The sequence below is a fragment of the Salvia splendens genome, chromosome 4, assembly GCF_004379255.2.
Source record: "Salvia splendens isolate huo1 chromosome 4, SspV2, whole genome shotgun sequence".
NCBI lineage: Eukaryota > Viridiplantae > Streptophyta > Magnoliopsida > Lamiales > Lamiaceae > Salvia > Salvia splendens.
The window spans coordinates 25,261,395-25,322,342 of NC_056035.1; the positions used below are offsets into that span (position 1 = coordinate 25,261,395).

The window sequence follows — 60,948 nt, forward strand, 5'->3', positions numbered from 1 at the left end:
GTGGAAGGCTGACTTGTGTTGTCGTTGACAAGGGTGATTGTGTATTCGTGAACTCGAGGAACGAGAGTTGCCATAAGTTGGATTGTGAATTGTTAAGCGAACGAGGTGGGCTTTCTTTTCAAACCTCTTATTTTTCCGAAAATACTATGTGGCGTTATAAGGGTGGTTTAACTTGTTATGTCATGCCATGTTGTTGTTAGTTTATGAGATTGTTGCCTGATGCCTAGTTCGTCTGAGTTTACTCCGTTAGGCTATATGGTTGTGTTGTGAAACGAATTCGGGTCTGAGTAGGGCCGCAAACCATATCAGGCTGTGTACACTGGTGGGATCGAGAGCCGTCCTTGCTAGTCGGCCGGTCTCGTGGGCGAATAGTGTGGCCACACTTTCGTCGCACATGGAATGATGATTGTGATTGATGGATTGTTGAGAAAATGGGGAGATTATTTGACTGGCCAGTCTATGAAACGTTTTTGTGTTCTCGTGATATTTCTTTACTACGTATAAAACTCGAGATCACTGGTATGGATGACATAACTAATATAAACTGTTTTCGGCATGAGCCCATTGAGTACAACAAGTACTCAGCCCTGCATATTCTTTTTCTTTATGTGCAGGTTGAGCGGGATGTTGTGGAGGATGTTGAGTTGGCCTAAGAACCTAGGATGCGTTATGTCTTCATACATAGGCGTTATCCTTGACTCTCTTTAAACCTTATTTCCGCTGCTATATTTTGAACTATGTCTCAAGACTCTAATATTTTTCGTATTGTGTTTGAGCATGCTTGGTTGTGTTAGGTTTTAAACGAGTATTTACATTGTTATCCGAAAATGGTGTTTCCGTAAATTAAACTAAATGTTTTTCTTTAGAAGTTAATTGGGTTTGTTTTAAAGTTTATTTTCTCCGCTGCTTCTTTTAAACGTATGTATCTTAAGTCATTTCTAATTAATAGTGAAATTATAACATTAAGTTTCTTTAAACTAAACATTTGTTGTCTAAACTTTTAATGAACTAAAATGTTCTTCTTTCTTTAAAGCTAATTAAGTTTCCATTAAAGTGCTATCCTTAAATGTTGTCTTTTTTTTTGTCCCTTGGTCACGATCGCCGCGATTGTGGTACCCCTAGTATGGGCGGTCGTGACAGAGTGGTATCAGAGCTTCGTTCTTTCACTCTGGTCCGAGAGTCTTCTTTTACCTTTAGTCTAGATTAGTGAACCCTATTGACTAGAAGTGTCACGAGGCTCAACATCCAAAGCATCACGCTCAACCAAGGAAAGTGAGGTATGTTTTAAGTTGTTGAAAGCATGTGAGATCAATGCATGAAATTGATGATGACATGATGATGATGTTTTGGGCAAGTGTACGCATGTGAATGAATGTTATGCGTAAAGATGAATTGTGACGATATGACTATGAAGAATATGAGTATAATCGACATGATAATCTAAGCGCGTGTTATATATGTGAATACAATATTGTGATAGTGTGAACATGTGGAATATGAGCATGAATTGACAAGATGATTTAAGCACGTATTGTATGTGTGAATAAGATATTGTCATGGTACGATTATGTGAGACATGAGCGAGATTGATATGATGACCTAAGTATGTGTTATATGTGTGGAAATGATATGACGTAAGCATGTGAACATAGGAAGATGGAGTGTTTTACATGAAAGATGGAAATTGATGAGTTGTTGTGAGAATGTTGAAATTTTCGAGAAAAAAAAGAGAGTAATCTAAAAATGTTGTTTCAAACACATATGTGAAGTGCATGAGTGTTTTGTTTGGAATGCATTTAAATATGTTGTGAGCTTTGAAAGATTCGCATGGTGTTTTGACATGTAAAAAAATGGAAAAAGGGTTTTGCGGTTGATGTTTTACAATATTTAATGACTAGTTGTTCTAGTGGAGTTTGATTGAGGAAAAATGTTTATGTTGTGGAAAGTTATTGGAATTTTTGAATATATATATATATATATATATATATATATATATATATATATATGATTGTATATATATATATATATATATATATATATATATGTATATATCTTTGAACTTTAAATGAAAACATGTAAGTTCTTTCTTTTGGGAAAATTATTGATCAATGGAAAATGTTGTGTTCACGAATGGTTAAAAAAAAAAATTTGAGTTTCGACACAAAAAAAAATAATAACGTTTTCGTTTGGAAAATTGAGCTATGAAAGTGTGACGTTATGTATGTTATGAGGTGCGAAAGTGTAACGAAATTTTGTTTTAAAAGTTTTGAATATAATTGTGAAGTTCGAAAGTGTTTTGTTATGGGATGTGAAAATGTGGTGTGTTTATCTTGTGGTATGAATTACGTTAGATGATGATCTAGGAGATGATGAATCGTATGGTGAACTTAGAGTACCTAAAATATAAGCCTAGTTGACCGTGTGAATCGTAGTTCTAAGTTGAAAACTTAACTATTGCTTTTCCGAGCAATGGAACGTATGAGAATATGAGAGTTGAGGCAAACGCTTAAGTCAAGGTGCGAGATACGAAGAACCGATGCTAAGAGATATTTTCATGCAACGACAAGCGATCATACTCGCGATTTAAATTAGTATAGTTTAATCTTGTGTAAGTGGAAGCACGATTGAGATGATCTTCATACCCTGCTAAGGAGCACGAGGATGATAACCATGTCCTACGAGGATAGTCATTATGACAGGCAAAGAATTTTATGAAGATATGGATTTCAACTATCGTTATTAGTGGCAATGACACGAAGAATCTCAGCGTGGGATCCACAGTTCTTAGAGCGATGTTACCAGTTTCGGCGTGCGAAAGATGAACAAGGAGGTGCGACTTTAATAGTTGGAACAAACTATTCTAATCAACAGTTCTTACTTGGATTATAAGAAGTTACCTTTCAGGACCTTTAAAATAGCCGTGAGCCATTGTCTATTTAACAGCTTGTTTCATTCACCCCTTGCAAGTGATGCATATTGTTTCTTTTCCTCCATTGAGTCATAACTCACTCTCAGTTCTTGGAAAGTTGTGTTGCCTTCATAACTTTGGACACTTGGATTGATTGTAGTCTTCTTTGACCTATTATTTATAAGGACCATACTTTGACTCTGTGAGCCTTTGCTATTGAGCTTCATTCCTAAGGCCGCTTGCAGTTTCGTCCTTCAATATAATCATGTTTCACACACATGTTTTCCTATGGGATATTCTTCTTCAAACTTTTGTTCAGCCTTTTATTTTGTCACCATGTCTGTGTCAAGTTCTTTCTTACAGAGTGAAATTCTTTTTGGTTCAGTTCATATATCCTTTCCATAATAGAACCTTTCTTTCTACAAAATGAAGTTAAGGCCTACATTTTGTTCCTTGCCTCAACAAACTTAATCCACTTGATTTTTGTTTTCAATAGCCCCTTTGACTTAGATTGCCTTTCACAAACTTATGAACCCATTGATGTGATTATGTTAGTCCATATTATGATTTTCCTTGAACCATGATCAGTACCGCTTTGTGACAACTGTCTGCATTTCTCAATCCTCATGCAACTGATCATTTCTTTTCCTCAACCCTTTAAGTCATTATCCGTGTGGACTTTTCAAATTTGGTCGGACAACTGAATTATCTTTTTGGTAGCTAACTATGAGAATTGACATTTATTTGATTTCATCCCATATTCATGACCTATCTTATGTCCTTCCAAGCTCCGTGGGGATGATCATAACCAATTGTTATATTTCAAAATCGGTTCATATCCAAGTTAAGACTGTTTGACTAAAGTTTGTGTTAGGAGAGTTAGGAGTAGTAGCTCGACTTTTACACGTCATGCCTTTGGAGAATGTTGACATAATTTTGGGAATGGATTTACTTACCGAGAACAACACAACGATTCACTGTAAAGAGACACAGATTTCTTTTCAAACCCCTGGTGACGAGCCGACCATCTTGTATGGAATCTCCATGAACCGACGAACCTCCATAATCTCTGCTATGCAAGCAACCAGATGATAAGAAAAAGGCGTCCGGCATATCTTGTGTATTTGAACGGAGAGGAGAAGAAAGAGTTGAAAGTGGAAGACGTGGCAGTAGTATGAGACTTTCCCGATGTGTTCCCTGAAACCTTACATGGACCATCGCCCGACAGACAAGTGGAGTTTACCATCGACTTAGAACCCGGATCTGCGCCAGTATCGAAGGCACCATATCGAATGGCCCCTAAGGAGTTGGCCGAGTTGAAGATTCAGTTGCAAGAACTATTAGACTTGGGTTTTATTCGACCCAGTGTGTCACAGTGGGGAGCGCCAGTTTTGTTCGTTAAGAAGAAGGATGGGACGATGAGGATGTGCATCGACTATCGTGAGCTCAACAAGATGACCTTGAAGAATAAGTACCCACTGCCAAGGATTGATGATTTGTTTGACCAACTTCGAGGAGCGGGCGTATTCTCGAAAATGGATTTGAGATCAGGGTATCATCAACTAAAGGTCCGACGAGAGGATGTGCCTAAGACTGCTTTTCGCACTCGTTATGGCCATTATGAATTCGTCGTGATGCCATTTGGGCTGACCAACGCCCCAGCCGTTTTCATGGACTTGAGGAACCGAGTTTTCCACGAGTATCTTGACAAGTTTGTGTTAGTCTTCATCGACGACGTGTTGGTATACTCGAAGAACGAGGAAGAACATAGATGGCATCTACAAACAGTGTTGGAAACGTTGTGAAAGGAGAAGCTTTATGCTTAGTTCAGTAAGTGCGAGGTTTGGTTGACTCGAGTGAACTTTCTTGGTCATATTGTGACGGCAAATGGAATTCAAGTAGACCCAGCCAAGGTTGAGGCCGTGCAAAATTGGAAATCGCTGAAAACGCCAAGTGAAATCCGCAGTTTCTTGGGATTGGCAGGATATTATCGACGCTTCATCGAGGGATTCTCTAAGATTGCGAGACCGATGACGCAACTGCAAAAGAAAGGAATCAAGGTGGTTTGGACGCCAGAGTGCGAGGCAAGTTTCCAACTGTTGAAAGAGAAATTGACTACAGCACCAGTCCTAGCGGTACCAGAACCCGACAAGGACTTCGCCGTCTATACGGATGCGTCGAAAGTGGGACTAGGATGCGTGTTAATGCAAGATGGGAAAGTAATAGCATATGCTTCCCGACAGTTGAGACAGAATGAATTGAATTTTCCGACTCATGATTTGGAGTTAGCAGCAGTGGTGCATGCACTGAAAATTTGGAGACACCCTACGGACCACAAGAGTCTCAAGTATTTCTTCGAACAGAAGGAGCTAAACATGCGACAACGATGTTGGTTAGAGATCGTGAATGATTATGATTGTGGTATTCACTACCACCCGGGCAAGGCAAACGTAGTAGCTGATGTTTTGAGTAGGAAGAACCAACCGCATTTGGCTTATTTCCTAACACAAGAGGAAGCGTTGATTCGCGAATTCGACAGAATGAGATTGGAGATAGTGAAAGAGCCCGAGACAGTAGGAGGAAGAATCGCGACGCTAGTGATTGAGCCAGATTTGAGAACCAAGCTCATAGAAGCCCAACGACGTGATGAGAAGTTGGAAGAATTACGTGTGAAGGTGAGAGCCGAGAATTACATTGAGGAGGCGGATAGTGCTTTGACGTATGATGGACGATTGTGTGTGCCGAGCGACGAGGCGCTAAAAGATGAGATTTTGAGTAAAGCGCACGCCACGCCTTATACTGCTCACCCCGGAAGTACGAAGATGTATCGAGATTTGAAGCAACATTTTTGGTGGAATGGAATGAAAGGAGACGTAGCGTCGTATATGGAGCGATGTCTAGCATGTCAACAAGTGAAGGCCTTACGCCTACGGCCATATGGGAAGTTGCAACCACTCGAAATTCTTGAATGGAAATGGGAGCATCTAGCTACAGATTTCGTGACGGGTTTGCCAAAGTCACAAAAGGGCAACACTGCGATATGGGTAATTATCGATCGACTTACTAAAAGCATGCACTTCTTACCGATTAAGATTACTTATGGAGCGGACAAGTTAGCTAAACTATACGTGAGTGAGATTGTACGTTTGCATGGAGTGCCAAAGACCATTGTGTCCGACCGCGATACGAAGTTCACATCAAAGTTTGGGATGAGTTTGCAATGAGAATTGGGCACACAACTAAACTCCAGCACTGCTTATCACCGGCAATCGGACGGGCAGTCGGAGAGGACGATTCAGACGCTTGAGGATATGTTGCGAGCCGTTGTCCTAGATCGAGGGGAAAGTTGGGAAACTGTTCTACCGTTAGTTGAATTCGCCTACAACAATAGCTATCAAGCGACGATCGATATGGCTCCGTACGAAGCCTTGTATGGCAGGAGGTGACAATCCCCACTTTATTGGGATGCAGTTGGCGAGAGGAAGATGTTAGGACCCGACGCCATAAAGGAGATGACCGAAATTGTGCACCAAATCCGCGCAAGGATCAAGGAAGCTCAAGATAGGCAGAAGTCGTACGCTGACGTGCGTCGAACAGAAATCAAATTCGACATTGGTGACAAGGTGTTCTTGAAAGTATCCCCGACGAGAGGAGTTGTGAGGTTTGGAGTGAAAGGCATGCTGAAACCGCGTTTTGTAGGACCGTACGAGATTATCGATGAAGTAAGTCCTGTAGCGTATCGATTGGCGTTACCTCCCAGCTTTGGAAACGTGCACAACGTGTTCCATGTGTCGCAGCTGCGCAAGTACGTGTACGACCCCAAACATGTGATTCATTAAGAGGAAGTGATCCTGGCCCCCGACATGAGCTACGAGGAAGGGCCCGAAGCAATCCTAGATCGGAAGGTGCAAGAGTTACGAAACAAAACGATAGCGTCTGTGAAGGTGTTGTGGAAGCACCATGGTCCCGAGGAAGCCACGTGGGAGTTAGAAGATAAAATGAAAGAAAAGTTTCCCGAGTTGTTTTTGTGAGACGATCAAATTTCGAGACGAAATTTCTGTTTAGAGGGGAAGGATGTAACATCCCAAAAATTTGTGACTCTTTTTATATGGTTTTTTGAAATTTGGATTATGAAACTTTTGTTTCTATGCGATTAAGTGAATTTTGTAAATAAAATTGTCGTGGGTGATGTGGAGTAAAGTGTTTGATATTTTGCAATGTTAGGAATGAATTAAATAGGATCATGCATGTATTTTTTCTAGCCAATTCTTTGAAATTTTCGGCCCTCATTATTTTTGTAGAGGAGAATTATTTTGTTTCCTTTTTGGTGAGACCCTTTTTATTCAAATTAATGTCTATGTCTAATTAATTGGGAATGTGAATATTTCCTTTTAATTCTCACCTATATCACACGCCCATGCTCTTATATTTTTTTTCCTTGAGGAAATTTATTTATTTGTTACCTATTATATGAGAGTCTTTTCCCATAAAAAAAATTACCAAATTTAAATCCTATTCTATTTAATTGAGGATTTAAATAATTTCCTTGTGCAATTCCTTATGGAAATTTTCGGCCCCCACCATTATTTTCATACTTGGAGATTTAATTTATTTTGTTCCCTTGTTTATGAAATATTCACTTTTATTTCCTAAGTTGTGAATATATTCTCTCCAAGTAAATACCAAATAAATTCCTTGCTATTCCTACATGGAATTTTCGAAAATTTCCTCCCCTTCCCACATGCTTATTTTATTCTTTTAATTGTTGGATTTATTTAATTGTATTTTTCCCCACAATTAATTAATTAATTTTAAACCTAACCCTAATCCTAGCCCCCATTCTCCCTCAATTTTCGTGCCTCCCTCCTCCCTCTCCACATTCTCTCCAAAAACTTCTTCCACCATTGTTTCTTGCATCAATTGGAGTGGATTTTTCAAGAGTTTCCGACGAATCGTGCCAACGCTTGTTTCTACCATTCGTTTTCTTGATTCAAGAAGGTATAACTAAGATTTTCTTCTCATCTCCTTCATTGAAACTTTATTCTTGAATCCTACATGCATATAGAGGGTGTAGGATTGATATATCGCAAAAATTATCGATGGGAAGGTATGATTTCATAAGAACTTTGATAATTATGTGTTGTTGATTGAGTTCATGTGAAAATTGATTTAAATCTTTGGTGAATGACGTGAATTTATGTGCAAACATGTTTATGAGAAACTTTTAGGCATGATTGTGTGTTATAAGCATGAAAAATCTGTATTTGTTTGATTGAAGAAGAAACCCTAAATTCGAAATCATGAGCCTGAAATCTGTGACGTTCAATCAGTGGATTCTGATGTGTAATTGACCCATCAAACCATCGAATTGTGATATGAAATTTTTACTGAGTAAACTTCAAGGTATTTTCTGTGTCTTGTGTAAATTTCAGCCCAGTTTGTCGAAGAATGAAATTTTAATAAATTTTTGAATTTGACAGCGCAATTCTGCCTGAAACTTGTGTTCTCGCCAAGAATGTTTCGTATTCTGTTTAACCAATAAAATGACCTCCGTTTTATGTGAATCTTGAACTATATAATAATCTGAAGTGTCTTCTGAGTCGTGTAAAATTTTCAGCCTTTTTGGGCATTGGATGAATTTATGGTGAAATTTTCAAATGAACTGCGCAGTGCTGTCAGAAATTTTATGTTCCGACCAGAGGGTTTAATATTTGTTTTGACTGACTAAACGACGTGATTTCAGTGTGACGATTTGTATGGATGAACTTGAATGTGTCTTCTGTGTTGTAACCAAAATTTAGCTTAATATGAGGTCGGGTGAATTTTTAGTGATTTTTACAACACGGTCGCATAGTTCTGCCAGTTTTCTACCTTGATAAAATGACACTTATTTTCAAGTTTAAAAGTATTATATGATGCATGTATGTCCAAGGAACGTGTTTAATGATGTGATCACGTGCGATAAGTTGAAATATACTACGGTGTGTTTTTCCATCTTTGTGATGAATGTTGGGTTGGGTATTTGAGACAAACGATGAGAGAGAAACGATAGGACATGCATAGTAATATGATTTTGTGGAAGGCTGACTTGTGTTGTCGTTGACAAGGGTGATTGTGTATTCGTGAACTCGAGGAACGAGAGTTGCCATAAGTTGGATTGTGAATTGTTAAGCGAACGAGGTGGGCTTTCTTTTCAAACCTCTTATTTTTCCGAAAATACTATGTGGCGTTATAAGGGTGGTTTAACTTGTTATGTCATGCCATGTTGTTGTTAGTTTATGAGATTGTTGCCTGATGCCTAGTTCGTCTGAGTTTACTCCGTTAGGCTATATGGTTGTGTTGTGAAACGAATTCGGGTCTGAGTAGGGCCGCAAACCATATCAGGCTGTGTACACTGGTGGGATCGAGAGCCGTCCTTGCTAGTCGGCCGGTCTCGTGGGCAAATAGTGTGGCCACACTTTCGTCGCACATGGAATGATGATTGTGATTGATGGATTGTTGAGAAAATGGGGAGATTATTTGACTGGCCAGTCTATGAAACGTTTTTGTGTTCTCGTGATATTTCTTTACTACGTATAAAACTCGAGATCACTGGTATGGATGACATAACTAATATAAACTATTTTCGGCATGAGCCCATTGAGTACAACAAGTACTCAGCCCTGCATATTCTTTTTCTTTATGTGCAGGTTGAGCGGGATGTTGTGGAGGATGTTGAGTTGGCCTAAGAACCTAGGATGCGTTATGTCTTCATACATAGGCGTTATCCTTGACTCTCTTTAAACCTTATTTCCGCTGCTATATTTTGAACTATGTCTCAAGACTCTAATATTTTTCGTATTGTGTTTGAGCATGCTTGGTTGTGTTAGGTTTTAAACGAGTATTTACATTGTTATCCGAAAATGGTGTTTTCGTAAATTAAACTAAATGTTTTTCTTTAGAAGTTAATTGGGTTTGTTTTAAAGTTTATTTTCTCCGCTGCTTCTTTTAAACGTATGTATCTTAAGTCATTTCTAATTAATAGTGAAATTATAACATTAAGTTTCTTTAAACTAAACATTTGTTGTCTAAACTTTTAATGAACTAAAATGTTCTTCTTTCTTTAAAGCTAATTAAGTTTCCATTAAAGTGCTATCCTTAAATGTTGTCTTTTTTTTTGTCCCTTGGTCACGATCGCCGCGATTGTGGTACCCCTAGTATGGGCGGTCGTGACAGAGTGGTATCAGAGCTTCGTTCTTTCACTCTGGTCCGAGAGTCTTCTTTTACCTTTAGTCTAGATTAGTGAACCCTATTGACTAGAAGTGTCACGAGGCTCAACATCCAAAGCATCACGCTCAACCAAGGAAAGTGAGGTATGTTTTAAGTTGTTGAAAGCATGTGAGATCAATGCATGAAATTGATGATGACATGATGATGATGTTTTGGGCAAGTGTACGCATGTGAATGAATGTTATGCGTATAGATGAATTGTGACGATATGACTATGAAGAATATGAGTATAATCGACATGATAATCTAAGCGCGTGTTATATATGTGAATACAATATTGTGATAGTGTGAACATGTGGAATATGAGCATGAATTGACAAGATGATTTAAGCACGTATTGTATGTGTGAATAAGATATTGTCATGGTACGATTATGTGAGACATGAGCGAGATTGATATGATGACCTAAGTATGTGTTATATGTGTGGAAATGATATGACGTAAGCATGTGAACATAGGAAGATGGAGTGTTTTACATGAAAGATGGAAATTGATGAGTTGTTGTGAGAATGTTGAAATTTTCGAGAAAAAAAAAAGAGTAATCTAAAAATGTTGTTTCAAACACATATGTGAAGTGCATGAGTGTTTTGTTTGGAATGCATTTAAATATGTTGTGAGCTTTGAAAGATTCGCATGGTGTTTTGACATGTAAAAAAATGGAAAAAGGGTTTTGCGGTTGATGTTTTACAATATTTAATGACTAGTTGTTCTAGTGGAGTTTGATTGAGGAAAAATGTTTATGTTGTGGAAAGTTATTGGAATTTTTGAATATATATATATATATATATATATATATATATATGATTGTGTATATATATATATATATATATATATATATATATATATATATCTTTGAACTTTAAATGAAAACATGTAAGTTCTTTCTTTTGGGAAAATTATTGATCAATGGAAAATGTTGTGTTCACGAATGGTTAAAAAAAAATTTGAGTTTCGACACAAAAAAAAAATAATAACGTTTTCGTTTGGAAAATTGAGCTATGAAAGTGTGACGTTATGTATGTTATGAGGTGCGAAAGTGTAACGAAATTTTGTTTTAAAAGTTTTGAATATAATTGTGAAGTTCGAAAGTGTTTTGTTATGGGATGTGAAAATGTGGTGTGTTTATCTTGAGGTATGAATTACGTTAGATGATGATCTAGGAGATGATGAATCGTATGGTGAACTTAGAGTACCTAAAATATAAGCCTAGTTGACCGTGTGAATCGTAGTTCTAAGTTGAAAACTTAACTATTGCTTTTCCGAGCAATGGAACGTATGAGAATATGAGAGTTGAGGCAAACGCTTAAGTCAAGGTGCGAGATACGAAGAACCGATGCTAAGAGATATTTTCATGCAACGACAAGCGATCATACTCGCGATTTAAATTAGTATAGTTTACTCTTGTGTAAGTGGAAGCACGATTGAGATGATCTTCATACCCTGCTAAGGAGCACGAGGATGATAACCATGTCCTACGAGGATAGTCATTATGACAGGCAAAGAATTTTATGAAGATATGGATTTCAACTATCGTTATTAGTGGCAATGACACGAAGAATCTCAGCGTGGGATCCACAGTTCTTAGAGCGATGTTACCAGTTTCGGCGTGCGAAAGATGAACAAGGAGGTGCGACTTTAATAGTTGGAACAAACTATTCTAATCAACAGTTCTTACTTGGATTATAAGAAGTTACCTTTCAGGACCTTTAAAATAGCCGTGAGCCATTGTCTATTTAACAGCTTGTTTCATTCACCCCTTGCAAGCGATGCATATTGTTTCTTTTCCTCCATTGAGTCATAACTCACTCTCAGTTCTTGGAAAGTTGTGTTGCCTTCATAACTTTGGACACTTGGATTGATTGTAGTCTTCTTTGACCTATTATTTATACGGACCATACTTTGACTCTGTGAGCCTTTGCTATTGAGCTTCATTCCTAAGGCCGCTTGCAGTTTCGTCCTTCAATATAATCATGTTTCACAGACATGTTTTCCTATGGGATATTCTTCTTCAAACTTTTGTTCAGCCTTTTATTTTGTCACCATGTCTGTGTCAAGTTCTTTCTTACAGAGTGAAATTCTTTTTGGTTCAGTTCATATATCCTTTCCATAATAGAACCTTTCTTTCTACAAAATGAAGTTAAGGCCTACATTTTGTTCCTTGCCTCAACAAACTTAATCCACTTGATTTTTGTTTTCAATAGCCCCTTTGACTTAGATTGCCTTTCACAAACTTATGAACCCATTGATGTGATTCTGTTAGTCCATATTATGATTTTCCTTGAACCATGATCAGTACCGCTTTGTGACAACTGTCTGCATTTCTCAATCCTCATGCAACTGATCATTTCTTTTCCTCAACCCTTTAAGTCATTATCCGTGTGGACTTTTCAAATTTGGTCGGACAACTGAATTATCTTTTTGGTAGCTAACTATGAGAATTGACATTTATTTGATTTCATCCCATATTCATGACCTATCTTATGTTCTTCCAAGCTCCGTGGGGATGATCATAACCAATTGTTATATTTCAAAATCGGTTCATATCCAAGTTAAGACTGTTTGACTAAAGTTTGTGTTAGGAGAGTTAGGAGTAGTAGCTCGACTTTTACACGTCATGCCTTTGGAGAATGTTGACATAATTTTGGGAATGGATTTACTTACCGAGAACCACGCAACGATTCACTGTAAAGAGACACAGATTTCTTTTCAAACCCCTGGTGACGAGCCGACCATCTTGTATGGAATCTCCATGAACCGACGAACCTCCATAATCTCTGCTATGCAAGCAACCACGATGATAAGAAAAAGGCGTCCGGCATATCTTGTGTATTTGAACGGAGAGGAGAAGAAAGAGTTGAAAGTGGAAGACGTGGCAGTAGTATGAGACTTTCCCGATGTGTTCCCTGAAACCTTACATGGACCATCGCCCGACAGACAAGTGGAGTTTACCATCGACTTAGAACCCGGATCTGCGCCAGTATCGAAGGCACCATATCGAATGGCCCCTAAGGAGTTGGCCGAGTTGAAGATTCAGTTGCAAGAACTATTAGACTTGGGTTTTATTCGACCCAGTGTGTCACAGTGGGGAGCGCCAGTTTTGTTCGTTAAGAAGAAGGATGGGACGATGAGGATGTACATCGACTATCGTGAGCTCAACAAGATGACCTTGAAGAATAAGTACCCACTGCCAAGGATTGATGATTTGTTTGACCAACTTCGAGGAGCGGGCGTATTCTCGAAAATGGATTTGAGATCAGGGTATCATCAACTAAAGGTCCGACGAGAGGATGTGCCTAAGACTGCTTTTCGCACTCGTTATGGCCATTATGAATTCGTCGTGATGCCATTTGGGCTGACCAACGCCCCAGCCGTTTTCATGGACTTGAGGAACCGAGTTTTCCACGAGTATCTTGACAAGTTTGTGTTAGTCTTCATCGACGACGTGTTGGTATACTCGAAGAACGAGGAAGAACATAGATGGCATCTACAAACAGTGTTGGAAACGTTGTGAAAGGAGAAGCTTTATGCTTAGTTCAGTAAGTGCGAGGTTTGGTTGACTCGAGTGAACTTTCTTGGTCATATTGTGACGGAAATGGAATTCAAGTAGACCCAGCCAAGGTTGAGGCCGTGCAAAATTGGAAATCGCTGAAAACACCAAGTGAAATCCGCAGTTTCTTGGGATTGGCAGGATATTATCGACGCTTCATCGAGGGATTCTCTAAGATTGCGAGACCGATGACGCAACTGCTAAAGAAAGGAATCAAGGTGGTTTGGACGCCAGAGTGCGAGGCGAGTTTCCAACTGTTGAAAGAGAAATTGACTACAGCACCAGTCCTAGCGGTACCAGAACCCGACAAGGACTTCGCCGTCTATACGGATGCGTCGAAAGTGGGACTAGGATGCGTGTTAATGCAAGATGGGAAAGTAATAGCATATGCTTCCCGACAGTTGAGACAGAATGAATTGAATTTTCCGACTCATGATTTGGAGTTAGCAGCAGTGGTCCATGCACTGAAAATTTGGAGACACCCTACGGACCACAAGAGTCTCAAGTATTTCTTCGAACAGAAGGAGCTAAACATGCGACAACGATGTTGGTTAGAGATCGTGAATGATTATGATTGTGGTATTCACTACCACCCGGGCAAGGCAAACGTAGTAGCTGATGTTTTGAGTAGGAAGAACCAACCGCATTTGGCTTATTTCCTAACACAAGAGGAAGCGTTGATTCGCGAATTCGACAGAATGAGATTGGAGATAGTGAAAGAGCCCGAGACAGTAGGAGGAAGAATCGCGACGCTAGTGATTGAGCCAGATTTGAGAACCAAGCTCATAGAAGCCCAACGACGTGATGAGAAGTTGGAAGAATTACGTGTGAAGGTGAGAGCCGAGAATTACATTGAGGAGGCGGATAATGCTTTGACGTATGATGGACGATTGTGTGTGCCGAGCGGCGAGGCGCTAAAAGATGAGATTTTGAGTAAAGCGCACGCCACGCCTTATACTGCTCACCCCGGAAGTACGAAGATGTATCGAGATTTGAAGCAACGTTTTTGGTGGAATGGAATGAAAGGAGACGCAGCCTCGTATATGGAGCGATGTCTAGCATGTCAACAAGTGAAGGCCTTACGCCTACGGCCATATGGGAAGTTGCAACCACTCGAAATTCTTGAATGGAAATGGGAGCATCTAGCTACAGATTTCGTGACGGGTTTGCCAAAGTCACAAAAGGGCAACACTGCGATATGGGTAATTATCGATCGACTTACTAAAAGCATGCACTTCTTACCGATTAAGATTACTTATGGAGCGGACAAGTTAGCTAAACTCTACGTGAGTGAGATTGTACGTTTGCATGGAGTGCCAAAGACCATTGTGTCCGACCGCGATACGAAGTTCACATCAAAGTTTGGGATGAGTTTGCAATGAGAATTGGGCACACAACTAAACTCCAGCACTGCTTATCACCGGCAATCGGACGGGCAGTCGGAGAGGACGATTCAGACGCTTGAGGATATGTTGCGAGCCGTTGTCCTAGATCGAGGGGAAAGTTGGGAAACTGTTCTACCGTTAGTTGAATTCGCCTACAACAATAGCTATCAAGCGACGATCGATATGGCTCCGTACGAAGCCTTGTATGGCAGGAGGTGACAATCCCCACTTTATTGGGATGCAGTTGGCGAGAGGAAGATGTTAGGACCCGACGCCATAAAGGAGATGACCGAAATTGTGCACCAAATCCGCGCAAGGATCAAGGAAGCTCAAGATAGGCAGAAGTCGTACGCTGACGTGCGTCGAACAGAAATCAAATTCGACATTGGTGACAAGGTGTTCTTGAAAGTATCCCCGACGAGAGGAGTTGTGAGGTTTGGAGTGAAAGGCAAGCTGAAACCGCGTTTTGTAGGACCGTACGAGATTATCGATGAAGTAAGTCCTGTAGCGTATCGATTGGCGTTACCTCCTAGCTTTGGAAACGTGCACAACGTGTTCCATGTGTCGCAGCTGCGCAAGTACGTGTACGACCCCAAACATGTGATTCATTAAGAGGAAGTGATCCTGGCCCCCGACATGAGCTACGAGGAAGGGCCCGAAGCAATCCTAGATCGGAAGGTGCAAGAGTTACGAAACAAAACGATAGCGTCTGTGAAGGTGTTGTGGAAGCACCATGGTCCCGAGGAAGCCACGTGGGAGTTAGAAGATAAAATGAAAGAAAAGTTTCCCGAGTTGTTTTTGTGAGACGATCAAATTTCGAGACAAAATTTATGTTTAGAGGGGAAGGATGTAACATCCCAAAAATTTGTGACTCTTTTTATATGGTTTTTTGAAATTTGGATTATGAAACTTTTGTTTCTATGCGATTAAGTGAATTTTGTAAATAAAATTGTCGTGGGTGATGTGGAGTAAAGTGTTTGATATTTTGCAATGTTAGGAATGAATTAAATAGGATCATGCATGTATTTTTTTCTAGCCAATTCTTTGAAATTTTCGGCCCTCATTATTTTTGTAGAGGAGAATTATTTTGTTTCCTTTTGGTGAGACCCTTTTTATTCAAATTAATGTCTATGTCTAATTAATTGGGAATGTGAATATTTCCTTTTAATTCTCACCTATATCACACGCCCATGCTCTTATATTTTTTTTCCTTGAGGAAATTTATTTATTTGTTACCTATTATATGAGAGTCTTTTCCCATAAAAAAATTACCAAATTTAAATCCTATTCTATTTAATTGAGGATTTAAATAATTTCCTTGTGCAATTCCTTATGGAAATTTTCGGCCCCCACCATTATTTTCATACTTGGAGATTTAATTTATTTTGTTCCCTTGTTTATGAAATATTCACTTTTATTTCCTAAGTTGTGAATATATTCTCTCCAAGTAAATACCAAATAAATTCCTTGCTATTCCTACATGGAATTTTCGAAAATTTCCTCCCCTTCCCACATGCTTATTTTATTCTTTTAATTGTTGGATTTATTTAATTGTATTTTTCCCCACAATTAATTAATTAATTTTAAACCTAACCCTAATCCTAGCCCCCATTCTCCCTCAATTTTCGTGCCTCCCTCCTCCCTCTCCACATTCTCTCCAAAAACTTCTTCCACCATTGTTTCTTGCATCAATTGGAGTGGATTTTTCAAGAGTTTCCGACGAATCGTGCCAACGCTTGTTTCTACCGTTCGTTTTCTTGATTCAAGAAGGTATAACTAAGATTTTCTTCTCATCTCCTTCATTGAAACTTTATTCTTGAATCCTACATGCATATAGAGGGTGTAGGATTGATATATCGCAAAAATTATCGATGGGAAGGTGTGATTTCATAAGAACTTTGATAATTATGTGTTGTTGATTGAGTTCATGTGAAAATTGATTTAAATCTTTGGTGAATGACGTGAATTTATGTGCAAACATGTTTATGAGAAACTTTTAGGCATGATTGTGTGTTATAAGCATGAAAAATCTGTATTTGTTTGATTGAAGAAGAAACCCTAAATTCGAAATCATGAGCCTGAAATCTGTGACGTTCAATCAGTGGATTCTGATGTGTAATTGACCCATCAAACCATCGAATTGTGATATGAAATTTTTACTGAGTAAACTTTAAGGTATTTTCTGTGTCTTGTGTAAATTTCAGCCCAGTTTGTCGAAGAATGTAATTTTAATAAATTTTTGAATTTGACAGCGCAATTCTGCCTGAAACTTGTGTTCTCGCCAAGAATGTTTCGTATTCTGTTTAACCAATAAAATGACCTCCGTTTTATGTGAATCTTGAACTATATAATAATCTGAAGTGTCTTCTGAGTCGTGTAAAATTTTCAGCCTTTTTGGGCATTGGATGAATTTATGGTGAAATTTTCAAATGAACTGCGCAGTGCTGTCAGAAATTTTATGTTCCGACCAGAGGGTTTAATATTTGTTTTGACTGACTAAACGACGTGATTTCAGTGTGAAGATTTGTATGGATGAACTTGAATGTGTCTTCTGTGTTGTAACCAAAATTTAGCTTCATATGAGGTTGGGTGAATTTTTAGTGATTTTTACAACACGGTCGCGCAGTTCTTCCAGTTTTCTGCCTTGATAAAATGACACTTATTTTCAAGTTTAAAAGTATTATATGATGCATGTATGTCCAAGGAACGTGTTTAATGATGTGATCACGTGCGATAAGTTGAAATATACTACGGTGTGTTTTTCCATCTTTGTGATGAATGTTGGATTGGGTATTTGAGAAAAACGATGAGAGAGAAACGATAGGACATGCATAGTAATATGATTTTGTGGAAGGCTGACTTGTGTTGTCGTTGACAAGGGTGATTGTGTATTCGTGAACTCGAGGAACGAGAGTTTCCATAAGTTGGATTGTGAATTGTTAAGCGAACGAGGTGGACTTTCTTTTCAAACCTCTTATTTTTCCGAAAATACTATGTGGCGTTATAAGGGTGGTTTAACTTGTTATGTCATGCCATGTTGTTTTTAGTTTATGAGATTGTTGCCTGATGCCTAGTTCGTCTGAGTTTACTCTGTTAGGCTATATGGTTGTGTTGTGAAACGAATTCGGGTCTGAGTAGGGCCGCAAACCCTATCAGGCTGTGTACACTGGTGGGATCGGGAGCCGTCCTTGCTAGTCGGCCGGTCTCGTGGGCGAATAGTGTGGCCACACTTTCGTCGCACATGGAATGATGATTGTGATTGATGGATTGTTGAGAAAATGGGGAGATTATTTGACTGGCCAGTCTATGAAACGTTTTTGTGTTCTCGTGATATTTCTTTACTACGTATAAAACTCAAGATCACTGGTATGGATGACATAACTAATATAAACTATTTTCGGCATGAGCCAATTGAGTACAACAAGTACTCAGCCCTGCATATTCTTTTTCTTTATGTGCAGGTTGAGCGAGATGTTGTGGAGGATGTTGAGTTGGCCTAAGAACCTAGGATGCGTTATGTCTTCATACATAGGCGTTATCCTTGACTCTCTTTAAACCTTATTTCCGCTGCTATATTTTGAACTATGTCTCAAGACTCTAATATTTTTCGTACTGTGTTTGAGCATGCTTGGTTGTGTTAGGTTTCCGAAAATGGTGTTTCCGTAAATTAAACTAAATGTTTTTCTTTACAAGTTAATTGGGTTTGTTTTAAAGTTTATTTTCTCCGCTGCTTCTTTTAAACGTATGTATCTTAAGTCATTTCTAATTAATAGTGAAATTATAACATTAAGTTTCTTTAAACTAAACATTTGTTGTCTAAACTTTTAATAAACTAAAATGTTCTTCTTTCTTTAAAGCTAATTAAGTTTCCATTAAAGTGCTATCCTTAAATGTTGTCATTTTTGTTGTCCCTTGGTCACGATCGCCGCGATTGTGGTACCCCTAGTATGGGCGGTCGTGACAATCTCATCTTTGAATGTCACAACTATTCCTAGGAGAAAAAGGTTAGACTTGCTGCTATTGAATTCACTGACTATGCTATAGTTTGGTGGGATCAATTAACAACCAGTACAAGGCGATATAGAGGAAGACCAGTTTCGACTTGGGAAGAAATGAAAGGCATAATGCGTAAGAGATTTGTACCTTCTCATTATTTTCGTGAATTGTATCAAAAATTACAATCTATGAAACAAGGTACTAAATCTGTTGATGAGTACTACAAAGAGATGGAGATTGCTTTGATTAGGGCAAATGTTGAAGAAGATAGAGAAGCAACCATGGCTCGATTCTTACATGGGCTGAATAGGAAGATTGCAAAAATTGTGGAGCTTCAACACTATGTGGAGTTGGAGGACATGGTTCATATGGCCATGAAGGTGGAGGGACAATTGAAGAAGAAGGGAACAATCCAAAAGAATTTTTCAACAAGTTCTCATACTTCAAGGACAAAAGATTGGACTTCATCCAAATTTTGGGGAAGCTTCTAAACCCCAAAATGAAGCGTCGACATCCAAGTCCAAAGAATTTGAGAAGGGTAAAGGTATTTATACTTCTACTTCTACTATAAATAGAGATATCAAATGTTTTCGTTGTCAAGGTGTTGGACACATTGCATCTCAATGTCCAAACAAAAGGGTGATGATTTTGAAGCCAAATGGAGAGATAGAATCTGAAAGTGAACATGAAGATGATGATGATGAGGAGAAAGATAAACAATTGGAGGAGATTGGACCAGAACATGGAGAACTTTTGGTGGTTTGAAGGGCTCTAAACATGCAAAACAGAAACGATGATCAACAAAGGGAGAACATCTTCCACACAAGGTGTTTGGTCCAAGGTAAACTTTGCATAATGATTATTGATGGTGGTAGTTGTGCAAATGTTGCAAGTTCTGAAATGGTGGAAAAGTTGAGCTTAACAACGGAAAAACATCCTAATCCGTACAAGCTACAATGGCTTAATGAATGTGGAGAAATTCGAGTGACTAAAAGAATTCTAATTTCGTTTTCAATTGGCAATTATAAAGATGATGTTCTTTGTGATGTTGTGCCAATGCATGCAAGTCACATTCTTTTGGGGAGTCCATGGCAGTTTGATCGTAGGGTGACTTATGATGGATTTCACAGCCACTACACCTTCAAGCACAACAACAAGTCTATTATGCTTGTCTCATTGACACCTCAACAAGTTCAAGAGGACCAACAGAAATTGTCACAATCAAGGAGAGCTCGTGAGGTTGAGAGAAAAAAAGTGAGGGCATTGAAAAAGAGTCAAGTGAAAAGAGTCTGAATGAAAAAAAGAATTTTTATGTAGGAGCAAAAGAAATAAAGAGTGCAATAGTTGAAAAAGAGAGTGTTTTCATCTTAGTGTACAAACAGTCCTTGTTTACCACTAACGAATTAACCACTTCTTTGCCAAGTACTTTTGTGTCTCTTTAACAGGAATTCGAAGATGTTTTCCCCGTGGAAGAATCAAGTGGATTACCTCCATTAAGAGGTATTGAACACCAAATTGACCTTGTTCCCGGGGCAGTTCTACCAAACCGACCAGCCTATAGAGCCAATCCCGAAGAGACCAAGGAAATTCAAAGGCAAGTGCAAGAGTTGTTGGACAAAGGAAAAATCCGTGAGAGCATGAGTCCATGTGTTGTTCCGGTAATTGTTGTTTCTAAGAAAGATGGATCATGGAGGATGTGCATCGACTGCCGAGCAATCAACAAAATCACGGTAAAGTATCGCTATCCTATTCCTAGGCTAGATGATATGCTTGATGAATTGCATGGATCTGTTGTGTTTAGTAAGATCGATTTGAAAAGTGGTTATCATCAAATTCGAATTAGAGAAGGAGATGAATGGAAAACAGCCTTTAAAACAAAATTTGGTCTATAAGAGTGGTTAGTAATGCCTTTTGGTTTAACTAATGCACTAAGTACTTTCATGAGATTGATGCACCATGTTTTGAGAAAATTCATTGGAAAATTTATGGTTGTTTATTTTTATGATATTCTTGTCTATAGCAAAAATGTGGATGAACATCTTAACCATGTGCGTGCAGTTTTGGATACCTTACGAAAAGAATCATTGTATGCAAATCTCAAAAAGTGTTCTTTTTGCACGGATAAAGTTGTTTTTCTGGGTTTTGTTATAAGTGGCAATGGGATTGAAATGGAAAAGGAGAAGGTGAAAGCTATTTTAGAATGGCCAATTCCTCAAAATGTAGCACAAGTTAGAAGTTTTCATGGTCTTGCAAGTTTTTATAGGAGGTTTGTCAAGGATTTTAGTACAATTGTGGCACCTTTGAATGAAATTGTGAAAAAGGATGTTTGTTTTTATTGGGGAGAAAAACAAGAGCATGCTTTTAATCTCCTTAAAGAAAAACTTACAACTGCACCAATTCTTTCTTTGCCTAACTTTGGTAACATGTTTGAGCTTGAATGTGATGCATCTGGAGTAGGCATAGGAGCTGTTTTGTTGCAGGATGGAAAGCCAATCGCTTACTTTAGCGAAAAGTTGAAAGGAGCTCAATTGAACTATCCAACGTATGACAAGGAGTTATATGCTTTGGTTAGAGCTTTGGAAACATGGCAGCATTACTTGTGGCCTAGAGAGTTTGTAATTCATACAGATCATGAATCTCTCAAGTACTTGTGGCTGATGCATTGTCTCGGAGGTACATTTTGATCACTACTTTGAGTTTTAAGTTGCTAGGTTTTGAGTTGATTAAGGAAATGTATGATAATGACCCAGACTTTTCTTCTATCTATTTAGCTTGTGAGCATGCTGCATTTGACAAGTTCTATAGGCATGATGGCTATTTGTTTAGAAAAAATAAACTGTGCATTCCTAAAGGTTCTATGCGTGAATTGCTTGTGCGTGAAGCTCATGGTGGTGGTTTAATGGGGAATTTTGGAGTCCATAAGACAATGGATGTTTTGCATGAACATTTCTTTTGGCCTAAAATGCGTGTGGATGTTGAAAGAATTTGTAAAAGATGCATAACTTGCATGCAAGCCAAGTCTAAATCACACCCACATGGTTTGTACAAACCGTTACCAATTCCTAGTGCACCTTGGGAGGATATTTTAATGGACTTTGTCATTAGTTTTCCAAGAACAAAAAGAGGTAGAGATTCAGTTTTTGTGGTTGTTGATAGGTTTTCAAAAATGGCACATTTTATTTCATGTCACAAAACTGATGATGCATCTCATATTGCTGATTTGTTCTTTAAAGAAATTGTCCGTCTGCATGGTGTTCCTAGATCAATTGTGAGTCATCGAGATGCTAAATTTGTGAGTCATTTTTGGCGTGTGTTGTGGAATAAGTTGAGAACTAAACTCTTATTTTCTACTACTTGTCATCCACAAACTGATGAACAAACTGAAGTAGTTAATAGGACTTAGTCTCAATTACTACGAACTTTAGTTAAAAAGAACTTGAAAAGTTAGGAGGAATGCTTACCTTTTGCTTAATTTGCTTATAATCGAAGTGTTCATTCTGCTACTAACTTTTCTCCATTTGAAGTTGTGTATGGTTTTAATCCATTGAGTCCACTAGATTTGATTCCAATATCTATTGAAGAACGTGCAAGTCTTGATGGAAAAGCTAAGGCTGAAATGGTGAAGAAATTGCATGAAAGGGTAAGACTCAACATTGAAAAGAGGACAGAACAATATGCAAAGCAAGCCAACAAGGGTTGGAAACAAGTCATCTTTGAGACGGGAGATTGGGTTTGGTTGCATATGAGAAAGGAGAGATTTCCTTCGAAAAGAAAGTCCAAGTTGCAGCCAAGAGGAGATGGACCATTCCAAGTGATTGCAAAAGTCAATGATAATGCTTACAAACTAGACTTACCTGGTGAGTTTAATGTAACTGCTACTTTCAATGTTTCTGATTTATCTCCTTATGTTGGTGAATTAGATTCGAGGACGAATCCTCTTGAAGAAGAAGGGAATGATGGAGACACACCCAAGCTGATCTACAAGGACAAGAAGATGGATCCATTGATCATTCAAAGTGGGCCAATTACAAGAGCTAGAGCTAAGAAGATAAAGGAGTCCATGTTGCTTTTAGTTGCTGAAATAAAAACCCAATTCCAAGACCATTCTACATTAGGCCAAGTGGTGAATATTATTCAAGTTAGTGGGCAGCCCAAGGCATGAAGTTTAGAGGCACTACATATCACATTTTGGAGGCCCAAATTGATGATACATGATGCATTTTCATCCAAGTTGGAGTAGTCAAAATGAAGGGTCTTTTTTTAGTTACATTTTATGTTAAATAAGTGACTTTAGATGTCCTAGAGTTACACCAAAGATTTAGGAGTTACTTTTCTTTTATTATGAGTCATTTTAAGTGTCTTAAGTTGTACTAATGATGTGAGACTTTCAAGAGTCCATTTTAGCCTATAAATAGGCTTGTAAGCATGTCATTTGAAGACACCATTGATCAAATACGAAAATAGACTTTGTCTTGTGAGATGAATTCTCTTTGTAGAGTTTTTCACTTGTTTGGAACTTATCAAGATACTTTTTTTTAAACACCCTAAGGGGCGGAGGGTTGAGGCGGATCCACACCTGTGTATTACCCGGACCATTTGCTACAGCCAAACATACACTGAGTCACCCAAAAGTGATGACTCGCCAAGACATGACAATTAGAGTACAACGAGGACCTCCCTAACAACTAGGATGGTCATCTATATACTCTCAAAATCCAATTACCATTTGATGCAGCCTTTGCATCCCCTAAAATCTTGTCCATCACCTAGCTAAGGCCCGCAATCGGGATACATCCGCTAGGGACATGCCCTCCTGGATCAAGGTCCTCGATGAGGCCCTCTATCTCCCGGTTGGGGGCCCACATGCGACACTCATGGAGCTAAATCTCGAGTCATTCGCACCCGATGGAACACTCCTGAATATCACCGTAGCAATATTCCCCTTCAAATGCCAATCCTCAATGTGTGGAGCCGTGGTGTACATATCGCCCTCATGCACCTTTCCCTTCCTCTTCCTCGACACCAATTGGAAGCCATCCTCATCCACACTTGGGTGACTCCTACTAGCCACTCTTGACTTCGATGATCCCGCACCCGATGTACCCTCAATGTTCTCCGCGTGGTTGTTACTATCTTTGGCCTTCTCCAAGTGTCCAATGGACGATGGAGTGCCGACCCAAGCATCAGCCTTTGGGCGCCACTCACGGTGGCATGGCTCGAGTGGTTCTCCTTGGATGATGCTCGGCGATCCTTGTCTCTGCCCTGAGCCTTTCTTCCCGCTGCATGACAATCCTCTTTCTCATGCCCAACATGTTTACAATTAGCACAAAACAATGGGATACGGTCCCATGCCACTTTGTACCTTGAATCTTTGCCTCGGATATTAAGGATGATCTCTTCCATCGGGGGAGTAGAGATGTCAATCTCTACGCAAATCCTTGCGAATGAGAGCCGGCTTTGATGGATTGTGGCATGATCAACTTGTTGTGGCTTGCCTAGTAGTTTACCGATTGCCATGAGAGCCGATTCCTCAAAGAGATGCGCCGAGATTCCCATGATGTTGCACCAAACGGCGACAACCGGCGACTCAAACAATGTATCAAAGTCCGGCGCCCACTTGAACACCCTCATCGGGTGGATATCAACATACCAATTGGGGTTCCCAATGGGGCCATTTAAGACCTTAGCGTAGTCGGCCATCGCTTGGAATTGAATTAAGATGTGCTTCGCATTCAAGTATTTCCAAGTGAAAGAACCCACTAATCCCAAACCTCCAAGGCTTTTTTGGATTTGGGAGGGAGATGGGAGCGAGTGTGAGAACTTTCCAACGATGGTTAGCCCTAGCTTCTCCGAGAGGTCGTCCATTTCAGAATCGGAGAAGGTAAGGGATGGTGTGCCTTCAAAGCATCCGGCCTTCCCCACGGCTTTAATCTTGGTGTCATCCAAAGGTATTGGCTCGGCCTTAAAGGGCTTGTGCGTGGCTGAATCTCCTCCCACGTTTCCCAACCCCTTTTGGGGGTGGAGTACTTTTGCCACCTTCCAAGCTCCCGCCGGCGGCAACAGGTTTTCCGGCGAGTTTTCCGGTAGTCGAGCATCGGGAGGCCGGTCCCCCTTGTGTTCACCATGACCGATTGGTAGGGGAGGAGGGTGTGTGGCACATGGAGTAGAATTTGAATTCAAATTGCCACTTACCAAAAAAGAGCCAACACTTCCTTCCCCATGCAAAGTAAGCTTTGTCCTTTCCCTCATTGGTGAGTCACATGCATCCAACTTCTCACATGTCACCCCCACATCAAGACAAGGATTCACATGGTCCCTTGTACCTTCCACTTGTTGATGGTTGACCAGCACCATCTCCTTGGATGGTACATCATCGTTCCGGCTGGCTGGCGCCGGGGAAGTTCCGGCCACCTCCTCACAATCGAGTTCCTCCAAATCACATGTTGGCGTGCTCCCCTCCTTAGCTATTTGAGCTAATGCGTTCAACATATCCCCAACACAAGCTTGTTCAACCACCAGCGACCTCCTCCCTTCACCATGGCGTTCGGCGACAAGGTTGTCCGCCATTTCAAACATCATCATCTTCTTAGCCCTACTCACCTCCGAACCCATTTCAAAGCCGGTGCGCTTGAGGGCTCGCCGTGATTTAACCGGGTATGGGGTTCCTATCCTCTTCATTTTTGGCCGATCCATCGTTGAGAAGGTCCATTCCGGCGTAGAGAAGGATTGCGACTCATGGCTAACGGTCGTGGCCCCCTCCCCCGGCAACTCACCATCGGCCTTCACCATGTAGGCGGGTGCGAGCGCATATCACCATCGACCAAGCAAAGTAAACCTTGGCCGAGAGACCGCGCACGTTCCCTCGGCTGACCCATCGGCGGGGAAGCCTCCTAGGTTACTGTCGGCATTGGAGAATCTAGAGAGAGAAGGTAGAGAGAAGGGAGAGCATTTTGAGGAATTGTGACTTATCAAGATACTTTGAGCAAGTCCTTGTGGCGTTCAACCATACCGAGGTTCTTGGCTGATCATATAGCCAACGGGTCGAGGTTTTCCAAGCTCTGGAAGTGGATCAAACCAGATTATCAGTCAAGGGAGTCCGATGCCAAACCTTATACGTGGGGTTCTTGGATCAATATATCCAACGGGTCCTTCGTCGTACACCAATCTATATCACCGGAATCATGCTGTACCAGGCAAGGAGATGGAGCTAGTCAACCAACTGAATGGTGATGGTACAAGGATTCACGTGAATCCTAGGCTAGGTGTGAGGGTGACATGTGAGGAGGTGGATGCATGTGACTCACAAATAAAGGAAATGCCAAAGTCTACTTTGCATGGGGAAGGAAATGTTGGTCCATTTTAGGAAAGAGATAATTTGAATTCAAATTCAGTACCATGTGCTACACACCCTCCTCCCCTATCTCTCGGATATGGTGAACGCAAGGGGGACCGACCTCCCGATGCACAGCCGCCAGAAACCTCGCCGAAAAAGCTGGTGGCACCGGCGGGAGCCTGGAAGGCGGTGAAAGAATTCCTCTCCCGTGGGGGGTGGGGCCCGTGGAAGAAGCATCAGCCGCGCACAAACTCCAAAAGCCCGAGCCAATCTCGTTGGATGCTACCAAGATCAAAGCTTTGGGGAAAGCCGGCTGTTTTGAAGGTACCCCATCCCTTTCCTTCTCCGATTTAGAAACGGAATACCTCTCGGAGAAGCTTGGGCTGGCCGTCATTGGAAAGTTCTCCCATTCACTCCCATCTACCTTCTAAATTCAAAAAAGCCTAAGAGGTTTGGGGTTAGTAGGATCATTCTCTTAGAAATACTTGAATGCTAAGCACATCCTAATCCAATTCCAAGAGATGGCCGACTATGCTAAGGTTTTAAATGGTCCCAATGGGAGCCCGAATTGGTATGTTGATATCCACTCGATGAGGGTGTTCAAATGGGCACCGGACTTTGATACATTCTTCGAGTCACAGCTTGTTGCTGTTTTATGTAACATCATGGGAATCCCAGGGCATCTTTTTGAGGAATCGGCCGTCATTGCAATCGGTAAACTCCTAGGCAAGCCACTACAAGCCGATCATGCCACAATTCATCAAAGCCGACTCTCTTTCGCGAGGATATGTGTAGAGATTGACATCTCTACCCCCCAAGGGAAGAGATCATCCTCAATATCAGAAGTAAAGATTCAAGATACAAAGTGGCATGGGACCGTATTCCATTATTTTACGCCAATTGTAAGCATGTTGGGCACGTGAAAGAGGAATGTCACGCATCGGGAAGAAAGGTACAATCTGGAGACAAGGTTCGCCGTGCACCAACTAAGGTGTATCACTCGAGCCATGCCTCCAAGTTCACCCGCCGAGAGTGGCGCCCAAAGGCGGATGCTTGGGCCAACACTTCATCAACCATTGGGCATGCGAACAAGGCTAAAGAATGTCACAACCAAGTGAAGAACATGGAGGGTACAACGGATGCTGATCCGTCGAAGCTAGGAGCCAACCAAGGGTGGATTATGATGGTCTCGAATTGGTGTCGAGAAAGAGGAAAGGCAATGTACAAGAGGGTGATTTGTAAATCAAAGCCCAACACATTGATAATTGACATTCGAAGGAGAATGTTGCTACGGTGACATTTGGGATTGACAAATCGGGTGCGAATGAGCCGAGCATTGTCTCAATGATTGTATCATGTGGGCCCCCCAAACGGGAGTTGGAGGGCTTCATCGAGGATCTTGATCCAGGAGGATGTGTCCCTTGCGGAGGTATCCCTATCGTGGGCTTCAATTAGGATATGGTCTAGGCTTTTTGGTGATGCAAAGGTTGCATCAAAGTAATTGTAATAGGGTTGCTAAGAGTATATAGATGACCACTCTAGTTGATAGGGAGGCCCTCGTTGTACTCTGATTGGTCGTTGCGAGTCGTCACTTTTGGGCGACTCGGTGTTTGTTTGTTTGTTTGCTGCAATGGTCTTTGATAATGCACAGGTGTGGGTCCGCCTCAACCCTCCACCCTCGGGGTATTTCTTTAAAAAAAAAAGTAAACCCAAATATACAGAGTTATGCTCTAAATGAATTACCACGAGACAGTAATGATAATTATTCTATAAAATTATCTAGTCTACAAGGCCAGTATATTAATAAATATCATGCATGTTGTGGGCAATTGGATTCAAAAGTTTTACTTGTTGGCCAAATAAACGCATGTATAAAAGTTACGTTATGAAATGAGCTTATACGATATGACAATTACTATGATGTTATAGCGACCAAAATGATCGTATCTTGATGTTATTACCTTACAGGGATCATACAATGAATGTTTGAAGTTCATTTGGAGTGAATTGGTTTCCTTATTATTATTCCCAAGTCCACAATTACAACTGAAAGGGGGAAATTACAATTACAACTGATGTCAAGAGAGCTCGAACTCGGCACCTCATACAATAATGTCTAAGCTCCTTGCCACTAGGACAAAGGTTTTAGACGAGTGAATTGGTTTCCTTTTTTTTTTTATCAAACACCTTCACGGTGGAGGGTTGAGTAGGTCCCTCATCTCATATATATCATCAAACGAAAAGTTTATACACCAACTATCTCAAAAGTGGACAGTCACAGAAAGGCAACAAACTAAATTCAACAAAGCAAAGGAAAGCTGTAAATAAACTATCAAAACCAAAGCAAGAAGTCATCTATTCAAATTGTATACTCTTGTGTCTGAACCAGCAGCAAATCTCCTGTCCATCATCTCCCGAGCCATCATTGCACTCCATTCCAGCAAAAGGCAACACAAGTAACCACGATCAAAACCTGAAATTGGGGAGACCAAGCTGATCCAATCTGCACAAGGCCATAACACGAGGGGGGGGCGAACTTTTTGTATATTCTCTCTTCTCCTCCGTTAGAACTCCAATACCTGCAAGGAAATCTGCAGCTTTGTTACCCTCCCTGTAAATGTGAGACATTCTCCATTCCAGCCTTTGCAATTCCTTCCTAATCCTCCTCAACTTAGAGCAAACTTCTGCCGGGCCAAGCTGATCCGTTGACAGCCATCGCACAACTCTATCTGCATCCGATTCAATCCAGAGTCTGCTGGTGTGCCGCTTAGCCAGAATCACCCCTGCCAGCACAGCACCAACCTCAGCTTCCAAGCCCGAGTTCCCCTCCAAGCCTGTAGAAAATGCCACTACAATTTCCCCCTCCCGATCCCTTACCACACCTCCCCCACCTGCCCTTTTTAATTCTAAAGAAAACGCACCATCCATATTTAGTTTCATCCATCCTGAATTAGGGGGCCTCCACTGTACCCTTCCTACTTTTCCCTTCCGAACCACCTGCTCCACGCCACACATCACATCCAACCTAGGAAAGCAGCCCCTTCACTGATCTGGAGAGATCACTTTAGCCAACACCATATTTCGCAGCTGTGAATTAACTTTCTTGATCACACTCTCAATCTCAAACCTCTTCTCCCTATGCACACACTCGTTTCTTTCTGTCCATATAAACCAGAAAATTAAACAAGGGAGAATGGTACAAAGGTGCTGACCTGATCGGACTCCCAACTGTCTCTGCCACCACCTGAACCTCAATTCCAGATTCTCCCCTACCTCCCCAAACTCCGAGACTTGAGGAAACCACCTCGCAAAGTGTTGCCATATACTTCTTGCCGCCTCCCCATTAACAAAAAGATGAAGCCTAGACTCCTCCTGATGACTTTTACAGCATCTACACATGGAGGCAAGAGAAATTCCCCTCTATTGCAATTTTGTATCCACAGGTATTCTATTGGCTAATAATCGCCAAAGAAAAAAGGAGATAGACAAACCAATACATTTTCCCCAGATTAGTTCAAAAATCATCCGTTTACCTGCTCTGTTCCTCACAAGCTCCCAAGCCGAGGCTGTTGAGAACTCACCATTAACTGACAACTTCCACCTCCCCCTATCTCTAACTCCATTGTCAATGGGAATCTGTAAGATCCTCTCAACTACCTCCTCAGGCAGTCCCTCTTCCTCTGACATCATCCAGAGTTCCACTTCATTCCACTGCTCCCCCATCCAAAGATCTTTGACCTTCAAAGAGGTACGGACTGGTCTGGCATTAGAAATGCTTGCCAGAGGATAATTTGTCACCCAAGAATCAAACCAAAAACTGATATTCCCCTCTTCCACCACCCATCTGACCTGTTCCCTGCAGAGATCCCCAACCTTAAACAATCTTCTCCACATTTGGCTGAATCGATTTGATCTATAGGTCACCAAGGGAATAGACACTGAGCAATATTTATGCATCATATACCTTGCCCACAAGGAGTCTTGTTCCCTAAACCTCCACCACATTTTGAGACTAAAGGCCTCCACCGAATCTGCCAAGCTACGTATGCCCAAGCCCCCCTCATCTGTAGGAAGACACACCCTTTGCCAATTAATCCAATGAGTCTTTTTCGAAGTATTGCATGATCCCCATAAAAACTGAGCCATCACTTGCTCAATCTGTTTTAGTGCCCCTTTTGTAGGTTCTAGCACCTAAAAAATATGGATTGGTAGGGCCCCCAGGACACTTCTTATCAGGGTTAGCCGACCTCCAAACGACAAATGCCTATGACCCCAGCTATGAATTTTGAGGAAATTTTATCTCTGATAAAAAGGAACATACTTGTTTTCTTCCGGCCCTTAAAGATTGGGGATCCCAGATAAGTAAAAGGAAGGGACCCTGTTGAAACCCACTAACTTCCCTAACCTCCCTTGCCCATGCAGCATGTTTTTTGTCCAAGTAGAAGCAGCTCTTTCCTACATTGACTTTTTGACCAGAAACCTTCATATAATGACTCAAACATTCAGTAAGCTGCAGGAGTGAAGAAGTCTTGGCCTGCGAGAAAACCATAATATCATCTGCATTCGCCAAATGAGATATTCCCATAGTATACCTTGTCGTGCGATACATCATCTCCTTACGGCCAATGATGAGACGATCTAGCAGCCTTGACAAGTAATCCGCTGTTAAGATAAATAATGAGGGTGAGATTGGATCCCCTTGTCTGAGCCCCCGTGACGATTTAAAGAAACCAGCCACACTCTCGTTTATTAAAACAGAAAACCAACAAGAAGATATACAATTTCCAATCAGCCTTAACCATTTGTCCGAGAACCCCATCTTCCCTAGGACTTTGATCAAGAATGGCCACTGCACGCGATCATAGGCTTTTTCCATATCAAGCTTAAGCACCATGTTCGGGGACGGCACACTTTTTCAAATTTCATGGAATAACTCCTTCGCTAAGATCACATTGTCACTAAGCAATCGCCCCTTAATAAATCCTCTTTGATTTGGCACAGTAAGCAAAGGGAGGAGAGGAGCCAATCTTGAAGTAAGAATCTTGGAAATAATCTTGTTCATTACATTACATAAACTGATAGGCCTACACTCAGCCCATCTTGTTGGATCCTTCTTCTTTGGAACCAGAACAATTAGTGTTGCCGCAATACCACGTGGAATCTGGGCTCCAGCAAAGAAATCAAGAACAACCTCAACGACGTCACCCCCAATGATATCCCAACAGCTTTGAAAAAACATGGCTGAATACCCATCTGGTCCAGCAGCACTCTCTGCATTGATACTAAAACCGTCTGCTTTATTTCTTCAACCAAAGGGGCATTCTCCAGCAGTTCCATGTTCACCTGAGGAGGTAGGGCAGAGAGAATTTCCAGGTCCGGTTCATCCAGCAGCCCTACATCATCAGTTAGGAGGCCCTTAAAGAATCTTTCTGCTGAGTTTCTGATATCCATTTCATCTGTGAGCACCTGATCTCCCTCTTCAATCATATGTATCCTTGATCTAGTTCTTTTTTGCTTCACCCAACCTTGAAAAAACCGTGTATTTCTTTCGCCTTCAGCCACCCACTTCAGAGCCGCCTTCTGACGCCAAAAATCCTCCTCCATTTTAAGTCTTAAGAGGAATTCTTCCGTGGCTCTGTTCATTTCTTCTTTCATATCCGGGCTAGGATTCTGCTGAAATCTCTCAGAGGCTTCCTTAGCCTCCATTTCAGTTTTTTTTAATCTTTCAAAGATATTGCCAAAGACCACCCGATTCCAGATTTTCAAACTACGCTTTAGCCGGCTCAGTTTGAGCTGCACATTAACCATGCCCTTAGTCCCCGTGTCATCCTTCCAGCACCTTTCCACCTCTTTAAGAAACAAGTGGTGCCGAACCCACATATTTTGAAACCGAAAGGAAGGCTTGATCCGAGGTCCCGGAACTCTACAAGTTACCAAAAGTGGGCAATGGTCAGAAAGGATCCTAGGAAGATTAGTTACTCTAGTTGATTCAAAGATATTCGCCCAGCCTTCCCCAAGGAGCACCCTATCCAGCTTTTCAAAGGTATTCCCCCTTGCCCAAGTGAATTTCAGGCCATCCGCCCCCACATCCAACAGTTGACAATCATTTCTCTGGTCTTCCTACCCTGCCTCTTCAAACTTCCCTGCCTTTCCTCCTCAGAAACATAGATATTAAAGTCACCTCCTACCAACCAAGGGCAACCATCCAACCTTGCAGCAAGCTCGCGAAGTTTATTCCACATTTCCACCCTTCCCTCCCTAGAACATTTACCATAAGTCACTGAGATAAACAAAGGATCTGATATTGTTGGAGTTTTAAACCTTCCATGCAACACCTGATCAGAGTCATCCCACCCATCCACTTCAATACCCTCCGCAACAAAAACCCAAATCTGCCCATTCCTATTTTTTCCTTTAAACCGCAATCCAAAGATTCTACTAAAACAATCTGGCCTCAGTTGGATAAGTGGTTCAATAATCGCCAAGATGGAAATCCTGTTATCTTTAACTAATTTTTTTATCATATTCTGGGTATTTTTATTTGCCACACCCCGAGCATTCCAAATCAGAATATTAAGCGACATAAGGAACTATTTCAGACGAGACCTCCATATTCAATCTCCCTTTCTTCTGTGCATTTTCCTCCACCAAACTCTCTGACCCCAGAATCGCCCCCCTCTTCTCTACCAAGTACTCCTGTTGTGGCATGGTTTCAATCTCCCCATCCTCCTCATCATCCCAATCTTTCTCGTCCTCATACACCTCAATATCAATATCTCCATTCGGGAGCATCTTTAGGTATTGTATCTTGGGCTTAGCCTCCCTAGCTCGCTGCCCAAAGAAGATGTCCTCTGACTCTAAAGAAAGAGAACTCAGCACCGAGAATCTGTTCCCAGAAGCATGGCCAGAACCTCCTATATCCCCTCCTGCCTGGTCCCTTACACTGCCTTGACTCCGTTCCTGACGACCAGGCCAAGGGGAGAAGGCCGAGTATCCAGAAACAACAGCCGGACCTGCAGCCCCGACCCTACTTCTTCCCCCTCCATCCCCGAAACCACCACCCCCTAACCACCTTCCCCAGAAGAACCCCCTTTCGGACCCCTAAACCCCATTCCCTGTTTACCACGTCTCATTCCTTGTTGTTGGAAATCCCCACTCTCCTGCTCCTCCACCCCACCTTGCACCAATCCCTCCCCTCTCTCCACTGATCCAAGTTGTTTACCCCCATCTCATTTTCTAAATTCTCCCCATGTTGAGACTCCAGCATCAGGTTATCCATTTCAGGCGAAACCGATTTCAATTGTTCTCCAACAAAGGCCATGTCCTGCAAAGGCTGTGAGGCAATCAAGTCAAGGGCCAGATCAGCCGAAACTCCCTTTGGAATCAACTCCGACTGAGCCTCCAGCTCCACTTCCGGCTTATCGGAATGACTACTCAGAATCAACAAGTCATCCCGAGGTCCTGCATCTGCATCCACCACCATGTCTTCCTCAAGCTCAACCAGCACCCCACCCCCCACCAAAACCTCCCCTCCCTCCGAACCCACCAGAGAACCCCCCTTAACTTCCACCCCCTCAGCAATTGTATCCATTACCTGCATCTTCTTCCCTCCTGACTTCTTATTTCCTGACCCCAATTTTAAATCAGAACTCTCAAAATCTTTTCTCCCAGAATGGCGCAGCGCCTTACCCCGAAGACCCTCTTTCCGCATCTCTGCCATTCTCATCAAAGGACACTTCGGTCTCGCCTTAGCTAGATGACCTCGAGTTAGAATGTTCCTCAGCCCTTTCTTCCTTTCTGAACTTCTGAATTCCGTCACAGGAGCCCCACCAGAATCAGGGCGAATATCCTGCTCCTTACTCTCCAAAATGGGATCCCCCACCGTCAGATCCAAGCTCCCCTCCGAACCCCCAGCAACCGTCATCATAAAAACCCTTACACCAGAGGCCGCGAAGCTCGCCAACCAGAGCTATTACGAAGAGGATTGAAAAGCGAGAACCAGAAACCAAAGAAACAGAAAGCCCGAGAGAATCCGAAACAAAATCACAAAAAGTAGCCAGAAATCACACAATTAAAACCGACCGCATAGAAAATCAAAGGAACAGTAGCCGGAAATCAATGGAACAGCAGATTCACGGCCACCGATTTACTCAGCACACAGAAAAACTCATGTGAAATCACTGTGTGTGAATCGCACACACTGAGTGTGAAGACGCATTTTTTTATTCAGATTGAAAATAGTGAATTGGTTTCCTTTTTTTTCAACACCTTCACGGTGGAGGGTTGAGTAGGTCCCTCATCCCATATATATCATGTAAACAAAGTTTCAAACACAACCCAATCCCGAAAGTAAATGGACCAAGAAGGAAGGGTACAAACCAAGAACTATAACAAAATAGACTAATCAGCCTAAAGGCAAGCCACAAAACACAAGGGACAATCAAAATCTAAAACTAGGCATACCTAGCTGGTCTAATCTTGCCAAGGCTCGTACTCTCGCAGAGATCAAGTTTACCCCAAGTCTAGTCAGGGACTGACTCTCCTTTCCCAGAGAAGCCATCAGATCAGCAACCTTATTACCTTCTCTCCGAATGCACGTTACCTTCCACTGGATATCTCTAAGCTCCATGTATATCCTTGCCATGTTGTGCCTCATCTCGGCTGACCCCAAATGGTTCTTCTCCAGGATTGAGAAAAGCCTCTCCGCATCTGTTTCCAGCCACAAATTGCAACTATGTGTTTTTGCTATCACAATTCCCTCCAATTGAGCCTTTAATTCAGCCTCAACACCAGATGTCGCTGTTAAAGGGGTGTAGAAGCCTTCCACAATGTCTCCCAAATGGTTTCTAATAATACCCCCTGCTCCTGCCTTACCTGAAGCCCCCTCATAAGCACCATATGTATTAAGCTTCAACCACGGGAAATCTGGAGGCCTCCACTGCACTTTCTCCACTCTCTTTGTTCTGCACTCTCTGGGTTGTGCTGTCATAAAATCCACTCTCGGCACACATCCTTGCCAATGATCCGGGCCAATTTGTCCTGCCAGCACCAAATTTCGCAAGTGCAACACAATTCTTTTACAAACATTTTCAGTTTTAAAGACATTCTCACAATGGACACACCCATTTCTTTCTGTCCAAATGTACCAGAAAATTAAGCACGGGATCAGAATGTGTTGAATAGGGAGAATATATTCATTCAAGTGTGTGGTTACCGGTAGGAATAATACATGCCTTAATAGGCAGGGGGATTTTTACATATGGTAAGATACAAGCTTGATTTGCCCTAGCTATAATTGGGGAGGAATCATTGTAATTGATCTCGTAATCTTGAGATTAATTCCGTGAATATTTGCATATCTTCCAACACTCCCCCTCAAGTGAAGCACGGGGATTTCCCATTCTTAACTTGCCCAATACTTCACTAAAGCTTCTTGCATCCACAGCCTTTGTGAGGATATCGGCTAGCTGATCCTTCGACCGGACATATGGGAGATCTATCACTCTTCCTTCTATGTTCTCCTTGATGAAATGTCGATACACTTCAACATGCTTCGTTCGATCATGCTGCACCGGATTTTCAGATATACTGATAGTTGCTTTATTGTCACAAAACAATTTACACGGCTCCTTTGACATCAAGCCGAGTTCTGTCAGTAATTTCTTTAGCCACAATATCTCAGTTATCCCACTTTTGATTCCACGAAATTCTGCTTCTGCACTTGATAGAGCTACCACCTTCTGTTTTTTGCTTCTCCACGTTACCAGATTACCTCCAACGAAGGTAAAATATCCAGCAGTTGATTTCCGATCATTCGGGTTTCCTGCCCAATCTGCATCCGTAAACCCATGTACCTCCAAGTTCTCGTGATTTTCGAACAGAATCCCGTGCCCTGGTGTTCCCTTCAAATAGCGCACAATTCTCAAGACTGCTTCCCAGTGATCAACTTGAGGTTTATGCATGAACTGACTGACTATTTCCACGGCGTATGCAATGTCGGGTCTCGTGTGAGAGAGATAGATGAGCTTACCCACCAGTCGCTGATATCTTGTTTGATGTGTGAGTTCAGCTCCTTCGGTCAGTCGTAGACCATGGTTCTGCATCATCGGGGTCTCTGCAGACTTGCAGTCGAGCATTCCTGTCTCAGCCAAGAGGTCAAGAACATACTTCCTCTGATTTATAAATATTCCCTTCTTTGATCTCATCACTTCAATGCCCAGAAAGTACTTTAGTAGGCCCAGGTCCTTCATCTCAAACTCGGTGAATAGGTTCTCCCTCAACTGTTTGATCTCGTCCTCATCATCCCCAGTAAGAATCATATCATCCACATAAATAATCAGACATGTGATCTTCTCTTCCCTCTTTTTTATGAACAAAGTATGATCAGAGTTACTTTGTTCGTACCCATATTTCTTCATTACTTCTGTAAATCTTCCAAACCACGCTCTCGGTGACTGCTTCAATCCATAAAGTGTCTTCTTGAGTTTGCACACTTCTCCCCCTCTGAACTCCTCATCGAACATGGTGGAGCTTCCATATAAATCGGTCGTGTCAGTTATCCATGTAAGAACGCATTGGTCACATCGAACTGATGTAGTGGCCAGTTTTTTGTTGCTGCAATAGAGAACAACACGCGGATCGTGCTCATCTTTGCTACTGGTGAGAAGGTCTCAGCATAATCCACTCCATAGGTTTGTGTATATCCCTTAGCCACCAATCTCGCTTTGTAGCGATCAACCGATCCATCTGGTTTCCTCTTGATTTTAAAGACCCAGCGGCACCCCACTGGTCTAGATCCTTCCGGCCTTTTACAGATTTCCCATGTCTTATTCTTCACTAGTGCCTTCATTTCCACAATCATCGCTTCCTTCCAATGTGGGATCTTTATCGCCTCCTCTGCTGTCCGGGGAAGTTCCTCTTCTTCGTATAAGGCAGTCATAAAAGCTTTTGCCATCTTGGTCAGATTTACGCTCGGGACTGTATCGTTTAGGTGGAACACCCCTTGTACTCCTTTCTGGAAGAATGTACTGTTCTGTGTCCCCATCAATTGCAGCACTCTCCGTGGGTTCTACATCAGCATCATTAGGAACAATTGTACTATTGACATTGGTTTCAGTGTTTACCTCGGATATCACTGGAGGAGGATGTTCAGATGTGGGTGACTAAGGAGGCTCTGCCGGTGACAAAACGGGCTCGGCGGCAGTGCTAGTTGGCTCTGTTGGTTCTGCCATAGAGTCGCTTGGTGGTAGCACAAACCAATTTAGGGGTCCACTTGACCTATCAATCAGTCTACTCTCCCCCTGACCACTAAGATTGGTGTAGAAATATTCGCATTCCAAGAAGTTGCAGTTCATTGTCGTTATAATCTTTCTAGACGATGGGTCATAACACCTATATCCCTTTTGATTTATTCCGTACCCCAAAAAAACACATTTTATGGCGCATGCGGAAAACTTTGTTCGTTCGTGTTTAGGAACTTGGACATATACTGAGCATCCAAAGATTTTAAGTGGTAGGGTAAGAGGTTCAGGCACATTGGCTAGGGAAGACAAGAGGTTCAACGGGGTTTTCATGTTTAAGATTTTCGTAGGGAGTCGGTTCACTAAATAAATGGACGTGGCAACATCTTCAGGCCATACTCCGTTAATAAATGGACTTTTGAGTCAAAAAACAACGCACGTGTGATTTCCAAAATGATCCTATTTTTCCTTTCGGCTACTCCGTTTTGTTCAGGGGTATAGGGGCATGAGGTTTGATGAACTAACCCGTTGTCTGTGAAAAAATTTGACATATCTTTGTTAACGAACTCTCTCCCATTATCGGAACTAAGAATTTTTATCGTGGTCTGAAATTGAGTTTGGATTAGTTTGTAAAACAAAACAAATTTTTCAAAGACTTCAGATTTGTTTCTCAAAAAATACACCAAAGTCATCCTTGAGCAATCATCCACAAATAATACGAAATATCGAAAACCATGATCCCCAGTAACGGGCGCGGGGCCCCAAACATCAGCATGCACAAGTGAAAAAAGACTCTTAACACGAGTTTCAGTGGATTTAAACGATTGTCTGTGGCTTTTCGCCAAAACACACAACTCACAATCAAAATTCTTAATATGCGAAAAATTCGGGTAAAGAAGTTTAAGATAACCAAGAGATGGATGACCTAGACGTCTGTGCAACAACCAATGTCACGACCGCCCTCACTAAGGATAGTAAAGACGGGGAAATCGTGACTAGGGAAGGGACTAAGTAGCGGGGAAGAAGAAGAGAAAGCAATGAAAGACAACATCTTAAACAAAACTTCAAAAGAAGAGTTTTTATCGATTAAACAATTAAGGAGCGGGTTAATATCTCAAGGTAAATAATGTTAAAAAGTAGTGTGGGGCAAAACGAAAGACTTTAACAAGAACGATTCGAAACACGGCAGCGGAAAAACAAGTATCAGAGGAGAGTCATAGGATGACGCCCATGTTTGAAGACACGACGCATCCGGGAATTCCTAAAGCTCACTCAACATCCGCCGCAACATCACCCCTCAACCTGCACATAAAGAAAAAGGATATGTAGGGCTGAGTACTTGTTGTACTCAATGGGCTCATGCCGAAAATATTTTATAACAGTTATGTCATCCATACCGGTGAACTCGAGTTTTTACGTTTATTTAAGAAATATCACGAGTATCACAAAACACTTTTCACAGACCGGCCGGTCAAAACAATCTCCCCACTTTCTCATCAATCAATCAATCACATTCTCTTACCATAGTGCGACGAAAGTGTGGCCACACTATTCGCCCACGAGACCGGCCGACTAGCAAGGACGGCTCACGATCCCCTCTGTGTACACAGCCTGATAGGGTTTGAGGCCCTACTCAGACCCGAATTCGTTTATCATAGCCCTATAGCCTAATGGAGCGAAATCACAAACTAGGCATCAAGCACAATCTCAACATAGCCCTATAGCCTAACGGAGCAAGCTCAAACGAACTAGGCATCAGGCAAAAATCTCAACATCAAAACAATCACGGCATGACATAACACTTTAAACCACCCTTATAACACCACATCATATTTTCGGAAAAATAAAGAGGTTTGAAAAGAAAGCCCACTTCGTCCGCTTAACAATTCACAATCCAACTTATGGCAACTCTCGTTCCTCGAGTTCACGAATACACAATCACCCTTGTCAACGACAACACAAGTCAGCCTTCCACAAAAACATATTACCATGCATGCCCTATCGTTTCTTTCACCGTTCTCTCAAAATTACCCAACCCAACGTTCGTCTCAAAGATGGAAAAACACACCATAGTATATTTCGACGTATCTCACGCGATCACATCATTAAACACGTTCCTTGGATATACATGTATCATATAATACTTTTAAACTTGAAAATAAATATCCTTTTATCAAAGCACAAAACTGGCAGAACTGCGCGACCGTTTTATAAAAATCACTAAAAATTCACCCGACCTCATATGAAGCTAAATTTTGGTCACAACACAGAATACACATTCAAGTTCATCCTAAAAAATTTTCACACTGTAATCACGTCGTTTAGTCAGTCAAATCAATAATTAAACTCTCTGGTCGGAACATAAAATTTCTAACAGCACTGCGCAGTTCATTTTAAAACTTTACCATAAATTCATCCAATGCCTAAAAAGGCTGAAAATTTTACACGATTTAGAAGACACTTCCAATTTTCATATAGTTCAAGAATCACATCAATCGGAGGTCATTTGGTCAGTCAAAAAGAAAACGAAACATTCTTGGCGAGAACACAGGTTTCTGGCAAATTTGCGCAGTCAACTTCAAAAAATTATTAAAATTTCATTTTTGGATAAAAATGACTGAAATTCACACGAGACACGGAAAACACCTTGAAGTTTACTCAGTAAAAATTTCATGTCAAAATTCGATCGTTTGATAGGTCAATTACACATCAGACACTGCTGTTCGAACGTCACAGATTTCAGGCTTACAAATTCGAATTTAGGGTTTCTTCTTCATTCATCCAAATACAAATTTTTCATGCTTATAATACACAATCATGCTTAAAAAGGTTCTCATAACCATGTTTGCACATAAACTCACATCTTTTACCAAAGATTCAAATCAAACTTCACATGAATTCATTCAAAATCGCATATTCATCAAAGTTCTCATGCAAACACAAATTCCCACCGATTAATTTTGCGATCTATGATTCCTACACTCACTATATGCATGTAGGATTCAAGAACAAGGATTAAATGGAAAGAAATAAGTAAGAAATCAATTATAGAATACCTAATTTCTCCTCTCCTAAAAATAGGAGATTTCGAAAATCATGGAAAAATAAATAAGAATATTTTGGTTTTGGATTTAATTTGGATAAATATTCCAAAATAATTAAATAAATCCAAGAAAGAAGATATTACTTCCAATAAATAGAAAGGCCGAAAAGAATTCGAATAAAGTGGCTGGCACAAATATGCATGATCCTATTTAATTAAATCCCCCCATTGGAAAACATATCATATTATTCCACATAACTCTCAACCATTAATTTCACATCGTTAACACAATCACATAGAAATCAATTTCCAAAAAATACATTTCAAAATCAACGTCCACATTAATAAAACGAAATAAGTCACAAATTTTAGGGGTGTTACAACCAAGCGTCTCGAGTAGTAGATCCGTGAGCCAACATTGCGGCACTGCCTTGGTGAGCCATCTCGTCGACATAGTAGAGGCCTTGACGCTCAGTGCCACGCCCAATTATCCTCCTCGTCCTGATATCCTGTAAAACACAGAAATTGGGATGCATCAGTAGTGTACAATTTAATTCCTTCGTGACATGACTAATTGACATCAATTTATGAGACAGCTTGGGAACATAAAGACAATTTGATAGTGTCAGCGTCGGAGAAATTTCAATTGTTCCACTCCCCTCTACTGAAGTAAGTTCCCCATCGGCAGTCTGTATTTGGCTTTTCATAGTCCCACAAAATTCCACAAAATCCTGTCTATCATGGGTCATAGTATCCGTCGCCCCGCAGTCAAAAATCCACCGATTATCTTTTTTTCTAGACTTATGTTGTACCGCACATGCAATAGGCAGATCATGCAAAATATCAAAACTATTTGGGCTCACATACAAGTTATCACACATCATGGGATCCTTTTTCAATTTAGCTAAAGATCGGGGGGCAGGATGCATAATATGGGGTTTGATGGGGTTCTGTTTCGAATTAACCAAAGGTTTGGGAGCAGAATGCATAATTCGGGGTTCAAACTGCAATTTTCTAAAATTATGAGGGCCAAATGTAAAATCAACATGATATGCGCTAGGTTTTAGAAACCCTAGCCCATTACCTCCTTCGTCGGCGCCTCTCTCTACTCCCCCAACTCGTCCGGCGAAAGCCGCATGACCGACCTCCTCCGCTCGCTTGTCGCCGCCGCATGGAGTGACGTCGTCAGTGCTTCGTCCACGAGTGGTGCTCTCTGTTCCACCGGTTTCTTCCATTCCGATAGCCAATTTTGGCTTTCCTCGTTGGCTTTCGTCCCACCACTCCGGGAATCCGATCAATTTGAAGCAGTTCTCACGGGTATGTATGTTCATCCCGCAATTTGAACACCACAATTTCGATTTATCTGGCTTGGTGGATCCACGGCGGCTATTGGTGGCTATGGGCGGTTGGCTGGAGCGGGTCGGCGCTGGGTGTGTTGGTTGCGTCTGGAATCTGGTCTGTCAGGCTCCAAATCCGAGCCCCACCCCGTTAGCCGCTGTGGTTGTGTCGGGGTTCACCGATGGCATGATTTTAAGCCGAACGGCTTCTCGCTTGATCCAGCCATACGCGACATCCACTGGAGGGGTTGGACTCTCCTTGAGAATGTCCCGTCGAGTCCCTTCGAATTGGGAGTTCAATCCCGCCAGGAACTTGTACAATCTCTTCTGATTTGTAATCTCTCGATACTCACAGATTCCCTTATCGCAGCAGGTAATGGTTTTGGTTTGGCATCGATCAATTTCGATCCAAACCCCGTGTAGTGTTCTCCAGTACGTTTCCAGGTCCATGTCCCCTTGGACAATCCGACTGACCTTGTCCTCCAGGTCATATATCAGGTAAGAATCCGACGTACTCTGGTACGTCACGGCCAGGCTATCCCAGATGGCCTTTGCGCTATGGTGGTGTGCGAAGTCCGCCACAATCTCGATCTCCATGTTGTCGACGATCCAGGAGAAGACCACCAAATCGGTCTCCTCCCACTCCAGATACTCCTTATCGGTTGGCTTCGGGGGTTCCGGCACTCCGGTGATATGCCGTAGTGCTCTCCGGCTTCCGATGGCTACCCGCATCAGTCAGGCCCATAGAGCATAGTTTCTTCCATTTAGTTTGAATGCAACTGTTACATTCTTACTTGCTTTCAACTTGAGATCGCCAGTCTTGACGTCTTCTTTGTCTGCCATTTCAGGTCTTGATTCGTCCGTCACCGCCTTCTGGCCGGGATAGGTATTCGGGCGATGATGATATTATATTCTGAGCCTTTGGTAATTTGGCTCTGATGCCATGTTGAATAGGGAGAATATATTCATTCAAGTGTGTGGTTACCGGTAGGAATAATAAATGCCTTAATAGGAAGGGGGATTTTTACATATGGTAAGATACAAGCTTGATTTGCCCTAGCTATAATTGGGGAGGAATCATTGTAATTGATATCGTAATCTTTACATTAATTCCGTAAATATTTGCATATCTTCCAACAGAATGCAAATGTGACGTTTGTTCCTGCATTTCAAGTGCCTCTGCCACCATCTCAGCCGCTCTTCAAGGCTGCAACTCTTCTACCAAACTCCGGAGCTTCTGGGAACCATCTCGAAAACTGGCTCCATATCTCAGCTGCCGCCTCTCCATTCACAAACAGATGAAGTCTTGACTCCTCACCTGGATTAGAACAGCAACAGCATTTGGAAGCAAGAGCAACTGCTCTCCATTGAAGTTTTGCATCAACGGGTATTCTATTGGCCAGGAGGCGCCAAAGGAACACTGAAATTGTGGGGATAATATTTTTGTCCCAGATGAGATCATATACCTCCAAACTGTCACCTCTGGTTCTTATTAGTTCCCACGCTGAGACCACTAAAAATTTCCATGGGGAGTCAAGGCCCATCTCGCCACATCCTGCGACCTCCCATTAATGGGCGTAGCCAAAATCTCCTCACCCACCTCCCATGGCACACCCCATGCAATTAACATATCATGGATTGCATCTACATCCCAATCTAAACCAGCCCAAAAATTCTCCACTCTAGAAAAATCAGGGACCCCTTCTCTTGTGCAAAGCATACTGAGGGGCTGGTCCTTTAACCAAGTGTCTTCCCATAAACTAACCTTACCATCTCCTAACATCCACCTGATAAAACTTTGGCATTTGACCCCGGCTCTGAACATCCTTCTCCAGATGGAGCTGAACCGGCTAGACCGATATATGATCAAGGATGAAGAAATAGACCAGTATTTCTTGTGCATGTATTCTGCCCAGAGAGAGTTCCGTTCACAAAATCTCCACCACAACTTGTAGCTATAGGCCTCAACCGTGTCCGCCATGCACCGTAACCCCAAGCCTCCTTCAGAAGTAGGTCTATAGACATCTTTCCATTTAATCCAATGAGTTTTATTAGTTGTATCAGTGGACCCCCAAAAGTACCTAGCAAGCAATTGCTCCATCATTCTAATCGCGCTCTTTGTTGGTTCAAGTACCTGAAAGATATGAATCGGTATTGCTTCAAGGATACTCCTAATTAGAGTGAGCCGACCCCCAAAAGAAAAATGTTTGTGACACCAGCAGTGAATCTTCTGAGAGATCTTGTCCCGTAGAAACATGAAAAGATTAGTCTTCTTCCTCCCTCTATAGATGGGGACTCCCAGGTAAGTACAAGGGAAAATCCCCCCCTGAAATCCCCCCACAGAAGTAATACATGTCGCCCATCCTGCATATTTATCATCAATAAAGAAATAGCTCTTTCCCTCGTTAATTTTCTGTCCAAACACCTCCATTTAATGTTTGAGACCTTCTTTGAGTTTTTTTAGAGAAGCTCTTCTTGCTTGTGTGAAAATTATAATATCATCTGCATAGGCAAGATGAGATACTCCCATAGTGTGCCGGGCTGTCCAGAATCTCATCTTTTTTGGCCAAGGATCAAACGATCTAAAACTCTAGACAGATAGTCAGTCGCCAAAATGAACAAGGATGGAGATAGAGGGTCTCCTTGACGAAGGCCCCGTGAGGAATTAAAGAACCCAGCTGGAGTACCATTAAGCAGGATTGAGAACCAACAGGGGTTTATACTTCTTTCAACCATTCCAACCCACATGTCCGAGAACCCCATCTTCCTCAAAACTTTCAACAAAAATGGCCACTGCACACGGTCGTAGGCTTTTGCCATGTCCAACTTGATTGCCAGGTTCGGTGAGGGATTGCATTTCCCAAGCTCATGGAACATTTCACTGGCCAACAACACATTATCACTAAGAAGCCTCCCTTTAATGAATCCACTTTGGTTCTGGACCGTGAGCAAAGGTCGAAGTGGGGCCATTCTCACAGTCAACAGCTTAGATATAATTTTATTCGAGACATTACACAGGCTTATCGGCCTGAACTCTGACCATTTAGTGGGGTTTCTCTTCTTTGGAATTAGGATGATCATAGTGGCCGCAAAACCTCTTGGCATTCGAGCCCCTCGGAAGAAATCAATAACAGCATCAGTGACATCCAAGCCGACAATGTCCCAGCAAGCTTGAAAAAATAAGGAGGAGAACCCATCAGGTCCTAAAGCACTGTCAGCATTTATCTCAAAGACTATATTCTTCACCTCCTGCTCAGTTGGGATCTTTTCTAGAGCTTCCATGTTGATATCTGGTAGAAGGGTGCTCAGAATATCCAAATCTGGTTCATGTAAGAGATCAACATCTGAGGACAACAGGGATTGGAAGAACTTAACAGCCGAGTCCCGCAGCTCCCCATCTTCAGTTAAAACTCTGCCTGCTTCCTCAATAGAGTGTATCCTCGACTTAGTCCTTTTTTGTTTGACCCATCCCTGGAAAAATTTAGTGTTTCTTTCTCCTTCCACAGTCCATTGAATAGCCGCTTTTTGTTTCCAAAAATCTTCCTCCATTTTCAGCCTTAACACCAATTCAACAGTCGTTCTGTTCATTTCTGTCCTGTTGAAAGGAGATTGGTCTTGCTCAAACCTTTTAAGAGCTTCTTATGCCTCTAGATCAGCAAGTCTGACCCTTTCAAAAATATTCCCAAACACATTCTTATTCCACCACTTCAAGACCTTCTTTAAACGCCCTAGTTTTAACTGAAGATTCACCATACCCTGTTCACCCGTAGGTACCAGCCAACTTTTCTCCATTTCTTTCAGAAAGGAATGATGTCGAATCCACATGTTCTAGAATCTAAACGGTGGCCGGATAGGAGGGCCAGGAAGTTGACACTGGATGAGCAGAGGTCCATGATCTGACATTACCCTAGGCAAGTTGGTGACTCTAGTAGAGGAAAACATATCCGTCCACCCTTCGCCAATCAAAGCTCTATCAAGTCTCTCCAAAGTGTTACCTCTTGCCCAGGTAAATTTTGCTCCATCTGCCCCAAGATCTAAAAGTTGACAGTCATTAATAGCATTAGCAAAATATGTCATCTCTCTTGTTCTTTTTTTCTTGATACTGGCGCCTTGTCTTTCCTCATCTGAAACAAAAATATTAAAATCTCCCCCTACTAACCATGGAAGGCCCTCACATTGCACAGCAAGCTCTCTGAGCTTATCCCACAGAGGCAGCCTAGCTTCCCTTGTGCACTTCCCATACACTACCGACAAATAAAAAGGTGCAAGGAGAATATCTGTCGAGACACGACCATGTAACACCTGCTCCGAGTCATCAAACTCATCAACTTCCATTCCATTTTCAGCAAAGATCCAAATTTGCCCATTTTTATTAGCTCCTTTGTATTGAAGGCCAAAAATTCTACTAAAAACATCTGGTTTTGGCTTTATCAGAGGCTCAATAATAGCAAAAACGGAGATTCTGTGAGTCTTTATTAGATATTTAATGGTGCTCTGAGTGCTCTTATTAGCCACACCCCGAGCATTCCAGATGAGAATATTGTAAGACATATCAACACATGAGGGTATCACCGGAGGACTCAAACCTCCCTTTCTTCGATGGGCATTCAATCTCTAAGAGCTAAGGCTCCTCACCCTCAGCCCCTCTTTTTTCCAACAGGCTTCCCTCTTCGGGCTCCTCCAACTCCTCCAGCTCATCACCTGGCTCCCAGTCCCTTTCATCTTCATAAATTTCAAGATCAAAGTCCCCCATAGGTAGAGCTTTAAAATATTTCGGATTGGAGAAGGAGCCCATTGTGAAATCTCTGTCCTCCCCTACACTCTCTCCCTGGTCTTGGGGCCCTAAGTGACCATAGGTCCTTTCCATATAACCCTCCACGCTCTCACCAAACCCTCCTTGACTCCATCCTCCTTCTTTTCTACCTCTGTCAAAAGAAAGAGATCTTCCCAGCCCCCTGCCTCTAAATCCCTTTGCACTTTCCCTTCTGCCCCAATGGGTTTGAAATCCTTCCCCATCAACTTCCACAGGTCTTCCGGCCCCTTTACCAGGCTGGACATAACGCTGGAAAGCCCCCCCCCCCTCTCCCAAACTAACATCAGGACCTTTGTCACTCTCTCCCACAAGGGAAGCCACCTTCTCTACCCTCTTCACATCCTGTTTCTCTTTCACCTGATCTCCACTATTTTGTGTACCATTATCCTCCTTTCCTGCTTTCTCTGGTTGTTGCCATTTAGGATAAGGGGTGCTATAGTCCTTCTTTGCCGGTTTTTCTTTGGTTCCATTAGCATAGCAAGTCTCCATTATATGTCCAACATGCCTGCAATCCTGACAGTATTGAGGAATTCTATCCCATTTGACCCTTTGGTGGATCTCTCTTCCCTGGATATCTATTACTATTTCATTTGGAGGAGTTTTAGAAATATCAATTTCAACACAGATTCTTGCAAACGACAACCGTTTCTGAGAGATTGTAGCATGATCAACCTGTATCGGTGTCCCTAGTAAACCCCCAATTGCAAATAAAGCTGATTTTTCAAAGAGGTGTATTGGTAAACCCACCAGATTGCACCAAATTGCAGCAATGGGAGACTCAAAGAACGGATCAAAGTCTGGTGTCCATTTAAAAACTCTCATAGGGTGTCGCTCTATAAACCAAACTGGTCTTTCACTCGGACCATTCAACAGTTTAGCATAATCCGCAATCAGCTTGAATTGGATGAGGATGTGCTTCTCATTAATATAACTCCATGAGTATTCCCCTACCAGCTTCATCCCCTGAAGAGCCTTTTGGATATGTTGAGCCGATGGTATCGAATGAGAGAATTTACCAACCACCACATGCCCAAGTTTCTCTGCTAAAAACGTTGTATCTGATCCCGGAAAGTGAATGGCTGGTAGACCCGCCCTTTCACCTGTTATCCCTATCTTTTGAATTTTATCAGGTTCAAAGAAAATTGGGTCCCTCTCCCCTGCTTTGATGACATCTTCCATCGAAAGCCTTATCCCCCCCCCCTTGTTTTCCTCTGCTCTCATTTGCAAAGGAATTGTGTTTAAACCCAGAGAAGGGCCTATTCTTTCCTCCTGTAGCTCCCACTCCTACGCCTCCCCTCTTAGCACCATATATCCCTCTTTGCTCCTCGGAACCAGAGTCCAGATTCTTCCCAGATTTTAGAAAGCTTTTCGATAACGGAGGGAACTCTTCCTCCAACTTCCCCTCTGACTTTTCTCGCAAGTTCACCTCTGCAAGCTCTGCCCATTTTGAGCAACCAACTCCACTACTAGGCCTTAGGAACTCCATGTTTTGCAGAGGCTGAGCTTCACAGAGATCAAGAGCCCTATCTATTTCCACCAAAGCCACTGTGGAATCATTTACCTCCCGTTCAGAAGCTTCTTCCCAGTCAGTAACTGTCCCCTCTTTTGTGCCATCAAAGTCTGCCCCTTCCACCCCTTGTCCTGATCCATCTACCAATATCAAAATCTCTTTATCACTCCCATTCTGATCTATCCCTTCCAACTCACCTTCCCGCTTACATCCTTCTTCCCCCCCTCTCAGCTCCAGGGACAAAGCTTCATTCTCATTACCCTTCTCAGACAAAACATCAAACACCTTGTCTACAGAAACCAAAACCCCCATTTCCTCACTCACATCTGCACCACCGTGGTTCCCATCCCCAGCATTGTTTCCCTTTTCCGCCAACCCCACATCAGCTTCGCCACCTTCACAAATGGACGGCAGCACCATTATCCTCCTTGAACTTCCTCTTTTCCCCTTACCAGATTTATGAACCATCTCCTCTATCCCCTTCACCCTCGAGAGACGCAGATCTTTGACACGCATACCACTTCTCCTCATCTCTGCCATTCTCATCATCGGCGACTTAGGACCTGATTTCCTCACTCGTCCTCGAGCAAAAGAAGCTCTCGAAGGATTTCTTCTCTCCGATCGTCTGATGATAGGTGTGACTTGCTTCCCATCCTCAAAAACACCCAGCCCCCTCGATCCTCCTCTCCCAAAAGCTCAACCCCATCCACCGGTCCCCCTTCCAGAACACCAGAAACAACCATCCCCCACAGCCTTCAAACAACCAGGGCAACCATCTCCGCCTCCCCTATACAGCAAAGACAAACAAAACCGAACAGAAAACAACAAAAAAAACAAGCAGCGAAAACGGAAGATGAAACAGTGAAATCGGAACTCTCCCCAACTACCGAACTCAAAGGAACAGTGAACCCTAAACTCAAAGGAACAGTGAAATCGGAAATCTCAGATTCGCTGTGTGTAAATCGCACGCACTGAAGGTGAGAGCCATCTCCTTGGATTGAAAATTAGTGAATTGGTTTCCTTGTGGGCCAAGTAAACCCAAATATACAGAGTTATGCTATAAATGAATCACCACGAGACAGCAATGATAATTATTCTATAAAATTATCTAGTCTTCAAGGCCAGTACATTAATAAATATCTCATGATGCATGTTGTGGGCAATTGGATTCAAAAGGTTTACTTGTTGGCCAAGTAAACGCATATATAAAAGTTACGTTATGAAATGAGCTTATACGATATGACAATTACTATGATGTTATAGCGACCAAAATGACTGTATCTTGATGTTATTACCTTACAAAGATCATACAATGAATGTTTGAAGGTCATTTGGAGTGAGTTGGTTTCCTTGTTGGCCAAGTAAACCCAAGTATACGTTTGGTTATTGGTCCGAAGTACGTTTTTAGAGAGAGACGCTCCTCCTTCTCTCTAACAATCCTACCACCTTAACATCCACCGCCCTTCACCCCTACACACCCACGACCGTTCCACTCCGGCGAACACCAAGTCGGAGACCACGCCACCCCTTCCACCCAACCGTCCCAAGGCTTGCTTCCCCGCCGGGCGTCGAACCACCCACTCCCAACCTCGCCGCACTCCCATTTTACTCCGTGCGGTGCCATCTCCAACACCTTCCCTCAACCCGTCGATTCAAACGAAGAGCAATCACAACTGGCTCCTCGAGGTCGTCTCTCGGCCGGCCATGCCGGACCCCACTTCGAACCCCACCCCAGCCCCGCCAGACCCCGAGGAGGCAAGGACTATCCCAGATCATCTTATGGTCTTATACTCGAACGAGGACTCAACCTCGAAGATCTCGACCAATGGATTGAAATTGAAAAACAAGAAGAATCGGGTTATGACTAGGAAGAGCACGCCGGCGCCTCCCACCAAAGGGCATGGCCGTAAAAGGTTTGTGCCAACCCCACTCCCGGAGGACAAGTAACTTAGGAAGAAACTCATCTTCGGAGTGGATGAAACTGCCTTCTCCGAGCCCGCCGATTTGAGTCCCGGTCAAGATAGTCCAAGATGTAAGGTACTCTCATTTCCGGCATGCCCCAACGGTAACAAGGAAGCAAAAGGTCCGAAAAATCATCCTACGGCTCATACCATCGTGGAAGGAGTTCATATGGAGTTGGTGGCTCATGAGAATTCTCCGGCAGCAGCGCCGGCACCAACCTCCGACCATGGTCCCGTCGAGAGTGAGAAGACCGTTGGGGAAGATGATGCCAAGTCTACTTGCGTATCCCAAGAGGATTTGGCTGATCCATGTGCTCCAAAACGCAACTTGCCCGAAATGGGCATAGGAACAAAATACCTTTCCGAAAGTGCCTTTGTACCTTACCAAATTGGAATGTCACGTGTGGAGTCGTGCTCCCCTCTCCCAATGCAGCCAATGGAGCCAAAAAAGAGTGATGTTCTCCAAATCATTGATTTGGCTTCGACGGAGACACTTGATGCGGCGGCGGCGCAGCCCCTCCTTGCCGGACCTTCTCCGGTAGCGGACCACGCGACGAAGGCCACCCCCTTCTCAGCTTTGAGAGGCAAGGATTTTGTCCAACACATGCCTCGCCTTGAGAATGGTCCATCCTTCGAAAGGGGAAGGACCCAAAAAATCCGAGCTACATTCGAACCCGGCACGGTGATAGAGGGGCCGGCCTGGCCGAGGACCAAGTTAATCACGGCCTCGGCCATGCACTCGGCGAATGCGAAGTGGACCGAGAAGGAGGTGGGGACATCGCGGCCACCAGACGAAACAATGGACGGGGGGACCTGATTAGAGGACCACGAAGAGAAGCACACGTTGGGGTCAGACGGAAAGGTCACCCGACGAGTAACCCCCTAGGATGTGATTCCGAGCCGGCCGAGAGGAACACCGACAAGCCAAAATCCATGGCCGATATGGTGCGGGGGACGTCGTCTAGTTAAGGCCCGCAAGTCTTCGTTCTGAAGAACATCCAAAATATTGGCTTTGCTTCCACGTCCAATGGAGTCCCATCCATCTACTTCTCCGGAGCGGAAATCCAAAAATTGGCTACATCCCTCGGCCACGCCATTGTCGGTAAGTTCTCGCATTCAATTTTGGCTTCCTATCAAATCCAAAAGGCCCTAGACACTATTAAATTTAGCCGAGGTTACACTTAGAAATATATTAATGCCAAACACATTCTTGTGCAATTCGAGTATATGGCGGATTACGCTCGGCTCCTTAGTGGCCCTAAAGGTACTCCGGTGAGGTTCATTGACCGGCACCCGATGAGAGTTTTCAAATGGTCACCGGACTTTGATGCATATTGTGAGTCTCCAATTGCGGCGATATGGTGCAACCTAGTAGGACTTCCGACCCACCTTTATGATCAATCGGCCCTTTATGCCATTGGGAAACTCCTTGGTACACCGATCCAAGTAGATAGAGCAACGGCCAACAAGTCAAGACTCTCCTTCGCTAGGTTGTGCATCGAGATCGACATCACAAAGTCGCCACCCGACGAGATCATTCTAGATATATGTGGGCGTACTTCGGTGCAACAAGTGAAGTGGGATAAGATCCCATCCTACTGTGGGGAATGTAAACACGTGGGTCACAAAAGTGATGTTTGCTACGCTACTGGGAAGGTGGAGCGACCTCCAAAACGAAACTACAACATAGCACCTCTGAAACAGCAACAACATGGAGGGAATGGAGCTAAGAAGAACAATGTTGAACCGAAGCAAACCGATAACAACATGGAATGGAAACATCAATGGAAAAACAAGGCAATGGAAAGTAACTATCGGAGGAACCTGAAGGCAACTGAGCATCCGAAAATGGAGTGGTCAGGGCCGGACTTCTTGGGTGAAATGCATTGTGCGGGGGGCATGGAAATGATCATTTTTCCGGACAAGCTTGACCCCATGCAACCCAAAGAACCACTTGATAGATCCTCGTCTCTTGGAGGCGGACGTGGGAGTTGGCCGAAAGGAGCGGACATGGCACGACGAGAAGCGGCCTCGGCATCGGGTGACCTAGTGCAACCGAAAGGTCATTTCAAACCATTTTCCCTAGAGAGGCCCGAGACACAAGTGGTGCCAAGTCACTTGAGCACCAACCGCTATTTCTCCCTCATGGCTCGGGAGAACTTCTTAGAGAATGATATAGAAGACAAGGAAGAATGAGAAGATACCATTTCTCACAATGAAAATGAGGATGAAGCCAATCCCGCCCTTATGGAGGCCGAGACGTCTCAAGGAAGGGATGACCTTCAAATCATTGAATTTCAAGGGGGGCCTTCAAACCCGCCGGGTACGAACTCCTCTTGTTAATCATGTCTTTAAACTTTCTATTTTGGAATGTTAGGGGGATCGCGAACGCGTCAACCCAAAACGTCCTAAAAAGACTAATCAATTTGCATAATATATGTTTTCTTGCAATAATGGAGCCACTTACTTCCCCTAACCCGGACAAGTTCTCGAAGGCGTTGGGGATGTCCTACAAGGGCTCGAACATCAACGGGAAAATATGAATTTTTGTGGAGGAGGGGGCGGATTTCGTAGTGGAGGATGACTCGGAACAGATGTTTCATGGGAGGTTTACGTGTCCTCGGATACCAAATCCTATTATGCTCTCGGTCGTGTATGCCAAATGCACGAGAGGGGAGCGGCTCGCTCTTTGGGAAAGATGAGGGACATTACTCAAGTGTCGGAAGGGATGCCTTGGTTCATTGGAGGGGACTTCAACACCATCCTCTCCACTCGAGATAGAACGGGAAGTGATCAAATCGGCAGGCGGAGATGGTAGACTTTGCCGAGGCCATTGAGGATTGCAGACTTATGGACCCAGGAATTGATGGGTCAGAATACACTTGGGCAGAGAATGGCCTTATGGAAAGGTTGGATCGGGTGCTAGTCAGTGAAACGTCATCCCAACTGTTTGACGCAATAAGAGTCACTAATCACCCCCTCATTGCTTCGGATCACAGACCAATCCTCGTCAGATACAGAATGCCGAACAACCACGAGGGTGGCAGAGCGTTCCGGTTCCAAAACATGTGGGTAAGGCATGAAGGCTTTGCCGGGGTGGTGCAAGACGATTGGATGGCTTCCACGGAAGCCAAGGGCCTTCTCAACTTAAAGATCAAGCTTGCAAGGATCAAAAGAACGTTCAAACGGTGGAACAAAGAGGTCTTCGGGAATATACACGCCAATCTCAAAACTTGTGAAGAGAACATTGCCATGGCTCAATCGGAGTTCGAAGGAAACCCCTCGGCCTGGAATAGAACAGAGGTCAACGAACAAATAGCCGAGTACATCCTACTTCTCAAGATGGAGGAAGACTTTTGGCATCAGAAAGCGGCACTTCGATGGCTGGAAGAGGGGGATAAAAACACTAGATTCTACCAAAGTTGGGTGAAGTAGAAGAGGATTCGGTTACGAATTCACAAGACTAACTCTAATGGGAGGGAACTTACGAATGACACATAAATCAAAGAATCGGCGGTCGAGTTCTTCCAAAATCTTCTTGCTCCAGCCTACCCGGAGCTTGCTGACCCGGACCTTAGTCTCTTGCAACAACTCCCCCCCTCGGAGCATTTGGAGGATCTCCCCAAACCGTCGGATGCAGATGAGGTGAAACGAGCGGTATTCGATATCTCGAGCAATAGTGCTCCCGGGCCGGATGGCTTCTCGGCCTTGTTCTTCCAAGCATGCTGGGGTACCGTGGGACCAAACGTGGTGGATGCGGTTAAGCAATTCTTCCGTGGGGCATTCCTTCCCCGTAGCTTTACGGCCACGAGTATTGTTCTTATCCCCAAGAAGACTCTACCCCAAACTTGGGGAGACTACAGGCCCATTAGTTTGTGCAATGTGATCAACAAGGTGATAACTAAAATCCTCACGAAGTGACTCGCCCCGTTCCTCCCGTGTGTCGTCGCTCCAAATCAAAGCGGGTTTGTTAAAGGGAGGCTTCTCAACGACAATGTGCTCCTTGCACAAGAAATGTTTCATGAGCTCCAAAGAAGCACCCCAGCCCCGAACGTAGCTATCAAGATCAATATGGCCAAGGCCTATGATCGAGTGCAATGGCCCTTCCTTCTCAAGGTTCTCAAGCAAATGGGCTTCCCGGAGTCGTGGGTGGCGATCATCGAGAGGTGTATTGGGACATGCTGGTTCTCGATCCTCATTAATGGTGCTCCGGCAGGGTTCTTCAAATCCACCCGTTGGCTCAGGCAAGGAGACACCATCTCCCCCGCCCTCTTTGTTTTTGCCGCAGATTAACTCTCGAGATCACTTGATAAACGATCCTTGGAAACAAAGAGATGACATTCAAAGCCACTCGGGGTAGCTTGGAGATCAGCCATCTCGCCTATGCCGATGATATCATCATTTTCACGCAAGCGGTCGTGGCCCCTCTCAGAAAGCTACGTGCATGCCTTGACCACTATGCCGAGGTGTCCGGCCAACAAATCAACCTTGGCAAGAGCAATTTCTACATTGCCGAGGCCCATGAAGGATGGACAAACTCAATCCAGAGTGAAGGGGTCTTCTCCCAAGGTACATTCCCTTTTCTTTACCTTGGAGTCCCTATTTACAGAGGGGTGAAGCGTACGAATATGTTCTTGTTCCTTCGGGAAAAATTTTCAGCTAGGGTCTCCGGGTGGGCCCATCGGCACCTTTCCTTCGGGGGGAGACTCACCTTGATCAAAAGCACTCTTGAGGCAATCCCACTACATATCTTCCAAGCCATCGAGCCAACGGGTGGCGCCCTCAAGCAATTAGATCAACAAGTTGCCCGCTTCTTCTGGGGTTGAGCAATGAGAAGAAAAGGACGCACTGGATATGCTGGGACCAGGTGTGCCTTCCCACGGCCGAAGGGGGCCTGGGCATTCATAAGATCAAAGAGGTATTATGTGCCTTTAATATCAAGCTATGGTGGAGATTCTGGGAACAAAACTCTCTTTGGGCTAAGTACATGATGGCCAAATATTGTCACAAGGCGTCCCCACTCATGTCTAGAGCTCCGGGAAGGAGTAGCCCTACTTGGAAACGCCTCTTGAAGGCTTGGGCCTATGCACAACCGCACATTCGATGGGTGGTGGGAGAGGGAAAGATTCTATTTTGGGATGACTTATGGCTTGGAGATGCTTCATTGAGGGAACTTAGCCTCGACGATAGGGGAGGCCCACTAGTTCATGTTGCAGAATTCATTACGGATGGGGCTTGGAATGAGGCCAAATTGCGAATGCTCCAAGCGCAAGCCGGATTTTCACAAAAAGTTGTCTGGAAGATCCTTGACACACCAATCGTCTTGGACGGAACAGATGTTCTGAGATAGAGGTTATCACACAATGGGGAGTTCTCCCTAGCATCAACTTGGGAGACCATCCGAACTCAAAGACCTATCATCCAAGGCCTTGATGACATATGGAAAGCGGGCCTCACGTCTTCTATTGCTATCTTCATATGGAGACTCCTTTCCAACCGAATCCCGGTGGATACGAAGCTTCAGTGGAGAAGAATGGAAATGGAGTCCAAATGCCAATGTTGCCCACATAGACCGGGCATCGAATCACTTCAACATCTCTTCATTCAAGGGGCTGGCGCTCGCGGTGTGTGGAGGGAGCTTGACTCCTAGTTCGAGGAATCTTCACCACCCCTCCGGATCAATGACACTATACCAGAAAGACTCGAAGTATGGGCACGGAGAGTCCAGCAACGGTAAGAAACACCTCAGTCGGGCTATGCTGTACCTTATCCTTTGGTTCATTTGGGCGGAGCGAAACATGAGTCACCATCAATCGAACGATTTTTCTTCACTGTTGTTAACAAAACACATCACTATTAGAACGATTTTACTTCACTGTTGTTAATAAAATACATCACTATTAGAACGATTTTACTTCACTGTTGTTAACAAAACACATCACTCTTAGCAAGATTTTACTTCACTGTTGTTTACAAAACACATCACTCTTAGCATTATATTACTTAACTGTTGTTTACAAAACACATCACTCTTAGCATTATATTACTTCACTGTTGTTTACAAAACACATCACTCTTAGCAAGATTTTACTTCACTGTTGTTTACAAAACACATCACTCTTAGCATGATCTTACTTCACTGTTGTTTACAAAACACATCACTCTTAGCATTATCGTGTTTTTGTGACTCTCAATGTGCATTCTACCATGTCAAACTTTCCACATTCTACCAAATAGAAAAGCACAATTCACGACATCGTGTTGGGCGGTCATACGACAATGTCAAACTTCGAAAAATCTACCAAGATTAAATAATTTCAATTCAATTATATGATCCCATTTTTGTATTTTGGCAAATTCAGATTCACATTCCCATTCAAATCCACATTTAAAGTCAATTTCAAAATCTCCCACTTTTGGCATAAGTCAATTTTCTTCATAACTTAATTTGCTCATATTCACTTCGAGAAGAAAAAAAATGATGTGTTTACGTTGATTACTAAAGATAGGAGAACTAGAATTATCTGCCGCTTAAATTTCAGAGAAATGCCAACGACGAGGAGGAGGAAGAAGGAGCCGAGGCGGAGGATGGCGAGTAATCGTAGTCGATATTCTTCCTCGCGTTGCGGCGCTCGAGCCTCGGCTTCAAGCTAGCAGCGCGGCGGCTCGAGCTGGAGCTGCCGCCAGAGACGGATTCGGAGTCACTTTTGCGGCGTTCGGCGAATATTTTGGGAAGGCGATGCATTCTTGTGATCGCACGGAGAAAAATCCATCAATCGGGAAGCTGGTGAGCTTCCTTCAGTGGAGAAACTGTTAAATTAGTGCAGTTTGCAATGACGTAACCTAATTTTGGCTGTCAATGACCATTATACCCCCGTCTTGTTATTGTGAAGTAAATTTGTGATAGAGGGAACTAATTTCTCCTTTAAATTAGAAAATTACATGTATTAATACTAGCCATTGATTTTCTTGATCTTGTGGTTGTAATTTGTTCTCTAGTTATGTGCTTAATTGGCACTTGCCCTATATCACTACTCTATATATATATATATATATATATATATATATATATATATATATATATATATATATAGACAGAGAGAGAGAGAGATAGAGATGTTAGTGATCAATGTATAACTAATTTTAAGTGTATAACTAGAGAATAAATCTCAGCCACTCATTATCTTAATCTAATGACTAGATTAAGTATTCATTTTCTATTAATAAAAATTGCACGGGGGTATTTTGGGAAATGCATTATTCCATATTAATGATACAATCCGTGTACTCAAATTCAATTAACACAACATTTGATTTCGTTTTCCTCAAAATCTTCCTCGGCCTCCGCCCCTTCTTCTCATACACCGTATCCAGCTTCGGCTTCCACTGCCTCCGCCACCCCACCAGCGTCTCATTCTCCTTCTTCAGCTGCGGCGTCGTGCACACCCTTGCGATCTGCCTCGCCATCTCCGCCTCCGCCTCCATCTCCCTGTGCCGCCGTGCGATCATCTCCTCCGTCACCTTCACCCTCAGCCCCCCTGCCGAGGTCTTCTCGATCTCGAACTGCGCCTTTCCAATATAAAATGTGTAGATGGGCCGACTGCGGCAGCAGCAGCGGCGGAGAGGATGTGGCGAAATGCATGAGATGCGGTGGGGAGGATGTTCTGCAGCTTCTCAACGACAATGCCGTCATAGAAGTCGATCGAAGCGTTGAGATCTGCTGCCTACTGTTGTTACACGTCGTGACTTGTGAAATGATATTCTACATTTTACAACATAGTTTAATTTGTGGGGAAATCTTATTGTATTTTGGATGTTGAAAGTTGATATATGTAGGGAAAGCCAATAATGTGTAGAGTATTTGCATTGTGATAATATTATTGTAGTGTTCACTGTTGTTAATAAAATATATCACTATTAGAATGATTTTACTTCACTGTTGTTAATAAACACATCACTATTAGAACGATTTTTCTTCACTGTTGTTAACAAAACACATCACTATTAGAACAATTTTACTTCACTGTTGTTAATAAAATACATCACTATTAGAACGATTTTACTTCACTGTTGTTAACAAAACACATCACTATTAGAATGATTTTACTTCACTGTTGTTAACAAAACACATCACTCTTAGCTTTACTTCACTGTTGTTTACAAAACACATCACTCTTAGCATTATATTACTTCACTGTTATTTACAAAACACATCACTCTTAGCAAGATTTTACTTCACTGTTAAATTAGTGCAGTTTGCAATGACGTAACCTAATTTTTGCTGTCAATGACCATTATACCCCCGTCTTGTTATTTTGAAGTAAATTTGTGATAGATGGAACTAATTTCTCCTTTAAATTAGAAAATTACATGTATTAATAATAGTCATTGATTTTCTTGATCTTGTGGTTGTGATTTGTTCTCTAGTTATGTGCTTAATGGCCACTTGCCCTATATCACTACTATATATATATATATATATATATATATATATATATATATAGGAAAATGATCAATACAAAACTTGATCTCAATACAAAATCCAGACCAAATCATGACCATGAGATTTGACAATCCAATGGTCAACAAAAACACGGAGGGTCATTGTAAAGCAGTTTTAGGTCATATTATAAACTTTGAGTTTGAGGTCATGTTAAGATCATTTCATGTCATCCTTACTATAATGACGTAAAAATAAGCTTACAATGACCTAAAAATGACTTTTGTATGCTTGGTTCTGCATTTTTGTATTAAGAATGGTTTTGCATGGATCAAAACCCTATATATATATATATATATATATATATATATATATATATATATGTGATTGTATTCAAATCCTTTTCACCTTATATATCATTTCTCCTTTTTAATCTCATCCATGGATTTCAATGCATCTAATGGCTTAAATTTTAAACTGAAATTATCAAAAAAATTTAATTTTCAACGCTTGGGGGTGAAATAGGGATTAACCAAATTTGTTAGTTATGGAATTGTCCACGAATTACTCCTTTTAGGCTGTATGCAGTTTCAACAAATGATTTCTTCCCAATTTCTCGCTGATTTCTTTCTCCAGCACGCCGCTTTTAATTTTGATAATTTCAGTTCGAGAAATTGGCAGTTCACGATTATAGATCGTAGATTGTGCACGCCGGTGCTTTGTGAATCAAACGCAGACAATTGAAGATTGTGCACGATTGGTCGATAATCAATGGAAGAAGGTTATTCACCCGCTTCTCGCTCATGTTTAGTGGTTTCGATGATTTCATTTTGTAATTGAATATCAGTCGTAATACATAATCAGTGTAGAGCTTCGAGATCGTTTTTCATGTTGGTGTGCGTCTGTTCTCAGTCGCATTACATAATCTGTGTAGATCAGCAAAATAATGCATTAAACATTGGCATATAATGCACAGATTATACAAGGTAATGTACAAACAAATAATGAAGAGATTAAACCAAGTAATGCACATCAACATATTACATGTACTCTTCAACAATAAAAACCACCAGTTACATGATGCATACACCAGGATATGCTTATGCATATAAATATTCATATAATTTGCGGAACCATTACAATAATGAACACACGAATATTGCATTAATGTTTACAACAATGACCACCAAAATACAAATAATGACTACATAAGTTAAAATAATGCACACATTTATGTTCTAAGTCTAAATAACGTTGTCCAAATACACGAGCTGCAGTAATTCATCTGGGATTGCACATTCATAGTGCGTAGGTTTTTTTTTACTGATTTACATAATGTACATATTATATAGTATAATGCGCAGTTTAGTTTCTGTAATGCATTATTTGTGATATGTAATGAACATTTATATTGACCCGTTTAATTTAAGTTGTTCCGTGTTTCGATGTTTGGTTCACGTTTCTTGTTTTCCCTAAGGGTTTAACAAGCCTAGGGGCTAGGGTGTAGTATGTTCTAAGTCAAACAAACGTTGTCCAAATACACAAGCTACAGTAATTCGTCTGGGGTTGCACATGCATAGCGAGTAGGCATTTTTTAAAACAGATATACATAATGTACATATTGTGTAGTATAATGCGTAGTTTTAGTTTCTGTAATGCATTATTTGTGATATGTAATGAACATTTATCCTGCTCCGTTTAATTCAAGTTGTGCCGTGTTTCGATGTTTGGTTCACGTTTCTTGTTTTCCCTAAGGGTTTAATAAGTCTAGGGGTTAGGGTATAGTACGTACACAGTAATAACAACGTTTAAACTGATACGAATAATGCGCCGAATAGTAACGAATAATGGATAGTATTGACTATATAATGCACCATATGTGAACTGCAATGTATACGAGTAACATGTGTCGTGTTTCGATGATTGATACACGTTTCTTGTTTCCCCTAAGGGTTTAATAAGCCTAGGGGCTAGGGTATAGTACGTACTCATTAATAACAATGTTCAAACCGATACGAATAATGCACTGAATGGTAACGAATAATGGATAGTATTGACTATATAATGCACCATATGTGAACTGCAATGTATACGATTAACATGTGTCGTGTTTCGATGATTGATACACGTTTCTTGTTTCTTCTAAGGGTTTAATAAGCCTAGGGG

At 42.3% G+C, this 60,948-nt stretch overlaps 1 protein-coding gene across 1 annotated transcript; it reads right to left on the reverse strand.

Moving 5' to 3' along the window:
* Positions 1–45,886: 45,886 nt before the first annotated feature.
* LOC121800879 lies at positions 45,887–46,609 on the reverse strand. Its single transcript, XM_042200370.1, has one exon. It carries the CDS (start codon positions 46,607–46,609, stop codon positions 45,887–45,889), a length of 723 nt encoding a protein of 240 aa, XP_042056304.1.
* Positions 46,610–60,948: the final 14,339 nt, after the last annotated feature.

Coding starts and splice junctions, on each gene's coding strand:
- LOC121800879 (XM_042200370.1), bottom strand. CDS start 46,609: ATGTCTTACAATATTCTCATCTGGAATGCTCGGGGTGTGGCTAATAAG.